Below are 72,089 nucleotides of genomic sequence, written 5' to 3' on the forward strand. Positions count from 1 at the left end.
AAAAGTAGTGTGCATAGTACCGCTGGTTATGATTTATTTGTTTTGTGTTTATCTGACTGATGTGTGTTGCTTTATTAACTTAATACTTGCTGGAATAAATTGTAAATGTCTGCCAAGGACGACAGCAGCAACTAAATAAATAAATAAATTCTATAAATGTTTTTCCTATCTAAGTGAGTTTCTTCTGAGTCAGGATACGAATAATTGAGAGGAGAAAGAGGGAAAGAAAACAATAGTAATAATAGTGTATGAAAAAACAGACATTTACTTTATACAAATGTTTAATCTTTGGAAAAGAATGCTGGTGTAATATATTCAACAAATTATCAACAGTTACTAACATGGTTTAAAACAAAGAAATAACTCCTATTAAGATTGTATACAAATAGACAATGCCTATAAACTTACAATTAAAAATACTTGTAATGGAAATTATTTAATGATTATTTAATGTATTTTCACAGGTGGTGAAAAAAATGAAATGAAGCAGCATGTGGACATGACTCCAGCTGATCTACGTTAGGTCAGGTGTAGTCATGTCAACTTAAACATGCAGCCAGCTGGAGCAGCTTCCTGTCTTCAGCCGCTGGATGGTCATCCTCCTCTGGGTCAACCTCCTCGTCCTCCACATCAAGCTGGTCCCCTGTCTCTATACAAATATTGTGGATGATGCAGCAGGTGGTGATTACTTTTGGGGCAAAAGTCGGGCGGACCTCCAACGCCCTAAAGAAAATGAAACGCCACCGTGTCTTCAGAGCATCAAAGGCACGCTCAATGATGTTAATCAGCCTTGGCGTGGTGTCTGTTGTAGCGTGCCTCCACTAGACCTGTACCAAATATAAAATAACTTGTAATTTAGGTAATATGCTGATATGTCTTAATCTTCTATCCAATTTATCTAATCTATGTATCATCTGTGTGTCATTGCTAGCTCTATTTAAGGACAAGAAGGTAAGAGATCTTACTGGTAAGCTGTTTTCACTGCGGGCCAGCCAGTAGAGGGTCAGCAGCACCTCTATCTCCTGTGGCCATCCATGGGCCTGGATGGATGGGCAGCAGCTAAAGGAGGAGGACGATGGTGGCCCTGTATAGCCTGAAGGCTGGTTTCAGGTCCCCTTCATTGAAAAATATTTGGAGGATTGGCACAGAGCTGTTTATCCTCACATATTTTGTTTCTGTTTCTTCCTGTAAATAAAAAATGCCAAATGTTACCATAATTGTTTTTTCAATTCTCACCTTTTCACACCATAAAACCATAACTGCTTAATATGCAGATTAATATAGTTCTCAAGAAAGAAAAGGTAAAATGTATAGTGTTGTAAAACTAGTCAAGTATAGTAAATGTAACAAATGGCTTCCCTTCTCTGGTATGTTTACCATTTCACTGAAAAATGAGCTGAATTAACTGCACATAATTTATAGATTAATCACTGTAAAGGTGGACAGACATAAAAATATGTTTTTTTCCTTTCCTAATCAATGCTGTGATGGTCAGGAGGTGCAATAAAGTAGCTTAACCCTACTGTTACTAATGTTAAAATTGGCTCTTCATTTTAATTATTTATAGAAAAATAGTCTTATTACCATCCTCAATGTTTTTTTAAAGATAAATGTAGGAAATAGGCTGTCAATCTTAAAATGCCTACCAGTTGGCAATAGATGGGTGAGCAAAGCCTGCCTTCTGAGCCTCCTCTGCCGCATCAATCTTCTCCTTGCTTGGATTTGCCTCCTCAACTGCATCACCTCCTCTTCAGCCTGCTGGTAAAGCTGACCAACGACTGAAGCAACAGCAATATTGCTCGTATCGCTCATTTTGCTTCTACAAAGTGCTGATTTTTTTTAAAAGAAGATTAAATCGCCTCTACAACTACAACAATTACAACTCCCAACAAAGAAATTCCCGCTATTGCTGGTTTTGTACCCACAGTTCTGTAATTTTTTTTTAGATATTTTATTAGACTTTTTAGAAATTAATAAAAAAAACTTTTTCAATAAGATATGATGGTGTAGTGTATAAATAGTTTTGAACGTTAAAGAAATGCTCAAGAGCTGCGGGTGTGATGACGTCACGAGTAGACTTCTGTTCCAATACACAATACGTGCTGCGTAAATGAAGAAATGTTTTTGTTGAGTTCGATATATGGGTACAATACCAAAACAGAAAATATGCAACTTTATGATAGATTAAGTAACGGGGTAAATCATTTATTGGGAAAATATTATAATATGAATATTATTATTGGTGGGGACTTCAATTTAACTCTTAATGATACTTTAGATAGATTTCCTCCAAAAGCTAATACAAATCCAAACACAGTTCTAGAAAACTTTATGTCAACCTTTGGCCTGACTGATGTATGGAGACAAAAAAAAATAATTCCAAAGTTAAATTTACATGGCAAAACAAAACAGGCTCCTTTAAATCAAGAATTGATTTCTGGCTTGTATCTGATTTAATAGCTGATGAAATTAAGTCAGAGATTCTTCCAGCCCCTTTATCAGACCATAAGCTTATTTTAATTGAAAAAACTAAATTAAACCAGTTTGGAAAAAATAAAATTACAGCTTACTGGAAACTCAACTCTTTACTCAACTCTTTACTTTACTTTACTCAACTCTCAAGTCAGAAGGAATTTAGTAAAAATTGGGAACTCCTAAAATATGAACTTCGAAAAATGTTAATGAAAACTGGAGCTGAGATTGCTAAAAGAAAAAGAAAAGTAGAATCAGAAGTAGTAAAAGAAATGATCTTACTGAACAATGTTCTGCCAGAAAATTTATCTGAAGAACAAAAGATTAGATTAAACCATTTACAGCTGAACCTGGAAAATATTTACATTTCCAAAGCTAAAGGGGCGTACATCAATCAAGACAGAATCAAGACAGAAATGGTTAGAAGAAGAAGAAAAAAACTCTAAAAAATCTAAAAAAACTTATTTTTTTAGATTAGAAAAAAAACACCAAATATCTAACAGTATTGTGAAACTTCAAATCAATAATAACATCTGTGAAGACCCTGTTCAAATCTCTTCTTATTGCGAGACTTTTTTTCAAGAACTTTATCAATCAAAATGTTCTGATGAAACTATCACACAATACATTAACTCTCTGAATAAAATGCAACAAATTAGCAAAAATAATAAAGAACAATGTGATTCCTTGATTACGCTTGAAGACATCCAAAAATCCATAAATAAATTAAAATTAAATAAATCACTGACTGATGGCCTTAATACAGAATTTTATAGAAAGTTTTCAGAACAGCAATCACCATTTTTACATCAAGTTTATCTTGAAAGTTTGAATTCTGGATCACTCCCACCAACAATGCCCCAAGGTCTGATTACACTGATCCCTAAACCACAAAAAGACAAGCTTCTTCTGGATAACTGGCGACCAATTACATTACTACAAAATGACTATAAAATTATTGCAGGCTGTATTGCTACAAAAATTAAAAATACTCTTGAAGAAGTGGTTGATGAAACTCAGTCTGGATTCATACCAGGTAGACATATAACTAATAATATCAGACTTATATTGGATCTGCTAGATTATTCAGATTTAACAGAGGGGGATGGTCTCATATTATTTCTAGATTTCTTTAAAGCCTTTGACACAGTTGAACATACATTTTTGTTTAAAGCATTAGAAGTATTCGGATACGGACAAGTCTTAATTAAAAGTTGTCAAATGTTATACAGGAATTGTAATGCATCTGTAAAATTGTCACATGGCTGCTCTAAAAGATTTTATTTGAAAAGAGGTCTTAGACAAGGGTGTCCAGTCTCCCCATATATATTTATTCTGGCCATGCAAATCCTTTAATTTAAAATCAAGGAAAAAATTACAGGGGTTAATGTTGCAAACAGAAATATCGTAATTTCCCAGCTTGCGGATGACACAGCACTTTTTTTTAAAGAATAAATGTGAAATAAAAAATTCTATTGAAATCATCAACACCTTCTCCAAAGCTTCTGGTTTGACTCTAAATCTAAGCAAATGTGAAATACTTTCCATTAAATCTGATTTAAAAGGCACATTCCTCAACATTCCTATAAAAGACAAAGTTAAATATCTTGGAATCACAGTTGAACAAAGATTTAATCTATGGCTCCAGAGAGATCTTTCTCTTTTAGGTCGCTCATTATTAGTCAAAGCTGATGGTTTATCTAGACTCATTTATCCGGCCCTTGCTCTTGATGTTCCCAAACAGATCAGTACCAACATTAATAAAATAAACTTTATATGGAAAAAGAAATGCCATCTCATCAAGAAAAATATTCTAATGAACAAAGTTGAAAAAGGAGGAATTGAAGCCCTTGACTTCACATCTTTAAACAATTAATTCAAAATTAAATATTTAAAAAATCTTCTAAAAAACCCAACCTCTACTGTATTCCCATTTACAACTTTGACAAAATTGGAGGATTACCCTTTCTTCTCAGATGCAATTACAGTATACCCAAAATACCCTTAAAATTATCTACATTTCATAAACAAATGCTGTTAAGCTGGTCACTTTTGTACAAACACAATTCTCCTCATAAATATTATATCTGGAATAATGAAGACATTAAATACAAAAATAAGACAATCTTTTACAGAAAATGGTATGATAGGGGAATATTACTTGTAAGCCAATTTGGATTACTAAATCCAAATGGACATTTATTGTCTTATTCTGACTTTATGTTACTTTTCCAATTTCCTGTTACCCCTAAAGAATATGCTGTTGTGTTTGACGCAAGGATCATTAAAGCTTTTATCATCTTTCCCTACACATCAAATTCACTCAATGCCAAATTTTGATCCAAACTCCATTTATATTGATTACGATTGTCCTTTTATAAGTAAGAAAACAACCAACAAAAGATTAAGAAATATTCTATTACGAGATGTTGTTTTTTCACCAGCTTGTGTATTTTATTGGTCCAACACTTTTGAAAATATAAATTGGAAGTAGACTTGGTTGCTCCTTAAAAATACTTAATAAACAACAAAGTAAGAGAAATTTCTTATAAAATTATTCATAATGTTTATCCTGTTAATGCATTTTTGATAAAAAGATATAAATGGGATTTGGACCCAATGTGTACTTTTTGTAAAAATAATGAAGAAAAGCTTATTCATCTTTTTTGGGATTGTAATTATACAAAAATATTTTGGAGAGATATGTCACTTTTTTCATCAAAGAAATCTCAATATTACTTTAACAGATAAGGATGTTTTATTTGGGATGGAGAAATGTCAACTTGTCAAAACAGAATCCTTATATGTTGTTAATTTTTTGTAAATTATTTATGGTAAATATCATATACACACCTCCAAATATTTACAACAAAAACCTAATTTCTAGATTTTATTATCTTCTATTAATGTCTATATAGAATCCTTAAAATTCAGTTCAAATGCTAAAGCCATTCAAATCATAACTGCCCTTAAAGAATTGCAACCCTCGAGCACAGATTTGATTTAGACATTATAAGATAATTGCTCTGTTCTGTAAAGCCCTTTGATATTGTATCGGTTTGTAATTACTATTGTTCTTTATTGTTCTTGTATGTTCTTTTTTGCAAAAAAAAAAAAAAAAAGTGCTGCGTGCTCGCGTTCTCGTCAGGTCCGATCTTCCTGTCTTCTTACCCAGAACAGACTTGACGAGAACGCGAGTATGGACTCGTCACTATTGCCACCATTTTGGCGAGGCGGCCGCCGCGGCTGCCTCGCCAAGATAGCGCTGCGGGAAACCCTGATGTTCATACTTTCACTGTGTTAGTCATTGTTTGTACTGCCGTTTTTTCGACTTTTCCTTGCGTTCGCCTGTCTGCTAAGCTCAAAACAACCGCGCCTGGCTTGATGGAGAAACCAGAACAGCTGAGCATCTTTATGACAGTGCACTTTTACTTTCGCCCTCTGGGGGGAGCCTCGACTTTTCCAGTTTACTTTCTATTTTCTGTTCCACGTTTTCCCAGTTCTTTTTCTTAGTGTTTTCATTGCCTAAAAACAGACCGAGATATATAAAACCATCCTTTTTCCATAAAAGTCCTTGAGGGAGAACCGGGAGCCCTTCACACCATTCACCCACTGCCAGGGCTTCACTTTTCCCCCAGTTCACCGTCGCAGAAGATAAAACAGAGAACTTATTTGTTATCTCAGTCAATTCATCGACATCTTGCTGATTTCTGGTAAAAACAACGGTATCTTTTGAAGCAGGGGTTCCAGGGAGAGCGCGTGTTAGAAAAATATGAATGTAATCATTTTATTTCTATCAAGTTACAGCTATTTGGTTTGTTTAAGAGTTTGCTTTCTGGAAGGTTTTGTTGTATTTAACCTTAGACGGGAATAACAAATGGTTCTCTCAGATAAGTATCGTCTCCCTTATCCAGCTGTGCATGAAGCTGGTGAGTAATTACTATCCGCAATTCCAGTTGATTCCTTCTTTGCTTTTAACCTCCTGACCCTTTTCAACCCCCATGTTGTAAAATCCTGAAACCTCCTGACCCTTTTCTTTTGATGTGTAACAATAAAGACAAGAGGACAGAAATGACCCGACACAGACGATCCCAAACTCTCAGGGAGTGAAGTTCTCCGTTTGGGTTTATCTTCTGTCCTCCTCTATAGAACAGTCTAAACTTGTGTTGTGTGCTTTTCGTTCTAGGATAAAAGGGGTTATCTTTAATAACCCTAACAGCGAGTAGAGCATCTTGGACAGAGCGCAGCCTTGGTCAACGCCTCTACGCACCCTAAAAGGAGCACACAGACCACCGTTAATCTTTAGCATACTTTCAATCCCACTGTACATCACCTGGATCTTGGCGATCAGACCGGCGCCGAACCCAAACCTTTCCATAGTTTTCCACAGGAAGCCGTGTTCGACGTGATCAAACGCCTTTTCTTGATCTAATGCGATCAAGCCCGTTCATAGACCCAATGAACCGGAGACCTCTAAAACATCCCGAATTAGGTAGATGTTATCTACCATGGACCTGCCGGGGACGCAGTAGGTCTGGACCTGCTCCATAGCTTCTCTCAGCCGAGTTGCCAAGGCTTTGGAGAGGATCTTATGGTCGGTGCAGAGGAGAGACAAAGGGCGCCAGTTCTTAATGTCTAGCAGATTTCCTTTCTTGGGAAGGAGGGTGATGACTGCCCTGCGGCACGAAAGCGGGAGTGAACCAGTTGCCAAACTCTCATTATAGACATCCAGCAGGTCTTCCGCTAGGATTTCCCAGTAGGCTTTGTAAAACTCCACCGTGAGACCATCGATGCCTGAGGCCTTCTGGCCCTGCATATTCAGGAGGGCTGTGTGGAGCTCTTGTACCCCCAGGGGGGGCTTCAGCTGTACGTTGGTCTCCTCAGAGACCTGGGGCAGCCCACTGCAGAACTCCCCAAACAGCTCCTTGTTCTCCCTATACTCACTCTCAAACAGAGAGGAGTAAAACTCTACAGCCCTCCTCCTAATCTGGCCTGGTTCACTCACCTGCTGCCCTGTGTCAGACAGTAGGGAATGGATCACCTTCCTCTGCCTGCGTTTCCTCTCCAAGCTGAAGAACAAGCTAGAGGGAGCATCCATTTCTGTGATGTTCTAAACCTGAGACCTGACCAACACCCTTTGGACTTTAGACTCCAGCAGGTTGGCTAAAACTAGCCTTTTGGATTTGAGAGCTTCAATATGCTCTCGATTTCCCGTTGACTAATTTAAATGTTCTAGTTCCACTATGTTCATCTCCAGATCTCTGATAGATCTGGTGATGTCACAAGTGACATTAAGAGTGTGCTGCTGACAAAGTTGTTTTATTTGAACTTTTACATGGTCCCACCACTGCCTTAGACAAGTAAAACCACCCTTTTTCTAAAAACAGCCCAAAAATAACTTAGAGCTTCTCTAAAACTACGATTGTAAATTAAAGCCAGATTAAAATGCCAGTAGGCGCTTTTGGGTAAAATATTTGTGATAAAAACATTCCCTAAAAGCAAAGAGTGGACTGTAAAAGGTACTGGTAAAATCTGACATGTTTTAAACACATTAAAATGATGTTTAAACAATAAAAACGATCAATACGAGCTAAAGAGATGCAGTCTTCTTTACTATGGGACCTTATGTATTGTCTGGAGCCTGTGTGCATCCTCCTCCATACATCCACCAGGCCGTGGGATGAGACCAGCTGCCGCAGGGCTTGTTGGGAGGCTGGGTGAGGCTCTTTGTGATTTCTGTCTAACAATTCATTTTCTGTACAGTTAAAATCCCCACCTAAAAAAAACATAATTATCAGACCCACAATCTCTCAACCTCTCCCCAATTTTCTATAAAAAACGCTTCCTCTTTGCACCGACATTAGGAGCATAAATATTGATAAAAACCACGTTAAAGTGGTCAAACTTAGCTTTTACTAAAAGACACCTTCCCTGGACGATACTTTCTACATTAAAAGAGTTTTGGGGTGAAAGCCGAGGAAAAGAGGAGGCCCACCCCTGAACTCTGGGAGGTGACATGGCTAAAAAAAAGCTTCCCTCTTTCATTCCTTGCACCAGTCTGCTTCATTGTTAAGATAACTGTGCGTTTCTTGTAAAAAATAAAACACTGATGCTCTTCTGTTTTGCTGTTTCGTAAATCATGGTGCGTTTAATAGCCTCCCTAACTCCATTAACATTTAAAGAAGCTATTTTAAAATTATCCATGTTGGGTAAAAGCCAAAAACAACACCACAATAAAATACGCACAATAAAAATAATAAGAAGCTAGTGCATATCATACATTCAAAATATTTTTCTCACTTTTCCCATAATTTTCTTTAGTCTAAAAACCTCCTGATCAGAAAACCCAGACTCTTCTTTTCTTCTGATATAATACCTCGCAGAGAAATAAAATATTTTTAAATTGGGAAAATATTTTTAAACTTTTATTTCTCTTAATCCTTTTGTTTCCTAGAGAAAACTATTAAAACACTCTACAGGATAACGTGCCCCTGCACTGCTACGCTGGGACAGAGACACCTCACTGCTGTCAGACAGCTCACCCTCACCATCACTGCTGTCTGACACATGTTTTATCTCTGTGGCCAGCCTGCTGACCTGCTTACTGGTCTGGACAACAGCTACTACATTTTTCCTCTTACTACGTCTTTTTAAATTCATAGGAGCCTCCTGCTCCATCACCTGCTCTCCCTCGTCTTTCTCCTCCACAGGAGCCACCACAGGCTCCTCCACACTCACCTTCCCTCCACTTGCCACCACCTCACCTTTCCCTCCCTGATCTTTACACACACCAGTCACCTCACCACCAGTCTCACCCTCCTGCTCTCCACACACACCATCCTGCTCCATCTCACCCTGATTCTACACCTCCTCACCAGTCACACAAGTTTCTCCACCACCACACACCACCGTGCTCCACTCACTCACCACACAATCACTCTTTGTGAATCAGATGTTTTATCCACAGTGCTTTCCTCCACTAAACTCCCCTGCTGGTCTCCAGCGACCGGACCCGACACCACAGCTTCCTCCGCGGCTACGCTGGAGTTCCCCACAGCGCCAGACTCCCCCGCCACGGCAGGTGCTCCAGCCTCCAGGACACACCCACCTTCTTAGTGACAGCAGCAGGCTGCTGCTCCGCGGACCCTGGCGGAACCGACTCGACTCTGTTTGGGCATGATTTTATCAAATGTCCCTCCTGTCCACAGCCGAAGCACTTCATGCTGGATGAGGTGGTGAATGAGATGTAATCAAAGTCGTCCACTCTCATCCGGAAATGCAGGTTTAGCTCCTCGTCGCGCTTGTTAAGAATCATGAAGCGTTGTCTCCAGTGGGAGACAACATGCTTCAGCAAAGGTGATCTACACCCCGACAGAATCTTTTTAACGGGGGAAACCACCTTTCCATGACGAGACAACTATTTCCATAACGAGGAACTCGTCGCTAATGAATGGAGGAACACCTGATAAAATCACCCTGGTAGCAGGCTGCGTGAGCGGCGACACCTGGAGGAACGAGCCGTTCACCGAGATGCCCGACTCCACCAACAGGTGTGCCTGCTCTACCCGCCAAACAAACAACACTTGATGGAACCATGCCCAATAATCTCACACACCGCCAAACACACGTCCTCCACCCTGCACGGAGACCCGACCCACCTTGTAGCCGTTCCTCCGTGTCAGCGCGGAGAAGACGCCTGAACCACCACCCACCACCATGGCGTTCAAGACGCCTTCCTGCCGCCGGGTAAGACCCGACGGCCACCAAACCCCACAAAAAAACACCAAAACCCCCCATATACCAAAGTAAAACAACTACAGGGGTTGGACAATGAAACTGAAACACCTGGTTTTAGACCACAATAATTTATTAGTATGGTGTAGGGCCTCCTTTTGCGGCCAATACAGCGTCAATTCGTCTTGGGAATGACATATACAAGTCCAGCACAGTGGTCAGAGGGATTTTAGGCCATTCTTCTTGCAGGATAGTGGCCAGGTCACGACGTGATGCTGGTGGAGAAAAATGTTTCCTGACTCACTCCTCCACAACACCACGAAGTGGCTCAATAATATTTAGATCTGTTGACTGTGCAGGCCATGGGAGATGTTCAACTTCACTTTCATGTTCATCAAACCAATCTTTCACCAGTCTTTCTGTGTGTATTGGTGCATCCTGATACACAGCACTTCCTTCAGGATACAATGTTTGAACCATTGGATGCACATGGTCCTCCAGAATGGTTCGGTAGTCCCTGGCAGTGACGTGCCCATCTAGCACACGTATGGGGCCAAGGGAATGCCATAATATGGCAGCCCAAACCATCACTGATCCACCCCCGTGCTTCACTCTGCGCATGCAACAGTCTGAGTGGTACACTTCTTTGGGGCTTCTCCACACCGTAACTCTCCCGGATGTGGGGAACAGTAAAGGTGGAATCATCAGAGAACAATACATGTTTCAAATTGTCCACAGCCCAAGATTTGCGCTCCTTGCACCATTGAAACCGACGTTTGGTATTGGCAAGAGTGACCAAAGGTTTGGCTATAGCAGCCCGGCCGTGTATATTGACCCTGTGGAGCTCCCGATGGACAGTTTTGGTGGAAACAGGAGAGTTGAGGTGCACATTTCATTCTGCTGTGATTTGGGGAGCCGTGGTTTTATGTGTTTTGGATACATTCTGGGTTAGCACCCGAACATCCCTTTCAGACAGCTTCCTCTTGCGTCCACAGTTAATCCTGTTGGATGTGGTTCGTCCTTCTTGGTATGCTGACATTACCCTGGATACCGTGGCTCTTGATACATCACAAAGACTTGCTTTGTCACAGATGCGCCAGCAAGACGTGCACCAACAATTTGTCCTCTTTTAAACTCTGATACGTCACCCATAATGTTGTGTGCATTGCAATATTTTGAGCAAAACTGTGCTCTTACCCTGCTAATTGGACCTTCACACTCTGCTCTTATTGATTCAATGTGCAATTAATGAAGATTGGCCACCAGGCTGGTCCAATTTAGCCATGAAACCTCCCACACTAAAATGAGAGGTGTTTCAGTTTCATTGTCCAACCCCTGTATATACACAATATTTCCACACACCCAGTGAAAAAGGAGAGAAAAAAGTATGTAAAACCACTCAAACAGAGTTTTCTCACACGCTCTCTCTCCGTCACTTACACTCCTTCTTCTTCATCTTTGAAATTTCTTTGGCGGTTGGCAAACAACAGATAGATGCATTTCAGTGTTTCCCGCAGGAATTTGCTTAGGCGAGGCGGTGAGTTTGGGGGGGGGGGGGGTGAGGGGAGGCATATCCATGTGTTTTTTCCCAGCCATTCACTATATGCACGCGCGAAAGCAACAACAAAAAAAATGCATGTTAACGTCAAATAAACATGCAAGCATATCGAGTTAGTTTTTTTTTTGAATGTTGGCGAGGTGGCCGCCTCACCAAGATAGCGCTGCGGGAAACCCTGCATTTTCGCCATCTATATGAATGGAGTATGGACCGGAATGACTCTCAGAAATTAAATTCTATTATACAAATGTGTTATTTTTAGATATTAAAATATTATATTGTAAATGTTACTATCTGAATAACTTCTGAATAATTCAAATAAATCTAATTTAACTTTTATTTTACTTAAATTTTGAATGAATTGCTGTCTCTTCTCCTCATATTTATTACAGTACAACATCATGTGTTCAACTGTTTCATCTACCCCACAATATTCACATTTACCCTTCCTATGTTTGTCTAAGATAAACAGAGTACTATTTAATCCAGTGGAGGCTCTGATATAAAAGAACAAAGTAAATATCAAATTATTAAAATGCAAAAATACATACTGTAAAAAGTGATAGAAACATCTAAAATGGACAGCACTTATGCATTAATTTGTCTGCTACTTTTTGCCAGCCCTCTCTCCTGGCTTTAGCAGACTTTGAGGTGTTCCCTGTCATTTTAATTAATGACTCAAATTTGGCATAACCTTCCATTAAAAGCTCGTGTTCTGCTTGGGAGAAAAACTGTGGGCGTTCATTGGCCATGCTGAACAGCCAATAGCAGCGTTGCTGATCATTGTTTCTACTATCGACACATTTCCCCTTTTAAACAAACGCATGAACGCGCAGTTATCTCAGATAACTCAATCCAGCCATACTAATCATAAACAACAGGTGTGTTGGAAGAACCCAATTAGCCGGATCATGGTTAGCCGGATGAAGTCATCTTGAGTGTCTCATGTGATCTCGGATGTTTTAAGCAACGTACGAAGAACGAACCCCTGGTCACTTATAAAAATGAAACAGATGGGAATAGGTGGGAGAATGTATAATTGTATAGCAAATTTTCTACTAGATAGAAAAATAAGAGTAAAAATTGGGAATGATTATTCAAATGAATATAATGTTGAAAATGGAATACCTCAAGGTAGTGTAATTAGTCCAATTTTATTTAATATAATGATCAATGATATTTTCTATGATAAATGTATAAAATGCAGATGATGGGGCCATATGGATGAAAGGGAAAAATATTAAATATGTGGTAGAAAATATTAAAAAAGCAATTAGTAAAGTAGAAAAATGGTCTTATGAATGGGGTTTCAAATTATCAGCAAGAAAGTCTTGTTATATGGTTGTCACAAAGAAGAGAAATATTAATATAGAAACAATAACATTGTATGGACACACTTATGGACAGAAAGAGTAACAGAATATAAATATCTAGGTTTATGGTTGGACAGTTCTTACTCATGGAAAACACATATAGATAACTTAGAAACCAAGTGTAAAAAAGTTATTAATCTGTTAAAGGCTGTGGCTGGAAATATTTGGGGGGCAGATAAACAGTCATTATTAAGCATATACAGGGCTCTCATGAGAGCAATAATAGATTATGGCAGGATTATATATGGAGCAGCAGCTAAAACATCATTACAAAAAATAGAAAGAATACAGTGTAAAACTTTACGTATATGTACAGGAGCAACATAAACAACACCTATTAATGCTCTTTTAATTGAAAATGGGGAAACTCCACTGGAAATGAGGAGAATTAAATTAGCTTTAGCATATTGGATGAAAATTAAAAGTAATATAGATAATCGTGTGAATTCAACTATTATACAAAATTGTTGAGAATATGTGAAGTCCCAAAGTAATTCAAGTCCCAAAGGATTTGGATGGATGGTTAGGAAATGGATTAAAAAGTATGGATTAGAAGACAAGGAAATAGCTCAATTTAACCCAATTAGCGTTATTCCTCCATGGCTAATACCAGAGGTTAATGTAGATTTGCAAATTAATACAATGAAAAATGATTGGAATTTAAATGAAATAGGGATAAAAACTGATATTTATTTAAGAACTACATAAAATAATTACCTTAAAATTTATACAGATGGTTCTAAGAATTTAAAAGGATATGTGGGAATAGGAATATATGTTCCAGAGTTTAAAAAATGTATTTATAAAAGAATATCAGATCAATTGTCGGTTTTTACAGCAGAAATGGTAGCAGTTATATTAAGCTGGCAATGGGTGGAGGAGATTCGACCAATCAGGGTGGTGGTGTGCACAGATTCTAAAGCAGTAGTGGAAAGTATTAAGGGAGAAGGAAATAATAGAAAAGATTTGTTATTAGAAATCCATAACATTTTATTTAGATTATATAGGGGTGGCATAGATGTTTGGTTTTGTTGGGTACCAGCACATGAAGGACTAAAAGGCAATGAAAAGGCAGATAAATTAGCTAAAAGGGCTTTGGAGGGGGAAATAACAATTTCAATTCCTTTTGGGAAAGGGGAAGGGAAATCACTTATTAAAAGTAAAGAAATGGAGGAATGGCAAAAAATATGGAATGAAGATAAGAAAGGAAGAAGATTATATGAAGTGCAAAAGTCAGTTCGAATTCGAAGCATTAATGAAAGAAACAGAAGAGAAGAAATAATAATTAGTAGATTAAGAATAGGTCATACCTACTTAAATGACATGCTTTATTTAATAGGGAGGAAAAATAGTGATAAATGCGAGAGATGTGGAGAAAAAGAAAATGTAGAACACATACTGATGAACTGTAAGTCATATAAACTTGAAAGGGAAGAATTAAAGAGAATAATTAGAAGTATAAGGCATGAATGGAATCTTAAAGGTATATTAGGAAATGAAGGAAACATAACAGATATTCATAAATTAAGGAAAGCATTGTTTATTTATCTTAAGAATACAAAATTAAAAAATAGAATCTAATAGATGTGAAGTAACGCTACTACACACTCATGTACAGTAGGTGGCGGTATGCACCTTAAAGTTGCTTGTGATCCGCCATAATAGAAAAGAAGAAGAAGAACCCCCTGGTCTGATCTGAGCTGCTCCGAGCACTGAGCTATATTATACACTGGAGTGCTAATCACCGTCTGTTTGAACGAGTCGCTTTGAAGCCACCAGCCGCCATATTGGTACTCCCTATTTCCCCCCAGTAACTAGGGAATATGTGCGCTACAGCATCGAATAACAAGGATTTTCTCATGTTCAGTGGGGGCTTAAAACTTTTAAAATGTCAAATGCCATATAGTTTTATGTTATGTTCTAAAAATATCAAGTACTGAGAAAGTCATGTGCTGAAATATTTTGTGTTTTATTCATTTAAATATATATGTTTAACATTTATAAATATATAAATAACAATATACAAAAACATATATTTACATATGTGTATACATATATATACATATATACATATACACATACTTATATATACATATATATATATATATTTAATATGAATAACATGTAATATACTTCAGCACCTAATTTCCTAGTAGTTGATAGTGTTAGTACATCCACTGACTGTAGAATTACCTTTGAAACGTTTTCCCACAACCAGAAAACTGCTTGTTGTTGCAACCAAATCCTGTGGGATTATGTGAGAGTAGGGAGTAGCAAGATGGCGGCCAGTGACTTCAGTTTTTCGGCAAAATCAGCACTCCAGTGTATTATATAGCTCAGTGGCTCCGAGCTGGGGTTGATCATCTGGTGCTTGGGCTGGAGCGGTATGGCAAGCTGTTTTAACATAAATTCGGTTTTACCGCCCTTACATTCGAGATATCTAAAAAAATTTATGACTAGACGTTTTAGCAATTTAAGATATCTCTAATTGTATTTTGTACAGCGCTCCCTAAATTGTGCAACTAGTGTGGGGAATCAGTGTGTGCAAAATGAGCTGCAGTCTGTGTCTTCCCACGCCACAACCTCAGACCTCAGTCCTGCATCAGCCTCTCAATTATGAAACCTGAGAAGTAACTAGTGTACTATAGATTTCTGGCTGTGTGAAAACGTTTCACAGGTAATTCTACAGTCAGTGGATGTACTAACACTATAAACTACTAGGAAATTAGGTGCTGAAATATTTTACGTTATTCATACTAAATATATATATATATATATATATATATATATATATATATATATATATATATATATATATATATATATATATATATATATGTGTATATGTGTATATATATATATATATATATATATATATATATATGTATATGTATATATATATGTATATATATAATTTAAATAAATGCAAAATATTTCAGCACATGACTTTCTCAGTACGTGATAGTTTTAGAACATAACATAAAAGTATATGGCATATGACATTTTAAAAGTTTTAAGCCCCCCCTGAACATGAAAAAATCCTCGTTATTTATCGCTGTAGCGCACATATTCCCTAGTTACTGGAGGAAAATAGTGAGTACCAATATGGCGGCTGGTGGCTTCAAAGCGACTTATTCTAACAGCAGGCTAGTAGCACTCCAGTGTATAATATAGCTCAGTGGCTGTGCTGTGTAGATACACGTAGATGCTTTCTTGATTACATCATTACCAAAAAACACACAACACAAATACTGTGGTTCACTTTGGCAATGTTGACAATTGCACAATTTTCATAATCTACATGAGAAGCCGTGGTGGGCTTCCTTTTTGAAACTTATGAAAGGTGGCAACCCCGGTTAGCACACTCGATGTTATAGAATATCATTTAGCATCTGTGGTGGATCAATGGTGTGATTCTGTTGGGTTCATTGCAGGCTCGGTTGGAGGCTGCCAAGCCCTGTATGGAAGACAAATATTTTCTTGCTTCCTGGCCCTAATATTGACGTTCTCCCTTCTCCCTCAGATGAACAAAGACTGAAGAGCCATGGATTAGGTGAGCATATGTTTTCAAATAATACATTATTTCATACAACCGCATAATGTGACAGAAGGAGTTACTTTTGCTTTAACATCTCTATTTTGGTTGTAATTCACCACTTCCTGATAATTTGACTCTTCTCTTTCACCAGAGTCATCTGGCGGGCTGATGAGTTTAAACTTAATTGTTGTTCTTTGTTATTGTGTTTAACATTGTTTTGTCACCATTGATTATTCAGGCAACCCTGTGCATGAGGGGACAGAAACCAGGAGCTGTAAATTAACCTGAATTGGAGCTTGTCTGAACTGAACAACTTTGTGTGTCAAAGCTACCCACAAATCAGCCTAAATCTGGTTGGCTTTGAACTGGCAAGAGCTGGAAAAGGACGAAAGGTAAAAACAATTAAAACCGCAAGCGGTAATGATCGGCCCTCGCAGCCAAGTGCCGCTCTGGCCTATGGGCCACCGCTAGGGTACACGCACCTCCCGCCGCCAGCCACCGCAGAAGCTGTCACGGATTTTCATCGCCCGTCCACCATGCAATACACACGTACGCGTTGGGCAGCGCTCCCCCACGACTCACAAAAAATCTGGTGCAGATCGGTCGATGCACCGAGGAGACACAGCCATTGAATAATGATAATGCATTTGGCCACTGGACTGGACTAAATCGTTCGGCCGTACGTTTGACACCCCTGGTTTAAACACTGGTATATTATTATTTCATGTGTTTAAGGGTTTGGTTTCTTGCATTAAGACAGCTTTTATGAAAGTTTGACAGTTAAATTGGTGGATACACACCCAAAAGTAATAATGTAAAAGAAACACTTTAGCAATTGGAATATTGCTAAAGTAACACGTTAGCAATATTCCACATGTGTATGTTGTGTACAAACTTTAGTAATTTCTAACAGACCACTTCACTCTCAGAAAGCAGGTGGTTCCTAAAGTCTGTAAAACCAGAATGGTAGGCAGATCCTTTAGCTATCATGCTCCTCTCCAGTGGAACCAACTCCCAGTTTTGGTCCGTGAAGCAGACACCCTGTCTACTTTTAAGACTAATCCTAAAACTTTCATTTTTCCATCCATCCATCGTCTTCCACTTATCCGGGGTCGGGACGTGGTAAATAGCAGCTTCAGTAGGGAGGCCCAGACGTCCCTCTCCCCAGCCACTTGGGCCAGCTCCTCTGGGGGATTCCCAAGGCACTCCCAGGCCAGCCTAGAAACATAGTCTCTCCAGCGTGTCCTGGGTCTTCCCCTGGGCCTCCTCTCGGTGGGACGTGCCCGGAACACCTCACCAGGGAGGCGTCCAGGAGGCATCCTGACCAGATGCCCGAGCCACCTCAACTGGCTCCTCTCGACGTGGAGGAGCAGCGGCTCTACTCTGAGTCCTCCCCGTATGACTGAGCTCCTCACCCTATCTCTAAGGGAGAGCCCAGACACACTACGGAGAAAACTCATTTCAGCCGCTTGTATCAGGGATCTCGTTCTTTCGGTCACGACCCAAAGCTCGTGACCATAGATGAGGGTAGGAACGTAGATCGACAGGTAAATCGAGAGCTTTGCCTTTTGGCTCAGCTCTCTCTTCACCACAACGGACCGGTACAGCACCCGCTTCACAGCAGACACTGCACCAATCCGCCTGTCGACCTCCCGCTCCATCTTCCCCTCATTCGTGAACAAGACCCCAAAAAACTTGAACTCCTCCACTAGAAGCTGGCTCTTGAGACCTTCCTTTTTGACAAAGCTTATAGTTAGAGTGGCTCATGTTACCCTAAGCTACCTTTATAGTTATGCGGCTATAGGCTTAGGTTACAGGAGGACATCAGGGCCTATATTTCTCACTCTACCTAGTTCTACTGTTCTCCAGTCTACTGTTCTCCAGTTTTGCATTACTGTTGTCATTACAGATTTTAACTTTTTGTTCTCTCTCTTTTTTCTTAATAGTAAGTACACCTGGTCTGGTGTTCTGTTAACTGTGACATCATCCAGGGAAGACAGATCACCCGCTATTACCATCTAACGTAGAACAGATTACTGGATCAATGTGTGCTTTTGGGCTTTTTGTCTGTGTTGTTGTGTCTCTGCTCTGTCTTCTGTAACCCCCAGTCGATGGAGGCAGATGACCGTTCATACTGAGCCCGGTTCTGCTGGAGGTTTTTCCTTCACGTTAATGGGGAGTTTTTTTCCCCGCTGTTGCTTCATGCTTGCTCAGTATGAGGGATTGCTGCAAAGCCATGGACAATGCAGACGACTCTCCCTGTGGCTCTACGCTTCTTCAGGAGAGAATGCTACTTGTCAAGACTTTGATGCAATAAACTGGTTCCCTTATATGGGATTTTTTTGATCAATGTGTATAATCTGACCCAATCTGTACAATCTGATTGATTTTGACTTTGTAAAGCGCCTTGAGATGACATGTTTCATGAATTGGCGATATATAAATAACATTGAATTGCATTATCTCTTTAGACCAAGTAAACTATCACATTTTATGAGACAGTTATCTCATTTTAAAGATATAATCATCTAACGTTATTACTCTTAGCAAGTTAAAGCTCCATAAAAATTTTAGACCAGGTTTTAGTTCCACTCTTTTATTATGCACATCTAGGCTACCTATAAATATAAAGTATGGCATGCCAAAAAACATTTTCAACAAAAGGCAATTTTAGTAATTGCCTTGCAATTTTATATCTAAGCATTAAAAATGATAATATTTCACCAATTTTCACAGCAAGATGGAAATAACGACTATCCAACATTTTAAGATTTTGTAAAAACTTTTTTCCTTTTTTACCTACCTTTTGAAATTAATACTTGTTTTTACTTCACCAAAATTATACTTCAAGAAAACTATTGTGCTGTCCTGGGGCCATATGCAGCTAGACAGCTAGGACACAAGTTCCCCACACAAAGCTTCCTTTTCTTGTGTTCTCTGAATAACCTTTATTCACAAATCTGGCTTTAAACATTCTTTTTGTAAAAAGACAAATATTTTCCAAGGCAGAAGCGTGTAGAACAAATTCAACTTCAACATTAGCAGTTTCCCTAGCTTCATCGCTGAAAAGCAGCTTTTACCAGAGCAAAATACGTCAAAGATCTTTTTTTTTTAAGGTGAGAGCACTCACTATCTCACGTAATTCACATAGAGATCAAGCAAAGTTGTGATGTCTCACTCTGATTAAATATGAACCCAAAACGTTTCTAACTGTTTTTAGCATGGATTTCCTCTGACTAATAATTAATTAATATCTTATTTATGTAATGTATTCACGACATGAATTCCTTGCTGTCTTAACAAAAGGCAGAACAACTATAACGTTACTTTCTATAATTATTACAGGCTCTGCTGAGATGTCAAATTCTGGAGAGTGCTTAGACACCCTGACACCATATATGGATTAACTTCATTTCATGTGCACTCGTGAACTTGTTTTAGTTGATTTAGTTTTCTTGATGTACTGTAGAGCGTGATGAGGTCTGTTGTGGTATTGTGTGCACTGGATTCAGGGGACAGTTGGTGTTGTCTGTCAAACCCAATCTTCTTAAGCTGCAAATTCAGTACAAGATTTCTTGCAACCTCTCATATGGAACTAGTCTAAAAAATAAATTATGCATTTATTGTAAATATAAAATACTTAAAAACAAGATAAGCATAGAGTATACAAATGTTTACAAATAATTATAAACATTGTTTTGCTTTGAGTCAAGCTCCAGAAAAGTATTTTACAATTCTTTTTAAATCTTTATTGTGCTCCGCTCCGGCCTATTGGCCACCGCAGGGGTTCGCGCACCGCCCGCCGCCGGCCACGGCAGAAGCCGTTACGCATTTTCCCCGCCTGTCCACCGGGCAATACACACGAAGGCATTGAGCAGCGCTACCCCACGACTCGCAAAAAATCTGGTGCAGATCAGTTGATGCAGCGATGCATTTGGCCACCGGAGGCAGTGGCGACCCACCAGCTTAAAATATATGTATTGACATCTTAAAAATGGTCTTATAGCTTAAAAGATCATCCTGTTTTGGTTGATTTTGTAGCCGAATAGAAGAGATGTTCTCAAAGCATTAAATAAGCCTTTTGACTTTTAAAAATGTTGTCCTTTTAAGGTAATTTTAAGTTATTTTTTATTAAATTTGTCAATATCTTACGGAAGTCTGGACATATGGCAGCGGCGTTTCAGGTGACTTCGCCATGCCACCACGCTGCCCCGCTCCATCAAATCCAGTTGATTTTGTAGCCGAATAGAAGAGATGTTCTCAAAGCATTAAATAAGCCTTTTGACTTTTAAAAATGTTGTCATTTGAAGGTAATTTTAAGTTACTTTTCATTAAATATGTCAATATCCTATGGAAGTCTGGACATATGGCAGCGAAATCAGCAAATCAGACTTTCAGTCTAAAATGGCCAACTTCCTGTGATACTTGCACTATGACATTAATTATAAATTCTGAGCGTCTTGTTGAGCTCTACAACTATAACAAATCTCATGTCTCTACGACGAAGTAAGTGAATAGCAAAGGGTCCTTTGAAAATTTATAGGTGGCGCCGTTGAGGCATTTTTCTTTAGATTTTTGTGACGACCTTAAAATACAAAATTTTTAAACAGTCACCATGCATCTGCAAAGTTTGGTGAGATTTTGAAAATGAGAAAGCCCCCAAAAAGGCTCCTCTTTAGGGTGGCAGATTAATAATAATAATTTACAATACAGATACAATAGGCCTTCGCAGCGCTTAGCTGCTCGGGCCTAATTACAAGTGAATTCTGTGAGGGAGCTGAAGGAAAAGGTTGGCAAAAGCAGACTCTACCTTCTACCACTGTCATGGTGCAGCCTTGCCTGCTGCACCATGGACATTTCATGGAACTCTCCACCTTCCATACAGCTCAGTCACTAATCAGCCAGTACTCAGCACACCTGTCAGCCTCCCTATTTAAGCTCCCTGCATTCAGTCCTCCCCTGTCGGTTCGTTCTGTTGGTTTCTGATTACTCTTGTGGATTTTGCTGTGCTGTTGATCAAGTTCCGGTTCTCAAGTCTCCATGCTGCTGTGCTGCTGGTCCAGCTGTCTTCATGCTCCGGCTCTGTCCTGCTCGCAAGCTCCAGCCATTTACAGCTCCAGCCTGGTCTGAACTCTGGTCATCTTCCTCCACAATTCATCATCTTCAATAAACTTTCTTTTTAACTGTACTTTGTGTGCCCCTCCCTGGGCTGCCACCTTACCGTGGTGGAGGGGTTTGAGTGTCCCAATGATCCTAGGAGCTATGCTGTCAGGGGCTTTAAGCCCCTAGTAGGGTCACCCAAGGCAGACAGGTCCTAGGTGAGGGACCAGACAAAGTGCAGCCCAAAATGCCCCTTATGATGAGTAATATTATTGGACCTCGTGTTCCCTCGCCCGGACGCGGGTCACCGGGGCCCCACTCTGGAGCCAGGCCTGGAGGTGGGGCACGTTGGCGAGCGTCTGGTGGCCGGGCTTTTGCCCATGGAGCCCGGCCGGGCTCAGCCCGAAGAGGCAACATGGGTCCCCCTTCCAATGGGCTCACCACCTGTCGGAGGGGCCAAAGGGGTCGGGTGCATTGTGCAACGGGTAGCAGTAGAGGGCGGGGACCTTGGCGTTCCGATCCTCGGCTGCAGAAGCTGGCTCTTGGGACGTGGGATGTCACCTCTCTGGTGGGGAAGGAGCCTGAGCTTGTGTGCGAGGTTGAGAGGTTCCGACTAGAGATAGTCGGACTCACCTCGACGCACCGCTCTGGCTCCGGAACCAGTCTCCTTGAGAGGGGCTGGACATTCTTCCACTCTGGAGTTGCCCATGGTGAGAGGCGCCGAGCTGGGGTTGGCATACTGGTTGCCCCCCATCTCGGTGCCTGCACGTTGGGGTTTTCCCCGGTGAACGAGAGGGTGGCCTCCCTCCGCATTCGTGTGGGGGGACGGGTTCTGACTGTTGTTTGCGCTTATGCGCCAAACAGCAGTTCAGATTACCCACCCTTTTTGGAGTCCTTGGAAGGGGTACTGGAGAGTGCCCCTCCTGGGGACTCCCTCGTTTTGCTGGGGGACTTCAACGCTCACGTGGGCAATGACAGTGGGACCTGGAGGGGCGTGGTTGGGAGGAATGGCCCACCTGATCTGAACTCGAGTGGTGTTTTGTTGTTGGACTTCTGTGCTCGTCATGGATTGTCCATCACAAACACCATGTTCAAGCATAAGGGTGTCCATATGTGCTCTTGGCACCAGGACACCCTAGGTCGCTGTTCAATGATCGACTTTGTTGTCGTTTCATCTGACCTGCGGCCGTATGTCTTGGACACTCGGGTGAAGAGAGGGGCGGAGCTCTCCACCGACCACTACCTGGTGGTGAGTTGGCTCCGATGGCGGGGGAGGAAGCCGGTCCGACCAGGCAGGCCCAAACGCACTGTGAGGGTTTGCTGGGAACGTCTGGCAGAGTCCCCTGTGAGGCGGAGCTTTAACTCCCACCTCCGGGAGAACTTTAAACACGTCCCGAGGGAGGCGGGGGACATTGAGTCTGAATGGACCATGTTCCACGCCTCTATTGTTGAGGCGGCTAGTTGGAGCTGTGGCCGCAAGGTTGTCGGTGCATGTCGCGGCGGCAACCCTCGAACCCGCTGGTGGACACCAGCGGTGAGGGAAGCCGTCAAGCTGAAGAAGGAGTCCTACCGGGCTTTTTTGGCCTGTGGGACTCCGGAAGCAGCTGATGTGTACCGGCAGTCGAAGCGGCAGGCGGCTCGGCTGGTCGCCGAGGCAAAAACTCGGGTGTGGGAAGAGTTCGGAGAGGCCATGGAGAAAGACTTCCGTACGGCTTCGAAGCGATTCTGGTCCACTATCCGGCGTCTCAGGAGGGGGAAGCAGTGCAGTACCAACACTGTTTACAGTGGGGGTGGTGTGCTACTGACCTCGACTCGGGACGTCGTGCGTCGGTGGGCGGAATACTTCGAAGACCTCCTTAATCCCACCAACACGTCTTCCATTGAGGAAGCAGAGCCTGAGGACTCTGGGTCGGGTTCTCCCATCTCTGGGGCTGAGGTTGCCGAGGTTGTTAAAAAGCTCCTCGGTGGCAAGGCCCCGGGGGTGGATGAGATTCGCCCTGAGTACCTTAAGGCTCTGGATGTTGTGGGGCTGTGTTGGTTAACGCGGCTCTGCAACATTGCGTGGACATCGGGGGCAGTTCCTCTGGATTGGCAGACTGGGGTGGTGGTCCCCCTATTTAAAAAGGGGGACCGGAGGGTGTGTTCCAACTACAGGGGAATCACACTCTTAAGCCTCCCTGGTAAGGTCTATTCAGGGGTTCTGGAAAGGAGGGTCCGTCGGATAGTCGAATCTCGGATTCAGGAAGAGCAGTGTGGTTTTCGTCCTGGCCGTGGAACACTGGACCAGCTCTATACCCTCAGCAGGATTCTTGAGGGGGCATGGGAGTTTGCCCAACCAGTCTACATGTGTTTTGTGGATCTGGAGAAGGCATTCGACCGTGTCCCCCGGGGGATCCTGTGGGGGGTACTCCGGGAGTATGGAGTACCGGACCCTTTAATAAGGGCTGTCAGGTCTCTGTACGACCGGTGTCAGAGTCTGGTCCGCATTGCCGGCAGTAAGTCGGACTCGTTTCCGGTGAGAGTTGGACTCCGCCAAGGTTGCCCTTTGTCACCGATTCTGTTCATAACTTTTATGGACAGAATTTCTAGGCGCAGCCAAGGTGTTGAGGGGATCCGTTTTGGTGGCCTTAGGATTGCGTCTCTGCTATTCGCGGATGACGTGGTCCTATTGGCTTCATCAGGACGTGATCTACAGCTCTCACTGGAGCGGTTCGCAGCCGAGTGCGAAGCGGCCGGGATGAAGATCAGTGCCTCCAAATCCGAGACCATGGTCTTGAACCGGAAAAGGGTAGAGTGCCTTCTCCGGGTTGGGGAGGATGTGCTGCCCCTAGTGGAGGAGTTCAAGTATCTTGGGGTCTTGTTCACGAATGAGGGGAGGATGGAGCGGGAGATCGACAGGCGGATTGGTGCAGCGTCTGCTGTGAAGCGGGCGCTGTACCGATCCGTTGTGGTGAAGAGAGAGCTGAGCCAAAAGGCGAAGCTCTCGATTTACCGGTCGATCTACGTTCCTACCCTCATCTATGGTCACGAGCTTTGGGTCGTGACCGAAAGAACGAGATCCCGGATACAAGCGGCTGAAATGAGTTTTCTCCGTAGTGTGTCTGGGCTCTCCCTTAGAGATAGGGTGAGGAGCTCAGTCATCCGGGGAGGACTCAGAGTAGAGCCGCTGCTCCTCCACGTCGAGAGGAGCCAGTTGAGGTGGCTCGGGCATCTGGTCAGGATGCCTCCTGGACGCCTCCCTGGTGAGGTGTTCCGGGCACGTCCCACCGGGAGGAGGCCCAGGGGAAGACCCAGGACACGCTGGAGGGACTATGTCTCCCGGCTGGCCTGGGAACGCCTTGGGATTCCTCCTGAGGAGCTGGCCCAAGTGGCTGGGGAGAGGGATGTCTGGGCCTCCCTACTGAAGCTGCTACCCCCGCGACCCGACCCCGGATAAGCGGAAGAAGACGGACGGACGGACGGATGTACTTTGTGTGTGGTTACGTTCGGGTTCATCTAAAAACACGACAACCACGAGCAGATGTGTCACAGGTATGATTGTTTTGCACACAAAAATAGTTTTATGTAGTATGGTATAGGGCTGGACGATGTAGAAAAAAAGCTTATCGATTAAAAAAAAATGCATATTGATCGATATCAATAATTATTGAAAATATTTAAAACCATATTTTATGTGCAGCTCTGCCTGGACATTTTATGATATTGCTAAGTGATTTAATTTTAATAAAGAACACAAAAAAAATTCTGTTATGGTTAAAAAAGTTGGAATTCTAAGAAAAATAACTTAAGAGACCTGAGTTATGTTATTAAATAAAGACTTTATTATTAAATAAAGACCAAAATAAATATACCAAATAAATAAATAAAATAGCCTATTTAGGTGGGAATAGTACACTAGTTACTTTCATAATTGAGAGGCTGACGCAGGTCCGAGGTTGTGACGTGTAAGGACGCAGATTGAAGCTCATTTTGCACTGATTCTCGGCACTCGTTGCACAATTTAGGGAGCGCTGTTAGAGAAAAACTTGCATCCCGGAACTTTATATCGCGGACTTTATACCTCACGGAGTGGCGAGTAAATGTTTGAAGCCAGGTTTTTTAACTGCAGACAACAGCAGCATGTCCGCGGTGTCGCGCAGGGCTGCATAGCTTGCGCAGCAGCGCGAGCGGCTGAGCGGCTTACGTGATGAAACAAGTTGGTTGCGTTACCAGACTTTGTTTTTACCGGTTCCTTGCAAGTTTTACAAATCACTGTGGTTTATTTCTGCCAGGCTGGCGAACTAGTAAAACCCCGTTTTGGGACCGTTTCCTCCGCCACTCCTTGCTGCGACATATTCACGTGCTCTGTGTTGTGGTTTGAGAGGGCGGCGCTTTGTGACGGCGTGCCTGGGTCCGCGATTACGATTAGTCGAGAGGAAGTAGTGACTGTAGCATCAACTAATATGATAGGCTGAAAGGAAGGAAGGGAAACTGTTTCTATCAAACTTTTATCGACCCTATTTTTTCCTATCGAGCCACACGTCTATCGATTGATATATATTGTTATTGAATTATCGTCCAGCCCTAGTATGGTATATCCACAGTAAAGTCTTCCACCATAATTTGAAATGTCTTGGCCCTATCTAGGAAACCTACTCAACCTCAGAAATGTCCAGGACTTTGTTTCCAGAACCCTCAATTGTACCATAAGTACAGAATATCTCTCCAGAGGCTGAGAGTACCAACAGACAACATTTGGGGGAAGAGCAGGTCATTAATTTCAAGAACAATATATGCATTTTAGCTTTGGATCTTATTTCTGTTGTTGACTTTAACAATCTCTGTGCTGTATTCACAATAGACACTTCTAGATTGGCGATCTCTGTGGTCCCAGCAACACAAAGAGTATGAAGAGTCTTTGCTAGCAGACCAAGAAAAAGTGACTTACCATTTTTGTTATCATCATTTGTTGTTGCTGCTGTTGTTGTTGTTGCTACTCACAATTTTTTTTTCTACCAGGAAAGGAGAAGACAGTGTTACAAGGCCTGGGAGGAAAGACGCGTAAAAGTAAGAACTATTACATTTATTGGATGATAGTTGTTTATGGATTCCCAAAAGGCTTTAGTGCTCTTGTTTTAAGCAATTGAAGAACGCCAGCAACGACTGGCGGTACATGAAGAACCATCAAGTGGGCTGCTTTTGAAGTTCAAATATCTGAACGGATTTATCACAAAGAGAACTTTCAATGTGTCTGACCAAATCCAGGTAATGTGTTCATTCAGAGAATGTATATTATTTAGTTTTGAAGTAACTGAAAATGCATTACCCTTTTTTTTAAAGGTCTTGTTTGACTTTGTCGGACAAGATGAAATGGCAAGTGAAATATTCAGTGTTCAACAAGCAACATCATCCACACCAATTGAGAGTACCTCATCAGGCTCACTTATGGATCATGGCATAACAACATCTGCAACTTTGTACGTGCTTTGGATTTCAACTGCAGATATCGAGGTAAAGTAATTAAGTCCAAATCTCATACAATGTTGTCTGTGTTTTTTTTTTTTTTTCTCCAAAATGTTTCAATATGCCGCAACTATACTTTTGACTGAATCCCAGAAACGAGAGCATATAACACCAGCAGTATTTCCCGCAGCACTATCTTGGCGAGGCGGCCGCCTCACCAAACTCGAGCCACCTCCTCCGCCAGTCATCCGCGCAAAACTTGTTCCGGCCGACAACTCACCACCTCGCCTAAGCAAATTTCTGCGGGAAACACTGACCAGTATCATCTTCTCTGCATTGGTTACCAGATTGTTATCGGATTGATTTCAAGTCTTTCATTGGTTTTTAAAACTTTGCATGGCCTAGCTCCAGCTTATCTTCAAGACCTTCTTCACGACCATTCCAGTGCTAGAACACCTCGGTCAAATAATAAATTGCTCTTACATATTCCTTGGACCAGACTGAGTGTCAGCGAATAAGAGTAGCATTCGCTGTCACTACTCCTAATCTTTGGAACAACCTACCTTTAAACATAAATAAAATTGACATTGACATGATTAGGTTTTTGTTTTATTTTGCTTAGGAAAGGTGTCCAGTTCAGGCGAAAGAAGTGCTGGAACAGTCACTGTCTTCTGTCCTAAGTCATCAGACATCGCTTTCTGACCAAGCACTGAGATCTTTGTCAGCCCAGTCACCACTGGCCCCAACATCTCCTCAAGTGCTGTCGACCATGCCCAACTCCTCAGAAACATCAACTTGGTTCTCCTCCTGGGCACCTGTGTCTCAGCCTTCCACTCAAGTACAACTCATTTTGCCGTCTTCTGAAGTTTCTTTGGTTGCAACCTCAAGGCTGCCCCTCTCCCCACACTCTACCCTGACTCCACAGGTGATTATCATTGAGGACCAGGCACCAGCTTCTCCATTAACTGAGCAACCTATAATTCTACTGGAAGACCAAGAAGAGTCACCTGAGTCTCCACAACATCCACCAGAGTTGCCTTTGGATGAGTGAGTCAAAACTGCATATTCTGGCAGTGTCTTATGTAATTAATTTTGACAGTTGCAAACCATTGTTTACTCCAACAATACACAATAAAATATATTTTCTTTTTACAGAACAGATCTTCAGACTATATTAACAAAACTATACAGCAAGGTTGATATGACTTTCTGTCCTACAAGCAACCAAATAAATGTGTGCAGGGACAGGATTTTAGAATGTAGCCTGCATGCCTTTAGAAGACGCCGTTTTGATCCAGCAGCAAAACTGGATGTTGTTTATGTGGATGAAGAGGACAACGCTGAAGGGGCAGTTGATGAAGGTGGTCCCACACGAGAGTATCTAAGACTGTTAATGAGGGCCATTCATCAATCGAATATCTTTGAGGGGCATGACAATGACCGGCATCTAGCTTTGGACACTAGTGGTCAGTATTCTCCCCCCCCCCCCCCCCCCTCCCTCCCCTCAATTGGTAAGGATGGAAAATTGTCAAATAACATTTTTTTTCTTAAGCGCTGGAGTTAAAAATGTACAACTGTATTGGAAAAATGATATCAGTCTGTTTGGTGCATGGAGGCATTATTTCTTCTCTCAGAGGCTGTATGACCACATTTGTGGAACATTGTCTCAACCTACCCTGGTTGAGGAAGTTGTTAACCATTCATTCAGACAGCAGTTGATCAAAGTAAGTATCAATTTTAAGAATTTTGGATATTGATCATAAGATTAAATTCAGTTTCACATAATTTTTTTTCTTTTTAGATTCAGGATGCAAACACAGTCGTGGAAGCAAACGAAGCCATCATGCTGGCTGCAGATACCCTGAGCATTGTTGGCGCATTAAGGCGTGTAACTACTCTGGAAGAGAGGAACTCCCTTGTGCAATCTGCTGCAGACTTCTTTGTAAATGGCAGAGTGTGCACTGCATTGCAACAGTAAGCAAGATCTTATTTTTTTCTATTAGAAATCTTGGTGTATTCTAAAAGTAAGACCGTATTCTCATTTCTTAAAGGTTTGTGGAAGGTTTGGAGACTCTTAATGTGCTAGACGAGATTCAGAAAAACCCTGCTGTCTTTCATGAATTATTTGTCTGTGAGGAGAGCCACTCTTGGCACGGGACCTGTACACACTTTTCCAAGTGTGTTTTTCTGTGCAAGGCAGCAATAAAAGGAGGATAGAAAATCAAACCATATGCTACTGGAGAGACTGGTTGGTGGATATTGAAGGTACATTTATTGTGATACTGTAAGCACAATCGGTATCAATTACATTTTGTGACTGATTCATCACCACTGTCCAAAAAGAAGTATAGTTTGAGTATAGAGGCAGACTTTTTAAACGGCTAGTGACAGGACCAAAAAGCAGTTAAATTACTAGAAAAGTCTCTTTACTGGAAAGTCTTTTAAAGCTGCCTTCGAATTCAATTTATTTTTATTTATATTGCGCCAATTCATGAAACATGTCATCTCAAGGCACTTTACAAAGTCAAATTCAATCATATTATACAGATTGGGTCAGATTATACAGATTGGTCAAAAATGTCCTATATAAAGGAACCAGTTGATTGCATCAAAGTCCCGACAAGCAGCATTCACTCCTGGGGAAGCGTAGAGCTACACTGGGTGCGATTTGCCAGGGGGGATGGGGGGGGGGGGGATTTACCCCCCCTCTGTTTGTGACGTCCCCCCCTCTGGTCATTCATGTTTTATCCCTGGGGGATATACACCCCCCCCCCCCCCCCCCCGGTCTGAATTTAAAAATGTATATAAATTAGGGCTGTCAGTTTTAACGCGTAAGACCACAACGGCAAAAATTTTTTGTCGCCGTTAATTGCGCGTCAAAACACACACACCGTTCCCTAATGTTTTTTCCCCGCCGCACTCTCCGCTGTAGCAAAACAGACCCGGATCACTGTAGCACAGACTGTTTATTTCATGCGACTTTGGGCTTGTTTTATTCTAAAGGCGTTGCAAATTTCAGAAGTCACGGGTTGCGGTTTTTTGGGGCACGTTTCTAAAAGTGAAATTGCTTATTTGGGCTCTAAAATAAGTGACGAAACAGCGGTTATTAAGAGACCTGCCTGCACTAGACACTTTGTATCCAGCTGAAATATCCCTCCGCCATAGGAGCCGACGGTAGTAAAGGCAGACAGAGCAACTCTGTAGTTTATGGTGCAATAACAGGTGATGACTGATGAAAGTAGAATACTTTGTGCAGATCACCATTTTGAGCAGACATTGGTTCTGAAGATCAGTTTTTAACATCCTGAGAACATTGCAGAAACCCAACCCATAAACCGCACTTTAATGCTTATTATTTTTTTCTCTGTATTTGATAAACTAAGGCTGAATCACGTTGCCAAACGAAGAACCTGGAGTTACTAAACAGTTGCTAAACAGTCTCATTCAGGGTATTAAGCTCCTGCAGTTGCAAGCAAAGTGTAAGACTGGAATGACCTGGAAATTTAAAACCTTTTTCCAGGCTTAAACTGTATGAATATGGATATAAACAGCAAGCAAAAATATTGTTGTTGGTGTGAAAGCTCAGAATTAGATGTGTGAAAGAGAGAGTGAAAAAACGAACAATAAAACGTATGACTTTATTGAAATGTAAAATTTTTATTAATGCCTAATACCATGTCTATCTTTGTTTAAGACGCAAAAAAATATATCGGCATGGTATTTATTTACAAATTTATTTACACATTGTGTAAACATCAGGGCGTCATGATTAGTCATTTAGCCATCATAGTCCAGAGTTTAACATTTGGCACTTGGATGCTTTCATTCCAATTCTCAAAAGTGCTTGAAAAATAACAAAATAAAAATATTTTTTGTACAAGCATGTATTTTATTAGTGTCATTTATTGCAAAATTGCATATTAAAATGCCCAAACAGGCTATTACACTTTTTAGAAATAAAAGGATAAAACATGCAATTAATTTGCAATTAATCTCGAGTTAACTATCGACATTACGTGATTAATCGATTCAAATAAAAAAATTTAATCGTTTGACAGCCCTAATATAAATACATGTCTTGTGTCCTTTACGTTTGTTAATTGAATTTTTTGTTGTCTGTTTTTAAAGAGTATTATTACGTTTTCTGCTCAAAGGGGTTAAAGTAAAGTAATACCCACTCCCAAGTCCAGACAGTAGATGGCGCAAGTTTAAAAACAATAGTCTAACCTACTGGATCTTTACCTGACTCCGCCAGATAGATTTGCTCCGCATATCCATCTGGAAACCTTCCGTTGAAGTAACTTTGGGAAGGGGCGAAAATACTGGTTAGCTGATTGGCCTATGTTGGTGATAGACGGGCCAAATGAACCAATCAGATTCGTCGTCGCTCTGTTACGAGCGACGACGAAAACACAACCACAAGCCAAGCTACTCTTGCTGCTGCAGGTAAAGGCTCGTTAGCTCAGCAAAGAAATACTCTGTAATTCCGATAAAACTTGCTCGATAGCCACGCTAACGCTAGTTTCATCGGCTGAAGCCGCCATGTTGTTTAGACTGAACTGACGCGCTTCTCGTTGCGTCACACCTCAACCCGCCTCAAAGCCAACGCTGATTGGACGTTCGTTTGGTGAACGGCTCCAAATTTTCTTTAACGGAGAGTATCCAGACTGATCTGCGAGTGAAACCTTGAAAGCTCGCGAGATCAGGATGGTCTCACGAGGCTAACTGGATCTAGCTATTTACCTGAAAGAGCAGCTGCTAGCTAACCAAGTAATGAATGAGAACGTGTGGCAGCATGAACGTCAACAAAGTATTTTTTCATATTTCGGCCTGAAAACTTAACAGAAAAGGTCAAGAGTAGATGACGGGACAAACAGTCATGGTAATGTTACAGGACGAACTTTGGTGGATGATGATTTGCAGGCAGCGTCACCAGACAAGAAGCAGCAGCAGCCGTTTTCTCCACCCTCCCGCCCAGGACAGGTTACATGCTGTCTCCAGCCAGACAGCATGCAGGCCACATAACCTTGTTGTTATGTTCATTTATAAAACACTGGAGCTACAGGGAGAGTCATCCGCATTGTACATGGCTTTGCTGCAATCCCTCATACTGAGCAAGCTTGGAGTGACAGCGGAAAGAAAAACTCCCCATTAACAGGGAGGAAAACCTCCAGCAGAACCGGGCTCAGTATGAACGGTCATCTGCCTTGACCGACTGGGGGTTACAAGAGACAGAGTAGAGACACAACAAGAGAGACAAAAAAAGCACAGAAGCACACATTGATCCAGTAATCTGTTCTACATTAGATGGTAATAGCAGGTGAGCCGTCTTCTCTGGATGATGTCACAGTTAACAGAATGCCAGACCAGGTGTGTCTACTATGAAGATAAAGAGAGAGAGCTAAAAGTTAAAAGCTGAAATAACAACAGTCATTTCAATGCAAAACTGGAGAACAGTAGAACTCAGTAGAGTGAGATAAATAGGCCCTGATGTCCTCCAGCAGCATAAGCCTATAACAGCATAACTATAGAGGTAGCTCAGGATAACATGAGCCACTCTAAATTGTCTGTCTTTTAGCAGTGAATATATATTGGGTAATTTGTTGCATAAATGCATACTTTTACATACTATTTACAATGATCATACTTTGTCATGGTTCGTCTTCAAAATGTTTAAGTTATTGATTTATATTTACTAACAAGAAATGCATTGTCATCACCAATATAACAAGATTGAGAAGGAACAAAGACAGACATTTAACTCATTTTCTTGCATGTCTTTAAGGGTACACTGGATACCTTATAACAAACAAAATGTTTGTTATAAGGACACACAGTGTCCTTATAACTTGACTGTGTGTCCTTCAACATTTTGTCTTTCAGAAGGAGAATGCAGTCCCATTACCCTTGAAATGATACTGGAGTTCGCTTCTGGAGCATCCAAGGTACCTCCACTGGGCTTTCCCCATCGTCCACAAATTGAATTCCTCCATGAGGCTAACAAAGTCTTCCCAGAAGCAAATACTTGCCTTATAGTACTCCGCCTTCCTGTACACCCAGACTATGAGTCTTTCACAAAGTACATGACAGATGGGGTGCTGCAGGCACCTACCTTTGGTGTTGCATAATCAGCTAATAAGTGTAATAAGCAGTTCTTTAAAAAAAAGAGTTGGAATGTTTTGAAGCAAATTATAATATGGTTAATGTAATAGCCAAACTTGGAAAATATTGAACTGTAAATACAATATATATTTTTTTTTGTTGTTGCAAAGAATATATGTCTTATTTAACACTTTTTTAAAAACAAAATCAAATTCTAAAAAACTCAAAGGGTCAAAAAGATGCATTTGAAATGGGGGTTGGGAGATACTATTTATTTCTACATGAACATTTTCCAAAGTAGAATTTTTCATTGTTCTTTCCCTCTCCAGAATGTATATTTAATTTGTCATGTCTTTAAACACCATAACATTTTATAATTAAATTTGTAAGGTTACCTACTCAAGTCAATTCCGAGTTTTATTTGTAGTAATTGTATCTTTAGAACAATGCATTTGATCAAATGTTCTTGATGTTTGTCACTCCTCAAACATAGTGACATGTACTTAAATCAATAAAGCATTTGCAATTTCTGCACAACCGGCCTGGTATTTCTCCTTCAGATCTGAAATATGATTGACTGCAAGATTAACTGACTGAAGTTGCTGCTGACTGAGCCTGGTTTGGGGTGGTTCTACAATTACACTAGGAACCTCTTCAGCATCAGTAGTTGGTAGTGGCCTAAGGCCATGCTGTTGCAGAAGTTCTTCAAGAGTTTCTGGTGTGTTGGAATTTTCACCAAACACGTTGTTAGTTGCTGTGCTGTTGGCTCCCATGTTTGCCAACATCCTTTCAGTCCAGATTTGTGTTGGTGTTTTATTGTTTTCGGTACGCAAGGAATGGTGGTTCCACGCCTCTCTGAATTGTTCTAGTCGGCTTTGAATCTCAGGAAGAAAAACTGTGTGAAGAGAAAGTTTGTTCACGTCGTTGCTAGGATCCAAGAGAGCTGAATCTTCAAGAGTATAAAACGTGCAATAAAATGGTTCCAGAACATGTAAAAACACATCCCTCCAAAGACGCTCAATTCTCTGATTATGGATGGATTCCCCAGTTAGATGACTCCAACGTTCAATGCCCTGAAGGAGGTTCATCACCAGTGCCACTTGCACATCCTCGCCACCATGATCTGACCTCACTCTTGAAGGTAAGCCATAGAGGCCTGTTGCCTTGAGAAAATGAAATAGCACTGTTGAGGCGCGATTGTCTGTGCTACAGTTCAAGTAAGTAATTAGGCGAGAACATCCATCGATGCCACCATGGACCACAAAGCCCCACCTAAATGGAAATACAAAAAATATATGAGTAATGTATGCAAATGTGTATAGTGAATTTGGTTGTAGGACATCTACTCTGAAAAACATCCTTGATATTTTCACATACCTTATGAGATGCATGTTGCCATTAATATGCCATAAACTGTTGGGATATGGCACATGATAGACACGTCGAGACACTGCACTGCTCCACCTCCTTGCAGTTGCCATTGGGTTGATTCGAGCCATCATGTCATGGACCTTACGCCGTGGAACCACTAGTCCTTGTGAATGCAACAAGCCTCGCATCATCTGGTTCAAGGAAGGACATGTGGTCTTACTATTTCGAACCACCACAAATTTTAACATTATGAAAGTAATCTTTTACAAATTATAGGTTTCAGATTTCACATCTGGTCATAAAATAAATATTTTTTTTATCATAATTTGTAACACTTAACATTTAACAATAAAATTATTAATATCCTGCACCACCACTGTTGAACATATTACTTGTTCAGAAACTATATTTAGATTACATATCTCAGTCCCAGAATTTGGATACAGGGATTGAAGTTGTCTGATGTTAGTTTCAAGGTCTTCATCAGTCACTGCAGCCAACCTTCCCCTGATTGGTACACCAAGTGCCTTGGACTTCTTATAAAGAAATGATGTTGAGCATCCAATGATGTTTGCCATCCTCTTGACTGTGTGTCCTTGGGCCAAAAGAAAGTCGATCTGATCTCTTGTAATATGAATAGCTGGTCTACCTCGACCACCTAAAATAGAATCATATTCAAATGCCTAAGCGTAATGTTTACTTTATGCATCTGTTTTTCTCTGTCTGTCTATATCTGTTTAGAGGTGTCCCTGTGTCTCCAAAGGGTGAAACTATGCATTTCACACAATGTATACATTTATTTTGATATACATATTTTTCTGTTGCAAATACATAAACACAAAGCTTTAAACTTTTATAGACGCTGGAAAGCAACTTAAAAGTGTGAATCAGACATGAACCGGTGGTGCGCTTTTATTTTTAGAGGAGCTAAAGGAGGGTGCTGTAATGCCTTTTGCCGTCTAGCATGTCAAAATCAAGAGCTAGCTGGCTTTACTATAATTTCCGAAGAAGCAGATAACTTTACCACAGTATAAAAACTACATCTGGTTATTACCTGAACTGGCCCGGGCTGTGGAATATTCATTATTTCCAGCTTGGACATGGGTCGATAGTAGCACTTTCAGCTCCTCTAAACCGTTTTTCAGTGCGTTGTGAGTGTCGGCCGAAAGTAAATCAGAAATTCTTTGCAAATTTCTTAGGCATTCTCCAATAACACGTTTTTCGCGCTCTCCGCATATCCCATAATGAAAAGCTCTTTCAATATTGTGGCATTTTCTCACAATTTTGTCCAAAACTTCCAGCGCCATTGAATCTTTAAGCAATTGTTTGGACAGTTTACAGCCAATAAGGGGCTTACACGCAATGTCTTATTTCAGATATCTCGAACGTAATTCTGACTAGTCATAATTACGTTCGAGATATCTTAAATTACAATTACGGATGTGTGACGCTTTCAATGACGAATCCGGTGACGTAATTTGAGATATCTTGAAAGGAATTCTGGCTAGTCAAAATGTAATTGAAGATATCTTGAATTATTATTCTTCCTAGTCAGAATGTAAATAAAGATATCTTAAATTACCATTCCGGATAGTCAAAATGTAGTTTTCTCTAGTCAAAATGCAATTTAAGATATCTGGAATGTAATTACAGATAGTCAGACCAAACCGAATTTATGTTAAAACGGCTTGCCATATATTTATTATTCTTCCTAGTCAGAATGTAAATAAAGATATCTTACATTACCTTTCCGGATAGTCAAAATGTAGTTTTGTCTAGTCAAAATGCAATTTAAGATATCTGGAATGTAATTACAGATAGTCAGACCAAACCGAATTTATGTTAAATCGGCTTGCCATACAGAGCTTGGGCTTGCGCTGTCAGGTGAGGAAGCTTGCTGACATCAGTCTGGCCAGCTGCCTCCACTTCCAATCAGCACCAATTAGAAGCTCCACACAGAGACTCAGAGTAAACAATCTATATATCTATATCTATATATGTATGTATGTGTGTGTGTGTGTGTGTTTTACAGCATACATAAATTCTGTCAGAATATTCAATTACTTTTAACCACACTAAGAATATTTAAATGCACTGAACCACTTGTTATAATAGCTATAGCTTTAAAGTTTTCAGAAAAAAACAACGTGGAAATTAGTTCAATAATCAGCGAGTATAGTTGACTAAAATTGCTTCTGCACCTGGGGTCCGTTCTTCGTACGTCGCTAACTCAGTTAGCAGGATTTCATTGTTGAAAATTTGGCATGATCTTGGATCGTTTGGTTCTTCGAAAGACATCCTGCACTTGTTGTCATAGCAACATATGCGCCAGCTTAAGCCTGCTCGAGAGCAGGCTTATTTCATGTAAACAAGATTAGATCACGGCTGTATAAGCGGAGGAGATAGGGAAGTCTGCCGTAGCCATGTCCATTTTTACGACTGCAACCTGTTGCGGAAGGTGCAAGAATAATTTGCAGAGTTTTTCGAATTAATCGCGTATTGCGCAATAGACAGGATCCTTTAGCGCAGCGCAACAGTGTAATTGTAGAGAGATTTTTCTTGGTGGCTGTTATAAACAGACAAACACATCATTTAACAGTGGCTTTTAAAGAGGAGAAAGTGATGTTGGAGCCATAAATCTAAAATATTTAAGTTATTTGAATGATAGTTTGCTTTTTATTTTTATCATATTCAGTAAGAAGATTTGTTCGGGCCATTTTATTGTGAAGTTTAGTTTACTTTGAAAGGCTTGCTTCCTGTCGAGCCGTATATTGTATTAGAAAAAACTATGGATGGGTTATTTTGAGGTGTTTTAATTAATGACTCAAATTCGGCATAACCTTCCAAGCTCTTGTTCTGCTTGGGAAAAAAACTGTGGGCGTTCTTTGTTCATGCTGAACAGCCAATAGCAGCGCTGCTGATCAATGTTACTACTATCGATACATTTCCCCTTTTAAACAAACGCACGAACGCGCAGTTGTCTCAGATAACTCAATCCAGTGATACTAATCGTAAACAACAGGTGTGTTTGAAGAACCCAATTAGCCGGATCATGATTAGCCGGATGAAATCATCTTGGATGTGTCAATTGATCTCGGATGTTTTAAGCAACGTACGAAGAACGGACCCCAGGGGTCCGTTCTTCGTACGTCGCTAACTCAGTTTGCTGGATTTCATTGTTGACGATTTGGCATGATCTTGGATCGTTTGGTTCTTCGAAAGACATCCTGCACTTGTTGTCATAGCAATATGTGCGCCAGCTTAAGCCTGCTCGAGAGCAGGCTTATTTCATGTAAACAAGATTAGATCGCAGCTTTAGAAGCGGAGGAGATAGGGAAGTCTGCCGTAGCCATGTCCATTTTTACGACTGCAACCTGTTGCGGAAGGTGCAAGAATAATTTGCAGAGTTTTTCTAATTAATCGCGTATTGCGCAGGTTCCTTTAGCGCAGCGTGACAGTGTAATTGTAGAGAGATTTTTCTTGGTGGCTGTTATAAACAGACAAACACATCATTTAACAGTGGCTTTTAAAGAGGAAAAAGTGATGTTGGAGCCATAAATCTAAAATATTTAAGTTATTTGTATGATAGTTTGCTTTTTATTTTTATCATATTCAGTAAGATTTGTTCGGGCCATTTTATTGTGAAGTTTAGTTTTACTTTGAAAGGCTTGCTTCCTGTCGAGCCGTATATTGTATTAGAAAAAACTATGGATGGATTATCTAGCCACGGAGCAATACAGTTTTACCGTTTAAACTGTGGATGACTTGGAAAAGGAAGATTTTCATTTTTTATGGATAAAGATTTTTTTTTTGTTAAAATTCCCAGTTTGCACGTGTCCTTTACTTCCCGTCTCTAAAGAATGACACTGAAATTTGGATCTCTTGACATAACAAGTGCCTTTTTAAAATAAAGTGTAATAATTAAAGGCCACCATTTTGTAGAATATTCTTGTATTTCACTTTTACTTGTCCCCATGTTCTAGTGGGTCCCGTGGAGGCTCTGATATAAAAGAACAAAGTAAATATGAAATTATTAAAATGCAAAAATACATACTGTAGAAAGTGATAGAAAAATCTACCATGGACAGTATTTACGCATTAATTTGTCTGCTGCTTTTTGCCAGCCCTCTCCCCTGGCTTTAACAGATTTTTAGGTGTTTTAATTAATGACTCAAATTCGGCATAACCTTCCATTAAAAGCTCTTGTTCTGCTTGAGAGAAAAACTGTGGGCGTTCTTTGGCCATGCTGAACAGCCAATAGCAGCGTTGCTGATCAATGTTTCTACTATCGATACATTTCCCCTTTTAAACAAACGCATGAACGCGCAGTTATCTCAGATAACTCAATCCAGCCATACTAATCATAAACAACAGGTGTGTTCGAAGAACCCAATTAGCCGGATCATGATTAGCCGGATGAAATCATCTTGGATGTGTCATTTGATCTTGGATGTTTTAAGCAACGTACGAAGAACGGACCCCTGGTTAACACATTACATTGAGCGGAGTTGTCGACCGCCCCAAGATGGCCCCCCTAAATCTCATCAGCGCCTATAGGCGAGAGCGGTCGATGCGGGGTCTAAAGTAGCAGAGCTCCGCTGTCAGGCGGAAACAGCTCCACCTGCCCGCATCTTCCTCCTCCTCCCCATAGACGTAGACGCGTCGTTGGGCGCAGGTTCGCGCACGTCAACGTCACCGCCATATTGTATGTGGCAGAAAAAAGTTAAGTTCTGTTGTAGTGAACGCGGATCAGAGAAGATTCCTGTGCTGCATAGAAATGTAGTCGGGCTGATTTCACTACTTATATCTGCCTTCTATAAACTAAGGCTGCACCATGTTGCAAAACTGGACACACTAAAGCTGCAGGGTGGCAACCCTAGGAAAAAGGTGTGCAAGACCATTCTTTTTCAATGTTTTTAGCTTGCATACAGCACAGACTATTGTGTTTAGACATAGATGTGCACATATAGACAATAGGACAGTAAAGTAATAAAACAAACATAAAACATAAAAGTGGTTATATTATGAGAGAAAACGTCATATTATGAGAATTAAGAGGGAACATTTCCAGAATAGTAACAGTTTGGAGAATTATTTCACTCCTGGAGTGAGAGAGCCAGGTTAGATTATTTTAATAATTTTTATTATTTACGAGAATAAATTCAAGATAATGAAGCTAAAGGGAAACGAAAATAAACTTGTAATATTATATTATTTATTATTATTCTTATTTATTATTATTATTAATTATTACAAAAATAAAAATATTACGAATACAAAGTATATTCTGAGATTAAAGTCCCTCTGATATTGTTTAAGTGACTGAGTAAGTGCAGATTTGCCACATTTAACATGGCGGACGCTCTGACGCATCGCAGCATAGACAGAACCCACCCAACGACGCGTCTACGTATATGATGTATGCCGCAAGCTACGTAGTGCGGAAGTAAATTACCCTCAGCTGCGGATATAAATATCCATCAGCTGACGTGGTACGAAGTTCTTGTTGGAACAGCGCTTGAAATTCTTGACTTATGAGAACAGCAGCTCGTTTAGTCTGTGCTGTGATTCGTATAATTTCAGTGAAAAATATTCGCTTTGTCTGGACGTAAAGAAGATTTTGTGGTGCTGACGTTAAACTCTACAGCAACATAGATGGCGTTAGCTGAGGAAGCCAGTACGCCGTTCGTTGGGCTGTCAAACGTATCCATATCGGAAGAAATACCGGTGGAAGGGAATATTACTGTTCCCGCCGGCCCATCCACAAGAGACGATGCGTTTTCCACACTGGACGAGCCGGTAAAGGAAACTATTCTGCGTGATCTTCGGGCGGTGGGAAACAAGTTCTTCCATGTGCTGTACCCAAAGCGGAGTTCAGCTCTATTGCGGGATTGGGACCTGTGGGGTCCTCTGCTGCTTTGTGTCACGTTAGCCCTACTGCTTCAAGGTGGCGCGGCCGACAGTGATGACCAGGGAGGACCGCAATTTGCCGAGGTAACCAAGCTTCTTTTATCATTCTGCTCATGGCCGGATCTAGAAAAATATTTCTGAGGGTTGCAAGAGAAGAGCAATAATTTTTCAGGGGTTGCAACATGCAACAGACTCGTATAAAGCCCCGCAGCATGGGGACCGTGCCAGCCCTGGACTGGAAGCTGGGATTTTGTTTTTTACCTGAAGTGGCCAACTTTGAATTATTCCTATCTTGATTTGTCAATCATACAATTCAGCCAAACAAATCAACGACTGGAGGCAACATGGTAACCAATTACAGCTAGAGAGGGGCGGGTCACTGAGTCACATTTGTAGCCTACAGTTGTGCTCACCGTCGTTGGTGTGGTGTGGATATTCGGGCGTATTTCCAAACAAATACAAGAAGTGAAAACGAGAGCGAGCCACTGATCTCTATTTATTCTCTGAATATCCGATTGGCCGTTGGTAGTACACGTTGCCATGAGGTCACCAGCCGCCATACTGGTACTCCTAGTTAGAACCAGTCGGAATGTAAACAATACGTGTGCTACAGCATCGAACAACAATGCAAGGATTTTTCCGATTTTTCAGGGGGGCTTAAGACGTTTAAAATAAAGATAAATTCATCACTTTGACACACACTTGCTGTTTCAGTAGATTACTGTAATTTATGGTAAAAAATAGACACATTGCATATTCAGTATGAAGTCTATACATCATGTAATATAACATATACAAATCATCACAACAAATTAGTACGTTAATGGAGCATAATACTGTACGTAGATATTAAGAATATTACACACACCAGGGGCGGATCCAGGATTTTTCAAAGGGGGGTGCGCACCCAAGGGTCATGGGGTCGAGACAATGTGAGGCTAAATTACCAAACAATGCCATCTTTACTGGTTCACACTACCCTAATTATTCATCTAAGGGTTTTTAATTGATAATAATTTTAATGGTTGAACATAAGTGGAATTAGCATGATTACCTTATTGTAATTGAAAATATTTTTTTAAGTCAAAATCTTGTGCTTTTTACAGCATGCACAAGGTTAAAAGTAGTTTGAAGAAAAAATTATCCTTATCAACAATTAACCAAACAAAGATTTTCTTTATTTCCAGAAATGATATTTATACTGACAATGAAATAAAAAGACCCAAGGACTAAAGAACAGTTTGGTATAGTTCAAGTGATAAAGGATTTTTTAACATATTTTAACAAGATAAACCATGTTGAGAATTTTTTTTTAAAGTAAGTTAAACCAATGAACATGTTCGGTGAAGTTAGGCCATAAGCCTATAATAGAACTGTAAGACTTGACAAAGAATATTGTTCTCTTCTACAACACCTTCAACTTTATGATGACAATGATAATGGGTTTATGAATGTCAACCCTCTAGGATGCTTCTGGGCAAATATGTCTATGATTTTGTTGATGTCTAAATGAATGTCCTTGTGGACATACATAAGTAGCAAAGCCACAAACCTTTCCTTTCTCATTGTTGACCTCAGCAAAGTTTTCACTGCTTTAAGGCCTGAGTTAGCACGTTCCACAGAAGCACTCCTGACAGGTATAACTGACAGAAGGTGACGAATAGGGGTGGGTATTGCCAAAGAAGTCACGATTCGATTAGAATCACGATTCACATGCCACAATGCGATTCTATCATGATGCATCACGATACTTGAATTATTGCGATGCATCGCAATGCATTGTGATATTTTCACTGAACACTGTTTGAAAAAAATACAGCCATTACCAGTGGCTGACAGGCTGTGTATGATCTGGATAGTGTCTTCAATTGATACATAACTGAAAACAACTGAATTCATACATATTTGTATTTATTGAAACGACTTTTGGAGGTATTACCATGAAAATCAATATTACTGTTACTGGACACAAATATTACTATTACTGGAGTGGACACACGGACAGAAAGTGCTTAGGATTTATAAAACTTAAAATAACAAAATAAAGATAATCAGTGCCGTTTACATGGCCTCAGTGGTCCTTTAAACCAATGAAATTAAAACATTCAAATGTTTGCACGTGTAGATGTTGGGGCTAGCTTGCAATCGAATGTTTGTTAAATCAGTGCTTGCGGCGCTCGCGGCTCTTGTTTTTCTGGATGGCGCCTCTGCATGTGTACCTTTTTTAAGTTTGTTGTGTTCCCACAGTATTTCATTATGATGTAACAATGTTTGCAAATTGCGTGCGTCATATCAATTTGGTTTTGAAAAAGTCAAAATGTGTCGAAACATCTGACTTGAAATGTGAGGGAGCCGGGCGAATGTTCTCAGTCTCTTCCATGTTTTGTTTATGAATGACTCGTCGCAGTATCTCACGGCCAGAAATGCTTGTGACACAAGGCAGCGGGCGTCAACACATCCGCAGCGACATCTACTGGACTGGAAGTTGTATTCCACTTGTTTTTTCGCCAACCATCCATTTTATTTATTAGTTTTTTTAATTAATAATCGATACTTGGCGTCAAGAATCGATTAATTGGATCGCAAATATTAGAATCGCGATGCATCGTCATGACGATTATTTTGCACACCCCTAGTGACGAATCATAGAAATGTTTGGGTAGCACTTCATATTTGTTATCCATAGAATTTAAGGGAGAGAGCTGGGTTTTTCCACTGATGATGACCACTTTGTGTGCCGCAACTTCACTTCCTGCCTGAATGTTGATCCTGATGGTAGATCATCTTTATATGATGTAAAGATCTCTTTCTCACTCTCATCGTTCATCATATGCAAGTTGCTTGGCAATAGTTTTAAGCCTTGTATGTTTTCATAAAGGTGACCATTCTTAGTTTTAACAATAAAACTCATGTGGCACTAAAAGGTTTAGATCAGACAATGCACACTACACAATAACTATTGTATGCGTGTCAATGTCCACTATTTTTTTTTACTTTACATTCTTTTTTTCAATACTTTTAAAAAACTGCAACAAAAATTTAATTTTCATAACGTTACCGTTATTTGAAAAAGTTTTCCTGAAATAGCATTACTTTACAACTTTACAGAACTTGTGAGAACTCAATGTTTTCTCATTACCAACATTTTCTAATGATCATCATACATTTTTTCTGTGGGGAGAAAATAAGATTAAGGTTGATCCATACTCCAATCTGGAAGGTGGCGGTAATGCACCAAAAAGTTGTTTGCCAACCACTATTAAAAAAAGAGAAGAAGAAGAAGTCGTAGAAGAAGAACAGGCTCGTCACTGCGCGCTATTATCCAAGATGGCCACGACCGGTGCGGCAGAGAGTGATGGATTAATGGGGTACCGCGCGCAAGCTATTTTTAGAAACACAACGTCACATCACGTGGTACGCAGTGGGGCAAACTCCGGAAACCCGCCGCTGTTTTGCTGTAAAAGAGACGTGCGTTAGCCTAGGTTTTACTCGGTAAACGACTACTTTTTCCAAATCTAAAACCATGGTTTTTAAACATTGTTGCTATGGAACGAGCAACAGCGACTCGAGTTACGCTGATCGGCCGCATATGAAGGATGTTTTCTTCAAGACTGCCAAGGAGAAATGTGTGCGCTGCGTACACTGGTGCGGTCGGCCTACATATGTAGCAAGCATTTTGTCGGAGGAAAGGGCCCAACCGAAAAACATCCTGACCCAATTCCAGCGACATCAAGTAGTGAACAGGTAAGAGTATTTTGGTGGCCAACATGTTAATAAAGTAGCGCCTGCTACCATGATCGCATATAGGCTGTCATGGTAGCAGGCGCTAACATGATAGCCTGCTACCAGGATAGCTTACTCAAAAACATTTCAAATGAGACAAACATTAAACATATACCCATTCCTGGACGGTGATTGCAAACAACAACAAAAAAAAAAACGGCCGACGCTGCCATTATCGCCGCGCAGGAAAAAAACAACAAAGCTTACCGTTCATCAACTCGGCCAGTTTTCCAGTCTTTTTAAGCCCTCGAACCTCAAGCCATCGTTTGAGCTGAAGGTTGGTGTGTTCTTCGACAGTGCGACCAGTAAACCGTGTGCCTGGGACATCGTCTTGGGAAAGTTTAACGGCTGTAAAGTCGGTCATATCGCTGGTTCTGTTGCGCTTGTAATAGCTGGGTTATCCGTGTGTTCTCTCCTGTATGCCCTACCTAAGCGGCAAAAGGGGCGTTGCTCTTGAGACGGTGACGTCACGTGCGCGGTACCCCATTGGCGATGGTGATGGAGTTTCATGGATTTATCATCATCATCTGAGAGTGATTTGGAATATATAGAAGACTTTCTTGACAGCAACCTGATTTTTGACAAAATCCAGCCGTACCAGTTTGAGGCAAGGAGACCAAAAAGGAACGATGTGAGTTGAATCTGTCTGCTGCGGCAGCTGTCTCCTTATTTTTGTGATGTTTTTCCACTTTTACCCGATGTATTGCAACATCAAACTGCCATGCATGTGGGTATTGTTGATTCAACAATAGCTCTAGAAAATTTCAATGGTGAAGTCCTCTGGGAATCCGAAACAATTGTTTATCGCAGCTGTGTAAGTGCAGTGCCTCTCTGCTAAGAAACAACACAGGATGTCACTTCAGGCCGTCATTACTGCCCATATTTGGGCACTAAATGCCGCCCCCAGTATCGGTGACTGCGACGACAATTTATGCCTGACTGCGACGACAATTTATGCCGAGCCGGCGTCACAGTGCGTTCTAAATGACAGGTACTGGCTATTAATCTTAATTCTATGAAGGATGTTTAAAATTTCGGGCTCTTTAAAAAATACTTTTGGTCTCCAAAAGGGGGGTGCGCGCGCCCCCGCCTGAATCCGCGCCTGCACATACACACTATTTGATGTGCCAAAAGTGCTAAATTGATGTACATATAATATACATGTATTAATTACATTGTTTTGGTAATTACAAATTACAAATAATTTCAAGATTTTACATCAAGCTATAGTATTTTTCTATTTACAAATTGTGCATGCATGATACCATATACTTTTATGCTGTCTGTGCATTAGCCTTTAAATCTGACATAGATTTACAATACAGCTAAATTAATGAACCAATTTAATCACTCCACAGAGCTTCAGTTTCTACACTAGCAAAATCACATAAATTTGCTAAATGGGCAACATCAAATTAATATTTTGCTTTATGCTCATAGTAACAAGAAATGCACTATTATTCTTCAATGTCCAAAGATTCACATGGAAACTCCCAATAATAAGAGACCACTCATGGTTAATATATCTTCTCATTGTAGAAAATGCAAATACAAGATTTGCATACTGCTATACACATACTCAAGTGTACATGTATATCTATACATTACATACACAGCATGTGTATGTACACAAACACATTTCTGCCTTTAATAATATTGCAAGTAACTACACACGTCGGCTTGTTTATTACGTGAATCCATGACAGTAGGGAGTATCAAGATGGTAGCCAATGACTTCAAGTTTTCAGCCAATCGGATATCCAGAGAATAAATGGAGATCAGTGGAGTGAGCAGGAAGCAGTGCCCTTTATTTTGGTTGGGAAAATCAGCACTGGAGTAAAATTCATGCTAGGAGGGTTAGCTACAGCAGCTACGGCCCCTCGGCCAAATTGAAAAACTTGAGTTTCTGGAAAGCAGAATAAAACTGCTTTGTTGTGATCCTGTTACTGTAGTTACCTCTTTTTGTATGAATGTTTACTTCAGTCGGTGTTCAGCCTGACACCAGTGCTTGTTTACCACAGTGCTATGCTTATGTCAGACTTTTGAGTTAAGTGAATGGACCGAGCACTACATTCGGTGTTTCCAGCCCAAACACAATGTAAAACCTGCCCAACTAAAAAAAAAAAAAAAAAGGGGGGGGGGGGGGCCTCCAAATTTCAGCTTCTCCTGGATTTATGTTTAAAGCATGAAATTATTAAGCACATAATAAAGAATCCACCATTGGCAAACAACTGCACTGAATCAACAAAATAACATTGCACAGACAAAAACTACAATATCGATCTATTGATCAATCGATCGTAAATTTTCCAGTCATTTGACACTTGTCTTATTTTTTTTTTTTTTTATATCTCTTATTCCAGGTCTTTGTCATCATTTGGTTTGGCTCCATTGTCATCACTCTCAACTCCAAACTCCTAGGTGGGACCATCTCTTTCTTCCAGAGTCTTTGTGTGTTGGGATACTGCATTATGCCTCTGACAATGGCCCTAGTTGTGTGCCGGATTGTCCTACTCAGTGGTTCGGGGATGGTGAGCTTTGCTGTGCGACTGGCAGTGGTGACAGCATCTTTTGGCTGGTCCACCTTTGCTTCCACGGCATTCCTCGCAGACAGTCAACTTTCCAATCGCAAAGCGCTTGCAATATATCCTGTGTTTCTCTTCTACTTTGTAATTGGGTGGATGATCTTGACGTTTTCACCAAGAAACTGATAGAAGAATGTTTTTGTTAAGTGAGCAATTGGAAAAAAAAAAAAAGACGACTGGCTATGTATACCTATACATTGAAATGGAATTAATTCTTACAGGTCAAGATTCCAAACCTTTTAGACAAAGTCAAAACTGTGGTTTAGCTAAGCATAAAAAGTTGATGGATATATCTTTTTCTTTTTTTACACGTCTTGCAATTAGATGGTAGAACAATACCTGACTTTACATGTTTCTATGGGAGTTTAACTTCTGTATATTTTACTTTATCATTAAAATTATCTGAAAAATGGGATGAAGTTATATTGTGGTTTTCTTTCTGTCTCTGGCTCACTCAGTGTGTTACGTCACCTTAGTTTTTCATCTGCAAAAAAGGTTAGTTGCAAATAGTTTTTATGATTCCTAATTCATTTCTTTTGCATGGTGTTGGATATGGCATCATGTACTTTCTTCACAATCAGTATAGTATGAGAGAGAGCCACATGAAATTTGAGGTTTATAAAGGCCCCTGGGAGAGGGGTGCAGATTGTGGAGCTGTGAGTGGAGAGTGAGCTTGTTAGGTTGTCCTGTGAAATCAACTATGAGGGACAGAAAACAAATTATCTGGTTTCTAGTTTTTGTGGACGACAAAGCAGAGCTTCATTGCAGAATGAAAATAACTTTGAGAGCAGGTTCTACTAAAAACCTGCAGCGACATGTCAGAGCTGTCAATTTAGATGAGAGTTTGGGTCTGTGGATCTCTTTGCAGTTAATGTGTGCAACAAAAAAATCAGACTAAAATATTACATTGTTCTGTAAATCAACTGAGTTTCCTTCAATTTTTAACTTTAACACCTTCCTATCTAAAAATATATCTTTCACTACTGCTGTACAGCTTAAATTTAAATTTTTCTTTTTTCATATTAAACTTGTGGGCTGCACAGTGCAGCAGTGGGTAGCACTGTTGCCACGGAACAAGAGGGTACAAGTCCTACCCTTGCCCTGCATGGAGTTTGCATGTTCTCCCTGTGAATGTTTGGGTTCTCTCCAGGTACTCAAGCTTCCTCCCACAGTCCAAAAACATGACTGTTGGGTTAATTGGCCTTGCTGAATTCTTCTTAGGTGTGAGTGTGTGCGAGAATGGTTTTGCCTCTGTTGCCTTGCAATAGCTTGGCGACCAGTTGGAGAAGGGCACCAGCAACCCTCGCGACCCCACAAGGGATAGGCGTGTTAGAAAATGGATGGATGCAAATTAATTCAGTTCAATAATATTTTATTTATATAGTGGCAATTCATGAAACATGTAATCTCAAAGCACTTTCCAAAGTCAAATTCAATCAGATTATATAAATTGGATCAGATTATACACGTTGGTCAAAAACCCTAGCCTCGTGAGACCATCCTGATCTCGCGAGTTTTCAAGGTTTCACTCGCAGATCAGTCTGGATACTCTCCGTTGAAGAAAATTTGGAGCCGTTCACCAAACGAACGTCCAATCAGCGTTGGCTTTGAGGCGGGTTGAGGTGTGACGCAACGGGAAGCGCGTCAGTTCAGTCTAAAGAACATGGCGGCTTCAGCCGATGAAACTAGCGTTAGCGTGGCTATCGAGCAAGTTTTATCGGAATTACAGAGTATTTCTTTGCTGAGCTAACGAGCCTTTACCTGCAGCAGCAAGAGTAGCTTGGCTTGTGGTTGTGTTTTCGTCGTCGCTCGTAACAGAGCGACGACGAATCTGATTGGTTTATTTGGCCCGTCTATCACCAACATAGGCCAATCAGCTAACCAGTATTTTCGCCCCTTCCCAAAGTTACTTCAACGGAAGGTTTCCAGATGGATATGCGGAGCAAATCTATCTGGCGGAGTCAGGTAACAAAAACCCTAACTAAAACTAGGGTGTGTGGAAACAATGCTTAAACCTTGTGGGGAGACCAAATCTGGTCCTTGTGACCCCTAAATAAGTAAATTTGGCTGCTCTAATGCAAGTGGGCTGTCAAAGAATGTAATAGTTATAAATCACTTCTCACACCACAGGCAGAAATTGGAAGCCAAATATGCTGCAAAGGAACATTCTATGAGGCCGGTCATTAGAAACAGCAGCACTGAATTTTACTTTTAAACCAAGTGAAATTCAAATTTAACATGATTCAGACAATTTGTGCGCTAAAACAGAAGAGAGCAGTCCAAAATCTAGGGTGTGTGGAAACACTGCTTACACCTTGTGGGGAGACCTAATTTGGTCCTTCTGACACCTAAATAAGTCTTTTTTGCTGCTCTAATGCAAAAGGCCACTCAAAGAATGTAATGGTTATAATTCACTTCTCACACCTCAGAAAGGCAGAAATTGGAAGTGTTGAGAAAAATAAATATCTTAGTTGTTACATTAATCAGGCAGTTGTATGGAGAATAATAAAAGAAACTCCCCAGGCCTCAGGTATGTGTCTCCCCCTTTGAGGGTAAGATAAAGATTTGGTTTATGGCCGGGATAGGTCATTTGGCTTGACCCCTTGCAGAGAAGAACAGCCTCTTTGTTCGAACAGATAAACCCAAATTTGACACCAACCCTCCTGAAGAGATTGAAGGGGCAGTCATTGTATTAAAAGGATGTCTTTGCAAACTTAGATCAGACAAAAGCTGCAATGCCTGGGAGAAGCACGTAGGTAACAATGGTAATGTAACTTTTGTCTCCGTTGGGAATTCCTAATGAATTAAATATGCATATTTTAAATGTTTTTCCTCTGATCAATTGGTTTCCTCTACTGTCAAATCTTAAACTGGGGTAAGACGGGCCTTCAGAGCTAAGCAGGAGCAGGCCGGTATTAAACTGAACAATTTGGTGTCGTGACCTGGATTTGACAGTAAGTGGAGAAATCTTTTAAATTTTGGCATGAAGGAGTAATTGTTTACTGCACCACAAGGCCGATCCAACAAAAGGTAAGGAGATTTTTAATTCTCCATTGGCTATAATTTAGACATGGTGGTGCTGTGGATGAGAAGCTATTTTCTCAAAATATCAGGGGTTAAACAGAGCAACTTTTATGAGAGGTTTGAATGGAATTTCTGTTGAAAATATCTGTTGAAAAACAAAACAGTCAAACATTGAATGTTGAGGCTGTACAAATCAGATAGAATAACAGTCAAGAAACATGGAATGTTGAGACTGTACAAAACAGAATAACAGTCAAGAAACTTAAATGGTGAGACTGTAGAACAAAAAAAGATACAGTCGAGAAACTTAAATGGTGAGACTGTAGGACAAAAAGATACAGTCGAGAAACTTAAATGGTGAGACTGTAGGAAAATAAAAAAGATAAAGACAAAACATATGTCCGGAGGATTGGCCACGCACAAACCAGGCTGACGAGACTGGTGACTTTAGGGCTGAGGGGTTGCGCTACCTCTTGAGAATTAGGGACGCTCATAAAGAAGCAGGGAACTGGTACGGTTAAGATACGTTAACATCTTTAAAAGTTGAAACAAAGACAGCTAAATTTCTTAAATAGATGTAGCTGATAAGAAAAGAGATTTAAAAGGGATCCCAGAGAAACAATTTGGGTTGTTTCTCAGCTCAAGAACGGGGTTCTGGAAGCACGGCGGTTAGACCAGGAGTTATTAAAAGAAATGAGAGTAGGTTCCGTCAAAAGGAAAGGTCGCAGAGGACTCCTTGTCGCGCAAGCTGTCTGTCTTGTGTTGTGTTTGTCATGTCTTTTCCAACAGTTTGTCTCGGTTAAAATGGGATCCATTGTGTGAGAAGAGAAGCAGAGTTTGCGGGAGTTCGCAGCTCCTAAGTCTGGGTCTCTGTGTGTGCGCGCGTATCGTGGGGGTCTGTATGTGTATGTGTGTGTGTGTGTGTGTGTCTCCAAGATGGCGAGAATTTCCCTGCGGCTGTTGGCTTTACAGTGGAGAAGTACTGTGGAGCAGATTACATTTGAGTAAGTAAAAAGTGTTCATTATGGAGCAAGAATCTGGCTAGGATATGGGTGAAAAGTGAAGGGGAATTTGGAAATCATTCGGAAAAAAGGTTAATGCATTAATAGCTTTTTGTTGAAGCGCAGGAAAAGTTTTGAACGGAGAAAAGTGATTTGAAGTGTGAACAGCAGCTGATGAGAGAGTTTCATTGGAGAAAACACGGCTGGCATGACGGTGAGTTTTAGAGTAAATTTTATTTTAAACCATAGCTTAAATGTCAGAAAGAGGTTAGAACTTGGGAAAAGTTGTTGGAAATTTGGGGGAGCATTAAACATTTGCTTGAGGTAATTAAAAAATTAAAAAAAAGGAAGATACTTTTTTGTAAGAGCATAATTTTAATTAGTTTTTACACTTCTAGAAAAAAATATATAATTTGCGAATAAATGGTGATTAAAATTTTTTCAGTGTTTGATAGCTCTAGTTATAATAGATATATGTGAATATAATACACCAGATTTAAATCTAGCTGATTAACAGAGAGCAGGAAACATCACCCTGACAGCTTCTGCTCATTGCAGGTCTGGGAAAACACAAGTGAGCAGAACTAAAAGTTAAAGGTTAAACTGTAAAATGGAGCTTAATTGTGTTTGGCAAAAGGGCAATGCTGCTGATTTATGGAAGAAAAACCGTCTCATTGGAATCTGCCTTTTTTAACACTGAATTTTAAACACTGAATTTTTTAACACCGAATTTCAAACAATGAATTTTTTTAGACATTGAATTCCTTACACTGAATTTTAATCTGGTAAAAATTCACCAGAAAAAAATTCACCTGTGAAAAATTCAGCTGCAAAATATTCAGCTGCAAAAAATTCAGCTGCAAAATATTCAGCTGCAAAAAATTCAACTGCAAAACTTCAGCTGCAAAAAATTCACCTGCAAAAAATTTAGCTACAAAGGACTTTTGGTGAACTAAAGCCATAGCAATCAACACTTGATAGAGTCGAGCGACTTCTATCCAATGAAATCAGCTCACTTGGTCACGTGACAGAACAGCCGGGAAACTTCCGTTTCAGCCCTGTCCTAAGTAAAATAACATTAGCTTCACTGTAATGGTTAACTGTCGCAAAATTTCCAAAAATTGCAGAGCAATCGAAGTGCCACAGCCTCAAACTATTCATGACTGAGAGGAAGACATGAAGAAGTGGACTTGTATAACGAACGAGGAAATTTTCTAACCGTTTTGTGTCGGCACTTGGTGCGGACGGCTCTACAATGCCAATGTACCGAGCCGAACCTCCGCAGTGGAAAAGTTGGCACAGAGTTTATAAATAGCAACATGGATAAGCTGGTATTCATTGAGGGTGATGCCCATTCAAGCCAAAGCAAGTCCGACGTTCACTCTGCTGGATCCTGACTACATCACCTGGAGCTACCAGAGTGCTCTGGTGCTGCGGCTCCAGGGGAAGTCCTTCAGTCATGCAGCGGGGATCTTATGGACGGTAGGTTAATGAATGGTCCGAGTCAAATCAGCTGTTGCCTCGTTGTAATTAGATTGCTGGTCAGTTATTGTTACAAAGATAGCAGTGCTAAATGTTCGGGGTTGAACTGATGTTATAATTGGATATCAAAACATTCAGACTGACTTGAAGTTTGAAATTTTACCAATCTGATGTTTGGCCTTAAACCTCTTGATGCAAGCTTGTCACGTTAAAATGTAAGTTAGCTTTAGAATGAAGCTGTAACTTTATTTCCAGTTTATATGTTACGGTATCAGCGTTAAAGAGCTAATGAAAACATTGGCTTTAAAGCATTTGTGAAATAAATGTTGGTGTATGTAAATGTTTTTTTATTTTCTAATCAACAGATTGTGCATCTTTTCAAGATAAGTGAAAGTCTGATCTCTGGTTCATTGATGCTGCTTAAGGTCATTCAGGTTATTCTGTCAGCATACCACCTCTTCCTGTCTGTAAAGGTAAGCACACCTTTCTAATCATTAACAGTCTAAGCTTAAATGGCAATTTGGATGTATATTAGGACGGTAAGTATAAAAATATGGATACTTTATAGTTATCACTATATATACTATCCATAATTTCTACTTACCTTCCTGATATTTGTTAATGTTATACTTTTATATAAATGACACCAAGGACTGTACTATAAATAAAGAATTACTTTAATTTTGTTAAAAAGTGCAGTTTGCCGTTGTCTGACTGGATTGTCCTGAACAGATGAGCAGCGCCATCCCCAAAAGGCAGAATGATGGGTGTTTCCTGCACCACAAATAATTAGATGGCCTACAAATGTGCTATAAGTGAAATGTTTAAACTTAACAATGTTTTACCATTTTAAAAGTAAAATGTATTTACATTAAATGTAAAGAAATTGCCCAAATTAAGAAATTTAATAAATTAAATATTGTATCTTCTTGCCAGTTTATGTACATAAGATACACTTTAGGTTGTTACATGTGCTTAGGACAACATCCACTTGATTAAAGTATTATTAAATGCAAATTAAATTACCAAGTCACATTGATTGTGAAATTTAATGGTACACATTTTAGTTGGACACAACTTTTGCATATGTAAACATCTGAATAGTCTGAAAATATGGATATACAATACTTAAGTTATTAAAAATGAAAAATTAATTCCAAAACATCAAGGTGCTAAAAGAAGAAATATTTAAAAGCACAGATCCAAAACACATTCTAATGTATTATACAGGACTGTCTCAGAAAATTAGAATATTGTGATAAAGTTCTTTATTTTCTGTAATGCAATTAAAAAACATGAAATGTCATACATTCTGGATTCATTACAAATCAACTGAAATATCGCAAGCCTTTTATTGTTTTAATATCGCTGATTATGGCTTACAGCTTAAGAAACCCAAATATCCTATCTCAAAATATTAGAATCTCGTGAAAAACTATACTAGTAGGCTATTCAACTAATCACTTGAATCGTCTAATTAACTCGAAACACTGCAGGGTTTCCTGAGCCTTGAAAAACACTCAGCTTGGTTCAGTAAACTAAATCACAAGTATGGTAGTGGTTAAGAGACTACATAAGAGTCTCACAGTAACTGGTGTACTGACCGTGGCATTACTGTCCTTGATTGGCCTGCCAATTCCCCTGACCTGAACCCCATAGAGAATGTGTGGGGTATTGTGAAGAAGAAGCTGAAAGACACCAGACCCAACAATGCAAATGAGCTAAAGGCCGCTATTGAAGCATCCTGGGCATCCATAACACCTCCATGCCTCCATGCCACGCCGCATTGATGCAGTAATCTGTGCAAAAGGATTCCCAACCAAGTACTGAGTGCATTAATGGACATTTTCAAATGTTTGATTTTGTTTTGCTTTTATAAATATTTTTTTTTACTTGGTCTGAAGAAATATTCTAATATTTCGAGATAGGATTTTTGAGTTTTCTTCAGCTGTACGCCATAATCAGCGATATTAAAACAATAAAAGGCTTGCGATACTTCAGTTGATTTGTAATGAATCCAGAATGTATGACATTTCATGTTTTTTAATTGCATTACAGAAAATAAAGAACTTTATTACAATATTCTAATTTTCTGAGACAGTCCTGTAATTCCACTGATTTACAGTAGAATATAACTAATCGGGATATTTTTTGGCTTCTCCGCTCAGACAGCATCTTCTTGGATGATTCCCCCTGCATGCTCACAGGGGCTGCACAGATTCGAAAGATTTTGTCCATTTTTATATACCAAGTTGATGGTTACAGTCTGGGAGATTATTGTGAAAACGTTGAGCCTCCTGATAACTCTTTCCACATGTATGTGAACATCTGCAATCCTTGTGGCAGTTAGACCCTCATTAGAAAACCATCCTCCTTTTATGGGTGAATTCTGGTAGAACAAGGTTAAATCACCTCTCAAGCAGATCTCTGATGATAAAGCCTCTGTATGCCGTCACTTCATCGCCAGGCCAAAGATACTCCAGGAGCCAGCCCCTTCCCTACCACATACATTATTTTTTCTTCTTCTTTTTTCTCCTAGGTGTGATCATCAGTGCCTGTAGTGTCAGCATTTTTATTCATAGGTGACTGATTATGGAGCGGTCTGGTCAGCCTCTGCATCACAGTGGCGGTCATCTGTCAAACACAAGACCACAATCAGTTTAGCAGACAGCATAAAATATATCAAGACTACTTAAAACTATGTTAACACCAAGCTAATAGAACAACACCTGGATCATTACTCATTCAAATATTCATATCACATATTCCTATCAGTTTTTATAAACACCCTGAGTTAGTATCTGGGATGCATTTGTAAGGTTACACAGTCAAGATATAATAGCAATATTTTGGGTCAGATTTCCACCATGTTATACATTTGTAAATGTCACAGTTCCAAAGTCTATTTAATTAAACTGCTAAATGTTTAGTTTGTAAACTAAGTATTATGCTGCAAACCAAATATTTAGTTTTCAACTTAAATATTTAACTCCAAAGTAAACGTTTAGTTTATATACTAAACGTTAACTTTGGAGCTAAACATATAACTTGTTCATTAAATATTTTATTTGGAACTGACTAGTTTAAAGATATATGAATAACAAAAAAGAAAAATTAACCCTGCCTTTTATCTCTTATGACAGGCTAAAAATATTTTGCTCTAAATCTTTCATTGTCTAACTTTACAAACGTAATTCCATACCAATTTGTGGGGTTGTAAATATATCCAGATAATAATTTACAGGGAGAACAAAGCTAAATGACTGTGGTCTTCGTGTGAAAGCATATGTTTTATCAAAATGGACACACCTTGGAGCTTTTAATGCAACTTTGTAGCCCAGCCACTTTTCTGGCATCGTTGGTCTTCAGTCGGTCTTTTGTCTACAAAATTAAAAAAATACGGTCGCTTCGTCGGTTTCTTCAGACTTAAAGCTTTTAACCATAGATTGAGGGATTTCTCGTTCTTCGGCTAAAGTAAGTAGGGCACCTCGCATCGCATCAGCAGCTCTTGTACACCGTTGATGATTAAAACACTCCAGCATTAACCTTTCTTCTACACCCATTATTATTACAACGTCTAACCGTACAAACGATCCCAGTCTTCTTTGAAGTCATATTTACGAGTAATTTGAGACCAAGTAGCTGCATGAGTGGCTTTTCAGCATCCTCGCTAGACAGGAAGTGACCCGCAGGAAGTCTGGCACAGAAAACCGTCAACTCACTGCCTCCGTACTTCCGTTGAAAATAGGGTGAAATTAGACTTTTTCTTATTTAATAGATATGATTACAAAACGTCAGGTAGCTACTAATAGATCTCCATTAGAGTTTTTCATCTAAGTGGACTGGACTTGAGCCAATCACAACTAGTGCAGCACCCTTGTCTGCCAAGGCTCTTGGTTTGATCCGGAAGAAGCAGTCGGCCGCCGGCCGCTTCTTCTATTTGTGATCGGCTCAGTTGTTTCACCCAGTCCGATTACATGTAAAACTCAAATGGCTGTCTATTAGCTGCCTGACATTTTGTAATCATATCTATTTAAGTAGAATAACTCCTCATTCAGCTCTATTCAGCCGGGAAGAAAGCTGAGCCCAGCTGTTGTCACGTGACCAAATGAGCCGATTTCATTGGATAAAAGTCGCTCGACTCTATCGAGTGCAGATTGCTTTGGCCTGAGTTCATCAAAAGGTCAACAAATTTGCAGCTGAATTTTTGCAGGTGAATTTATTTGCTGGCAAATTTTTACCAGATTAAAATTCAGTGTAACAAATTCAATGTCTAAAAAAATTCATTGTTTGAAATTCGGTGTTAAAAAAATCAGTGTTTAAAATTCAGTTTAAAAAAAAGGCAGATTCCAATGAGACTGTTTTTCTTCTATACTGATTTGATAGATTTTGTTAGCCCTGCATCTAGTCATCAGTCAGTTTTGGAGTAATCCTCAAATGAAGCAGCTAATGTTGAGGAATCTATGACAAATGTTAATGGCTTGCATCATTTTGTTATAGATACTGATATTGCAGAGTGGCAGAAATTAGCAGGAATGGAAAGTATTAAGGGAAAAATCACAGGACGGACCCCAAAGTATTTATTATATGCAACCACATTCTCAAAGTCCCACCAAAATGCAGATGCCCTTGTTACAAAGTAATTTAGGAGCCAAGGAATTTTTTCCCCTTAGTCTTTTGGTGATGTGCAACTCCTGGTGAATAGACTTCCCAGCATTGCTGCTGGTGGTCGATCATGGCTGGCTGTATTGAAAACAAAGGCACAAAACTGATTTTAGAGCCATTTAGGATGTAATGTGTCAGCTTCTGCTGTAGCTGATATTGAAAGTGTTGCTCAAACGTTCCATATGCCTGATGAAATTTAATTGGCTTTAGTAATTTCTTCCTTGGAAGATGCAGTTACACAGCATTTTCCCGTATCCACTTCAGCAGAGCTTCCTAAGTTTGAGACAGGCAGGCAGGCAGGCAGGCAGGCAGTACTTCCTGTAGGTTGACTAGACCTGCTTTATCAATTAACCATGTTCTTAGTATAAACCCCCTGGTCTAAATTTTGCCTGCACTTGGTTGTGTACAATTTTACAGTGCATAGCACTGACCTTACTTGAAAAAGGAAAACTGAAAGCTTACAAAAAGGTTGTATTTTCTGTCTAAACTTGGTCTAAATTTCTCCTGCACTTGGCTGTTTATATTATTTCAAGTGAATTTGACTTTCAAAGTTTACCAAAATCTAAAAAATTAAAGACATTTCAGATACTTTAAGATTTTAACTCAAGTAACATCTCAGTCAGTGACTTGGACTTTTACCAAAGTCATATTTTATAGAGATACCTATACTTTTACTGTGTCCGAGATTTCAGTACAACACTGCACAACAGCAACCGAAGAAATACATAAATCAGGCCGCAGAAGAATGGATCAAACACACAGGTGTGGATCCTAAAACAATTCGGTCCAATTTGGGTGAATTATTTAGAGAAGGGCTGCACAGTGGTGCAGTGGGTAGCGCTGTTGCCTTGCAGCAAGAAGGTCCTGGGTTCGAGTACACCCCTGGGTCTTTCTGCATGGAGTTTGCATGTTCTCCCTGTGCATGCGTGGGTTCTCTCCGGGTACTCCGGCTTCCTCCCACAGTCCAAAAACATGACTGTTAGGTTAATTGGCTTCTCCAAATTGTCCTTAGGTGTGAGTGTGTGTGTGAATGGTTGTTTGTCCTGTTTGTCTCTCTGTGTTGCCCTGCGACAGACTGGCGACCTGTCCAGGGTGTACCCCGCCTCTCGCCCAGTGAACGCTGGAGATAGGCACCAGCACCCCCCGCGACCCCATGAGGGAGAAGCGGTTTGGAAAATGGATGGATGGATGGATATTTAGAGAAGTAGTGTTAAAGGGTGTACCTTTTTCAGTATCTCAGCTGACAAACTTAAATCCTGATATGAATGGTTGTGGATACCAGTGGCGGCTGGTGAAAAAAAATCTTGGTGGGGCTGGCCAATAGATTTCCCTGCCTAACCCAGCACATGCATTTAAATTAAGTCGGAAAATTACTACAATTCCACAATAAGCATTTAATAAAAAAAAACATTGTTCACAAAAGGATTACTTTGGAGTTTTTGTCTTATTAATCCTTTTCACAGACTCATGCCAGAGGGTTTGCATACATTGTACATGTACACTTATTACGAAACAAACTTTACGTCTTGAATTAAATATATATCCTATTTTTTTTTTATTTATATAATGATTTAAGTAAAACAATGACTAGTGCAAAATTAAGTTGTATTTACCAGGGATGGAGTGTAGACTGCAAATTCTGTCGTGGTATGACGGCTCCCACAGAGTCGATTAGGATTGTCTGCCTGCGTCCTTTTTATTGAAATTATCCATTTCTTTCTTCGTCCTTCGGTAAACGAAAGAAACGTACATCCGACGATTTGGAATGCCTCTCTGTGCGCAACCGGGAGCACAACAAGTCATAGGCATTGTTTAGATTCCAAAAATAAACTAAAAGTACGCTCTAATTCACCCATTTTGTCACGATGGTAAGCGAAAACAGTAGTTTTTGTCTACCACCGTGACCCGGATGTAGCTCGTGACGTCACGTGTGAACTGGTCTATACACATATCAACTGTGTAGCAAGGGCAAAGACTCCATGGAGCCCCAAAGCCATTCATTTAGCGATGCTGATTGGCCAAATATTTATAAATTTTCCCTAGCAACAGTATGCGATTGGTTATTTCGCTACACTTGTGGGGCTCCTTGAGTGACAGCCCCACAAGTGTAGAAGAAGAGAAATGATACGTTCTGTTGGTGGAAATGCACTGTTAAATGAGAGTCAATTGGTAGTCAATTAGTAAAAGTGTTTTAATAATTGTTATTACATGTAGCCACGTACTATTAAGTAAAAACTGACATTAATAATACTTTTAAAATCTATATATATTTTGACTTTTCCCCTCCACATCTAGGGAGGGCAGCGCCCAAGCGCCCCCTATGGGCCAGCCGCCACTGGTGGATACGCTCGCTGGGAACATTTGGTACACTATTTGCATGTGGCTCAAAGGGAGGAGAGAAAGACAAAGCAAGAGGTAGAGGAATTACAAGTTAAATTACTAAAATACAGCTACTGGAAGCAAAACGGAAAGTAAGAGAAAGCAAAAATTTAATATATGAATGTATCAGCAGTTACTTCTCAAGGTGCTCTAACCCTGACATTCCTACCTCAGTCTAATTTAATTCAAGGAGGGGGGCTGCCTCCTCCTGTTTTCTATCTTTCATCTAATTACAGGTCTGTTGGTCCTGGACATGGTAGCAGATGGCAGTTTGGTGGTCAGTATGAGCGTGGGCGAAGGAGCACGGGGCCGAAAGGACGAGGCAGATATGGCAGAACTTAACAAACACCCACTGACATCTGCTATAACTGTGGTGCCCAGGGACATTGGACAAGGGACTGTGTAGTTTATCTTACCCCACCGGCAGGTCAGCCTGGCATGGAGTCACCAAATCCTAATATGACCTCACCTCCAAAATGTCAGTACCCCCACCAAGGGGATAATGCTCCACTTGAACAATGTTTACACACCCTGAGAAGGATGGCCAAGGCAGGATAAACAGCACAGATCCCAAGCTGTCAAGGGAAATGACTGCATAAACTTTCAGCACACATTGGAGCCACATGTTTCATCAGATTCTGAGTTGTAGACTGAGACTTTGTTACTGAGATGTTCCTCAGAGAAATAATAGCATCTGCCGTTGCAACACGTGGGGGAAGGGATGCTCACATCTATTGGGACTGTGAACAGAGTCCGCAGCATCTGGTGTTCTTTTATATGTTCCACCTATAGAAGCCTTGAATGCAAAGTCCAATGGTCCTACCTACCTTCATCTGACCTGCCAAATGTCAATCCGATCTATGACAGGAACCACACAGATTGGTAACTTTAAGGAATCTTTAAGGAAAAACGCTGTTATTTTTAGCAATATGTATGTGGCACCCGAGCGCTGCTGCTGAACAATTAAAATGGTATGTGCAGTTGGATGAAATGTTTCCTCATATTTTCCTTTCTCTCCATGTTTTGAGTACCAGACAAAATGGATAAGGGAAATGGTTAAACGTTTCCTTCAGGCAACTGATTGAGCACCTACCAGTGTACAGGTTTGCTGTTCTGAAAATATACTAATATCTATTAACTTTTCTGTTATGTAACTGATATGTTCTTTTTAAACATGAGTTTTGATTGTGTATGGAGATTCAGTATGTGTTGGAAAAACGGTGCATGTCAAATGATGTTAAAAGGTGAATGCAGGATTTTTGACATGAGGATGGTATCTATTGAAGAGGAACTGAGAGAGGAATTGATTACAAGAAGAGTGAAGGTGAAGCAGAGCAGCTTCAGAGGTTCGTTGGAGTAGAACGGGTGCTGTAAAATGACCTGATGGTGTCAGGATGCAGCTTATTGGCTGCATGCTGAGCCTCTCTCCCTCTCTCTTGTTCCTGCGCAGCCTGATCGGTTTCACCTGGCAGGCGCAATTAACCCACAACTGCTTCCACCTGTTTCCACCGCTTTATAAGACTCACCTCTTTTTGTTCCCGTCGCCGGTCCATAGCGTTCACTCCCGCTCAGTCCCTGCCAGTATTCTTGTCAGCTCCGTTTGTTACCGTCAGCCTGAAGACTCCTTTCACCTGGTCTTGTTACAGTCAGCCTAAAGACTTTCCGACAGTTTTTCTCCAGAACTCGGCTCAGACGTTCAGCCCTCCACTGCACGGCTCAGACGTTCAGCCCTCCACTGCATGGCTCAGACGTTCAGCTCTCCACTGCTCGGCTCTGACGTTCAGCTCTCCACTGCACGGCTCTGACGTTCTGCTCTCCACTGCACGGCTCTGACGTTCTGCTCTCCACTGCTCGGCTCTGAGGTTCTGCTCTCCAGTGCACGGCTCTGAGGTTCGGCTCTCCACTGCACGGTTCTGACGTTCTGCTCTCCAGCACTCGGCTCTGACGCTCTGCTCTCCAGCGCTCGGCTCTGACGCTCTGCTCTCCAGCGCTCGGCTCTGATGCTCTGCTCGGCTCCAGAGTTCCTCCCGGTCAGTCTCTCCACACTCCTCCTGCCGGCCAGCTTCTACACCCTTCACCTCCGTCCGTTGAAAGACTCTGGTCTCATCATCCATCTTCCACACTATTCAATAAAACTCACTCATAAGAACTGACTCTGTGTGTGCGTGCTGTGTCCGGGTTCATCCCAGAAAAATATATCATAACATTATGGACCGGCCCAGGGATGAACCCGAGCACGCACAGAGCCTGGCGTAGAAGCTGGTAGGATCTGCCTCGCCTCCGGTTCATCTCGCCGGGGTCGCCGTGTGGCGACACCCCGCCTCCGGTTCATCTTGCCTGGGTCGCCGTGCGGCGACGCCTTGCCTCTGTTTTTGTCTCGCCATGGTCGCTGGATTGCGACGTCACACTTCTGGTTTGTCTGCCGGGGTCGCATCCGCGACGCCCCGCTTCTGACTCTGTTTCCTGGTTCGTCTTTCGCAAGTTCCGCCTCCTACGCTGCGCAGCCGTTAAAGACGGCGCTCCTCGTCGTCGCTGCCCAGCGTTGACTTTTGCCGCTGCCCAGCATACAAAGACTTTGCTGTCCAGCACGTCCTGGTTTCTGTTTTGTTTTAAGTTATTTTTGGGTCCTGGTTTTTGAGTTATTTTTTAATTACTTAACGTTTCTTAGATTTCTTAAAGTAATTCAGGTTTTGTTGTGTTCTAGTTCTGCTTTAGTTTCTAGTCTTTTTGTATATTTTTTATTGTTTTAGAAGAATTATTTCCACCTTCTGTTCTTTTGTTTTGGCTCAACCTTAGTTTTTGGTTTACTTAGGATTTTTTGGGATTTATGTTGTTTTGAGTATTGTGTTTTATTTTGTTGGTTTTGTCTGGGTTTTTGTGTCCAGGGTTATACTAGTCAATCGGGTTTTTCTTTAGCATTCTAGTTTTTGTTTTTAGTCAGCTAGTTCGGGTTTTTGTTCTCCGTATTCTTGTTTTAGCCATAGCCCTGATTTAGTGTTCTAGGTTCGCCTTTAGTCTTCTGAGTTTTGTTTTTTAGTTCCAGTTTTTTTTACCTTAGACTCCCTGTTCTGTTCCGTTTCATAGTTTTGCTTTAGCGTTTGGTTCCTTTCCTAGTTGTCAGTCTTGTTTGTAGATCCGGTTTTAGCCCTGTAGCTTCGTCAGCCCTGTAGTCCCTGTCTAGCCCCCGTAATTTCTGTCCTAGCCCTATAGTTTTAGTCTTGTTCTGTATTTGTTTTTTCTTTATTAAGTTTTGTTTGTCTTTATTTTTTCCCCCCCTTAGTATTTATGTGTCTGGGTTCCTGCGCCATCTGGGTTCCTGCGTTGGATGGAGTCCAGCGCTTTTAAAGGTCCCTGCGCTCTCTAAGGTCCCTGCGCTTTCTAGGTCCCTACACCCTTCTGTTTTCTTTGTTTGTTTTTGCTCTGTTTAGGTTAGTTTAGTTCCCTTCAGTAGTTGTTTTGTTCTGTCTTGCCGTAGTGTCTCTGTTCTGTTCCCCTAGCCCTCTTGTTGTTCCCCTGTTTAGGCGCATGCAGGTCGCCGCCAGAGCCCTCCGGCGCTCCCATGTCGCTGGCTGAGCCCTCTGGTGTGCCAGACTGTCACTGCCCTGCGCATGCAGGTTGCCGCCAGAGCCCTCCGGCGCTCCTATGTCGCCGGCTGAGCCCTCTGGTGCGCCCACCTGTCGCTGCCCAGCGCACGCAGGTCGCCGCCAGAGCCCTCCGGTGCTTAAAGTCGCTGTCTGTGCCCTCTGGCGCCACTGGCCTCTTGCTGCTTAGCTTACCCTCTAGTTCCTGGTTGTTTACGTTTAGCTTGATTCCCCGGCGTGTTTAGACGCCCTTTGTTCTTGGTTCCCCGGCGTGTTAGGACGCCCTCTGATTCTCGGTTTCCCGGCGTGTTAGGACGCCCTCTGATTCGTGGTTCCCCGGCGTGTTAGGACGGCCTCTTTTCTCTGTTCCCCGGCGTGTTAGTACGCCCTCCGTTCTTGTTCCATGGTGTTTTAGATATTCCTGTTTCCCTTGTGCGTTCTCTTTGCGCTCCGGCAATCTCCTTCCTTGCGCCCCGGCGTTTTTCCTCGCGCCTCGGTGTTCTCCCCACGCCCCGGCGTTCTCCCCACGCCCCGGCGTTCTTTTCCCCAAGCCCCGGTGTTTCCCTCACACCCCGGCGGGTGTCCCTCTGGCGTTGTCGTACGCCTGTTCTTCCCTCTGGCGTTGTCGCACGCCTGTTCTTCCCTCTGGCGTTGTCGCACGCCTGTTCTTCCCTCTGGCGTTGTCGCACGCCTGTTCTTCCCTCTGGCGTTGTCGCACGCCTGTTCTTCCCTCTGGCGTTGTCGCACGCCTGTTCTTCCCTCTGGCGTTAAGTACGCCTGTTCCTTCCCTTTGGCGTTAGGTACGCCCGTTCCTTCCCTTTGGCGTTAAGTACGCCCGTTCCTTCCCTTTGGCATTAAGTACGCCCGTTCCTTCCCTTTGGCGTTAAGTGCGCCCGTTCCTTCCCTTTGGCGTTAAGTACGCCCGTTCCTTCCCTTTGGCGTTTAGTACGCCCGTTCCTTCCCTTTGGCGTTAAGTACGCCCGTTCCTTCCCTTTGGCGTTAAGTGCGCCCGTTCCTTCCCTTTGGCGTTAAGTACGCCCGTTCCTTCCCTTTGGCGTTAAGTACGCCCGTTCCTTCCCTTTGGCGTTAAGTACGCCCGTTCCTTCCCTTTGGCGTTAAGTACGCCCGTTCCTTCCCTTTGGCGCTGTCGTGCGCCCGTTCCTTCCCTTTGCCGCTGTCGTGCGCCCGTTCCTTCCCCTTGGCGCTGTGTTGCGCCCGTTCCTTCCCTTTGGCGCTGTGTTGCGCCCGTTCTTTCCCTTTGGCGCTGTGTTGCGCCCGTTCTTTCCCTTTGGCGCTGTGTTGCGCCCGTTCCTTCCCTTTGGCGCTGTGTTGCGCCCGTTCCTTCCCTTTGGCGCTGTGTGGCGCTCGCTCTTTCCCCGGCACTGTCAAGCGCTCGCTTTTTCCCCCGGCGCAGTCAAGCGTTCGTGCCTTTCCCTGATGTGCCGCCCCCTGGTTGTGCTTTGGCACATCAGTGTTCTCTAGCTCCTTGGTTCCCCCGTGTTCTTTGGCCCCTTTGGTTCCCCGTGTTCTCTGGCCCCTTTTGGTTCCTCGTGTTTGCAGGCTCTTTGGTCCCTAACAGAACGCCAGACCAGGTGTACCTACTATGAAGAAAAAGAGAGAGAGCAAAAAGTTAAAAGCTGAAATGACGACAGTCATTTCAATGTAATATAATGCAAAACTGGAGAACAGTAGACTGAAGAACAGTAGAAATCAGTAGAGTGAGAAAATTAGACCCTGATGTCCTCCAGCAGCCTAGGCATATCACAGCACAACTATAGAGATAGCTCAGGGTAACATGAGCCACTCTAACTATAAGCTTTGTCAAAAAGGAAAGTTTTAAGATTAGTCTTAAAAATAGATAGGGTGTCTGCCTCACGGACCAAAACTGGGAGTTGGTTTCACAGGAGAGGAGCCTGATAGCTAAAGGATCTGCCTCCCATTCTACTTTTAGAGACTCTAGGAACCACCAGCAGACCTGCAGTCTGAGAGCGAAGTGCTCTGTTAGGAACATACGGGGTAATCAGAGCTCTGATATATGCTGGAGCTTGATTATTAAGGGCTTTATACGTTAGAAGGAGAATTTTAAATTCTATTCTTGATTTAACAGGAAGCTAATGAAGGGAAGCTAAAATTGGAGAAATATGATCCCTCTTGTTGATTTTCATCAGAACTCTTGCCGCAGCATTTTGGATCAGCTGAAGACTTCGAACTGCATTTTGTGGACTTCCTGATGGTAAAGAATTACAATAGTCCAGCCTTGAAGTAACAAATGCATGGACTAGTTTTTCAGCATCACCCCTGGACAGAATGTTTCTAATTTTGGCGATATTCCTCAGGTGAAAAAAGGAAACTCTGGAAACCTGTTTAATATGGGATTTAAATGACATGTCTTGGTCGAAAACAACACCAAGATTTTTAACTTTATTACCAGAGGCCAAGTTAATGCCATCCAGATTAAGTGATTGATTAAGAACTTTATTTTTTGAAGACTCTGGCCCAAAGATTACAACTTCTGTCTTGTCAGAATTTAAATGCAGGAAATTTAAAGTCATCCAGCTTTTGATGTCATCAAGACATGACTGCAGTCGAAGTAACTGATTGGATTCATCAGGATTTATGGATAAATATAGCTGAGTGTCATCAGCATAACAGTGGAAATTAATCACATGCTGTCTGATAATTTTGCCAATCGGAAGCATATATATAGTAAATAGAATTGGTCCAAGGACTGAACCCTGTGGTACTCTACAGGTGACCCTAGAGTTTGAAGAAGATTTATTATTAACATGAACAAACTGGAATCTGTCCGACAGATAAGCTTTAAACCAGCCTAATGCTTTTCCCTTAATCCCTACAGTATGCTCAAGTCTTTGTAGGAGAATATTGTGATCAACTTTATCAAATGCAGCACTGCGATCTAACAGGACAAGTATAGACACAAGTCCATTATCTGAGGCCATGAGAATATCATTGGTGACCTTCACCAGAGCTGTTTCAGTGCTATGATGAGCTCTAAAGCCTGACTGAAACTCTTCAAGTAGGTCATTACTCTGTAAATGTTCACATAGTTGATTAGCAACTACTTTCTAAAGAATTTTAAATAAGAAAAGAAGATTAGATATAGGTCTGTAATTTACTAACTCATCTTGATCAAGATATGGTTTCTTAAGTAAAGGTTTAATAACAGCTACTTTAAAAGCCTGTGGTACATATCCATTTACCAAGGATAGATTAATCATGTCTAAAATAGGACCACTGATCAGAGGGAATACCTCCTTAAACAACTTGGTTGGGATTGGGTCTAACATACAGGTAGAAGTTTTAGATGAAGCTAAAATTTTAGATAGCTCAGAAAGCTCTACTGCTTTTAAACAGTTCAGACACTGCGCAGGTTCTAAGGATTCCTCCAATGCTGCCTCACTTACTGAGGACGAGGTAATCATGTTTGGGAGGATGCCAATTATTTTATTTTTAATGGAATCAATTTTAATTATGAAGAATCCCATAAAATCATTACTGCTAAGAGCTAAGGGAATGGATGGATCAACAGAGCTGTGGCTCTGGGTAAGTTTGGCAACTGTATTGAAGAGAAATCTAGGATTATTCTTATTCTCCTCAATGATGAAAAATATGCTGCTCTAACTCTGCGAAGGGTCTTGTTATACAACAATAGACTGTCCCTCCAGATTAGGTAGGATTCCTCTTGGTGTGTAGAGCGCCATTTTCTCTCCAATTTCCTAACATTGTGCTTCAAGGAACGCAGCTCTGAACTAAACCAAGGAGCCAGCTTCCTGTGAATAATCACCTTCTTTTTCAATGGAGCTACATTGTCTAATGCAGAACGCAATGACGAAGTCATACCGTTTACAAAGACATCTATTTGTGAATTGGAAGAAACAACATTGCTGCCATCTACAGGGCATTTCTGCAATACGGAGGATATTAAAAAGGGGACAGACTCTTAAAGTTTAGATACAGCATTATCCGATAAAGATCTACTATAATGGAACCCTCTTTTGGGGGTGGAGAACTCAGTTAGATTAAACTCAAATGTTATTAAAAATGATCAGATAGGACAGGGTTGTGAGGAAATATGAAAATGAAGTGGTGCGATGTGTGGTAGTTTTTAATCCAAAGAAGATTCTGACATTCTCACAGGAAAGTTTCAAAACCAAATTAACTAATTTTTGATTCCACAGACAAGCTGATCCCCATCAGAGGTTTAAAGTATTTGTGTGTGTGTGTGTGTGTGTGTGTGCGAGGATTCTTTTGCAGGACGACCAGAGGCCTGTGAAAGGAGAGGACAGAGAAACTGTGATAAAATGCCTCATTAACTATTACATTTCTAGGCATAGGTTTCCTGACCGGATGGACAATGGAAGGTGGTAAGGATTAATTAGACTCTGAAAAAACAATTGGCTAAAATCTGTGCACAGACTAAATTAACATGGGGTGAAGCTTTGATGTTTGTTTCTTGCCGGGGTGTCAAATCGGAGTGTTCAGTTAATTTCACCACAGGACACATTCTCTATGACTGGAAGAAGTTTTTCCGGGTGCGACGTGGAACTCCAGGATTCACAGGTAACACACGAAATTTGATATAAAGATTGTCGTGTAGTTCCAGATTTTATAGAAGACATAGACTAGGAGATCCCAAGTATAATGCCATAAGTACGCCATGATGAATAATTGATATCAGATTGGATCCTGAACAGTAAGGAAGAGGTGACAAAAAGAATTCTATCCTGCTGAAGAGGATACACGGGCAGAGAGCCCACGGGGATGGCCTCTCTCTCTCTCCCCCCTTCTCAGGGCCTCTCTCAGCAGGAGGTCAGCTGTGACCACTCCTTGCAGATAAAAACCACAGCCACCTCTGCTTCAGTCTCTTCTCTTCAGCATTCTTCTGCAGACTTCTTCAGCTCTACTGCAGCTCTCTCAGAGCAGAGCAAAGTTAAAAAGGTTTATTGGGAAATGTTTTGTAAGCCGTTTGTACACATGGTGCTTTAGAACAAAGGGCTAACAAAATAGCTCACGCTAGCCTTCGTTTCATGGTATTGCTAATATCATTTGAGTGTCTTTCTTTGGTTCTAACAAGGTTACCTCAACAAGGGTTTCATACATTGATGGGACATTAATGTTTATGTTATCCAGCCACTCATTATGACTAAAAATAAAGCAAAAGCTTTCATTTGTTAGCGCCGAGCGTCCGCAAGCCAACATGCTATTAGCCTTGCTAACATTCGGTTTCGGACATTTCAAAATTAGTACGTTTTAAAGCATAAAGCGTAACTGTTCTGCTCCGCCATCCTCCGATGGTGTTATGAGCCTTATTCCCGCATCAATATGGTATATTAATGCCGGTTTTCAAGGCAATTTTGATAACTATAGATTTTAACCAGGTTAGCGTCGATCGCTGTAGCGACCCCTAGAGACCGGAGGTAGAATCGCATTAACAAAGGCAAGCGATTCTGAATTAAATGATTTTACAAGACAAACCGGTTCTCAGAATATTATTTCAACAAATAATGTTTTGTTTAACTTGGGCTTTGCATTGTGAATGGATTGAAATACATGGCAGATGTTTTTTAACTCCACTCCATGTTTTTTTTTTATTCAGATCTTCAGTGAACAAGGATTCAATGAATTAATCGGATTATGATCAACCACTTTTGTTTTGTAGTTTGTTTGTATTGCATTTAAATAGTTCTTTAGCTTCTTTTCATCTTCATTTTTCTTAGTAGTTTAGTTAAGTTTCACTAGCCTAGTAGAGAGGATTTGTTAATCAAAATATTGTGTTAATTCAGATAAACAGCATTACATAGTAATGTTCTCTGGATGTTCATTTTATTTGTGTTATTAAATTCTTGGACTTGAAAAGAAGTGGTCACTCCTTTATTCTATGTGTGTGCAGGTTTTGCTGTTAAAAATATCGCTAGTGCTCAAATTCATCCTATTCAACCATTGTCCTTATATCAGCTTAAGAGCTGATCATCACCAGACAACACTTAACAGACAGAGGGTTATTTAATAAACATTAAATAACTTTAAACAGTGTATAATTGCACAACACAAGGAATGTGAGGGAGGGTGCACCAACCCTCAGACATCGACTGAGGGGTTGGTGCTGAGGCTCTAAAGGTCATCGAAAGAAAGATGTTGGAGCCATGATTTAGGGTGCTTGACCAGATTGCGGAGTCGTGCGGGCCAGCCACAGAGGGGGTTGAAGGAAACATCAGGGAGCAACTTGACGCGCATATTTTAAATGTTTTTCCTTTGATCAATTGTTTTTCTTCTACTGCCAAATCTTAAACCGGGGTAAGACGGGCCTTCAGAGCTAAGCAGGAGCAGGCTAGTATTAAAATTAACAAAAGCCAAATATGCTGCAAATGATAATTCTATGAGCCTGGTCATTAGAAACAGCAGCACACTGTTTAAATCCAGTGAAAATAAAATTTAACATGATTCAGACAATTTGTGCGCTAAAAAGGAAGGGAGCTGTCCAACAACTAGGGTGTGTGGAAGCAATGCTTAAACCTTGTGGGGAGACCTAATTTGGTCCTTCTGACACCTAAATAAGTCATTTTGGCTGCTCTAATGCAAGTGGGCTGTTAAATAATGTAATGGTTATAATTCAATTCTCACACCTCAAAAAGGCAGAAATTAGAAGTCAAATATGCTGCAAATGAACATTCTATGAGCCCAGTCATTAGAAACAGCAGCACACTGTTTAAACCCAGTAAAATTCAAATTTAAAATGATTCAGACAAACTTGTGTGCTAAAAAAAGAAGGGAGCTGTCCAACAACAATGGTGTGTGGAAACACTGATAAAACCTTGTGGGGAGACCACATTTGGTCCTTCTGACCCTTAAATAAGTAATTTTGGCTGCTCTAATGCAAGTGGGCTGTTAAAAAAATTTAATGGTTATAATTACCTTCTAACACCTCAGAAATGAAGAAACTGGAAGCCAAATATGCTTCAAATGAACATTCTATGAGCCCGGTCATTTGTAACAGCAGCACACTGTTTAAACAGAGTGGAATTCAAATTTAACATGATTCACACAATTTGTGCGCTAAAAAGGAAGGGAGCTGTCCAACAACTAGGGTGTGTGGAAACACTGATAAAACCTTGTGGGGAGACCAAATTTGGTCCTTTTGAACAATAAATAAGTCATTTTGGTTGCTCTAATGAATGTGGGCTGTTAAAAAACGTACTGGTTATAATTAACTTCTTACACCTCAGAATGGCAGAAATTGGAAGCCAAATATGCTTCAAATGAACATTCTATGAGCCTGGTCATTTGTAACAGCAGCACACTGTTTAAACTCAGTGAAATTCAATTTTAACCGGATTCAGACGATTTGTGCGCTAAAACAGAAGAGAAAAGTCCAAAAACTAAGGTGTGTGGAAACAATGCTTACAACTTTGTTGGGAGACCTAATTTGGTCCTTCTGACACCTAAATAAGTCATTTTGGCTGCTCTAATGCAAGTGGGCTGTTAATGAATGTAATGGTTATAATTCACTTCTCACACCTCAGAAAGGCAGAAATTGGAAGCCAAATATACTGCAAATGAACATTCTATGAGCCAGATAATTAGAAACAGCAGCACACTGTTTAAACATAGTGAAATTCAAATTTAACATGATTCAGACAATTTGTGCACTAAAAAGGAAGGGAGCTGTCCAACAACTAGGGTGTGTGGAAACACTGATAAAACCTTGTGGGGAGACCTAATTTGGTCCTTCTGACACCTAAATAAGTAATTTTGGCTGCTCTAATGTAAGTGGGCTGTTGAAGAATGTAATGGTTATAATTCAGTTCTCACACCTCAGAAAGGCAGAAATTGAAAGCCAAATATGCTGCAAATGAACATTCTATGAGCCCGGTCATTAGAAAAAACAGCACACTGTTTAAACCCAGTGAAATTCAAATTTAACATTGATAGTTAAGTTTAATAACCCCTTTTATTTTGGAAAGAAAACCAACACAAACAAGTTTTGACTCTTCTCAAAGACAGAGGACAGAAGGGCCAGAAACGTGAGGCCGTTTTCATCACATTCTCGGCTCCCATCTGCGCTGGTTACCTCTGTTCCTTTGCCTTTATTATCAGACATCAAAGAAGTGGCAGGCGGAGTCAGGGGTTCACAACATGGGGGTAAAAAACAAAAGAAAAGGCAAAGGGGGTTTTCAACACAGGTTTGGCACACACAGAGGTGTAGGATTAAGATATACAGAAAGACATTCCTTGTTTTGGAGAAACATCTGTTTCTTTCTGTGTGAAGTTAAAACAGTAGAACATTCCTTATTAAAAAGAAAATGATTACATTCACATTTCTTTAACATATCCCCCCTTTTAATCATGTTATTTACAATTGGAGCTTAACTTCATTTACTCTGAGCACTCATTTCTTGCATTTTGCATTTTTAATGAGACTGTCATTTTGTTAAGCATTTAACACGGGAAAACTTAAAATACAGGTCGTATTTCTTCAAGAGGGATTTGTGAAAGCATTTGATATTGAAACATTATATATCCCATGGTTTTAGCGATCATAGATTTTAGGCGTGGGATTACACAAGCAGTAAAAAACACTAATAATAATAATAATAATAACAACAATGGGTGTCATTATTTTCAGCAAGAGGTGCCACCAAGATCCTAAAAAGAACCAGGAGAAGAAGTCTATACGTAGAGGAACAGCATCTTGGGACATTGCTTGTTGCAGATTCTTTAAAGCAGACATAGCTTCAGTAATATGAGTTTCATTTGCATCAGAAATGTATGTACAGCAGGATGTTCCAAATGATTACACATACGCCACCCTGGCTACTAGCAGTTAACATGTCCAAAACCAGTCTGTTTTGCAGTACCATTAAACGCATTTCCAGGTGCAAACACAGGTACGAAGACAGTCCTCAGGAAACACGTTCCGTCTCATGCCGGCGTGTTCTTGGCATACAGGGTGGGTTGTCTGGTGCATTTG

The 72,089-nt window shown here is 40.9% G+C and overlaps 1 protein-coding gene and 3 long non-coding RNA genes across 4 annotated transcripts; all 4 read left to right on the top strand.

Moving 5' to 3' along the window:
• Nucleotides 1–26,301: 26,301 nt before the first annotated feature.
• On the top strand, nucleotides 26,302–27,253 carry LOC118567049. The gene is made up of 5 exons (XR_004933443.1): nucleotides 26,302–26,524; nucleotides 26,616–26,693; nucleotides 26,774–26,821; nucleotides 26,895–27,019; nucleotides 27,095–27,253. It is a non-coding gene; the product is annotated as an uncharacterized LOC118567049 (long non-coding RNA).
• A 593-nt stretch (nucleotides 27,254–27,846) lies between these two features.
• On the top strand, nucleotides 27,847–28,504 carry LOC118567048. The gene is made up of 3 exons (XR_004933442.1): nucleotides 27,847–28,055; nucleotides 28,143–28,264; nucleotides 28,373–28,504. It is a non-coding gene; the product is annotated as an uncharacterized LOC118567048 (long non-coding RNA).
• Nucleotides 28,505–28,738: 234 nt separating this feature from the next.
• LOC118566985 lies at nucleotides 28,739–29,328 on the top strand. Its single transcript, XR_004933420.1, has 3 exons — nucleotides 28,739–28,941; nucleotides 29,019–29,191; nucleotides 29,269–29,328. It is a non-coding gene; the product is annotated as an uncharacterized LOC118566985 (long non-coding RNA).
• A 10,800-nt stretch (nucleotides 29,329–40,128) lies between these two features.
• yipf6 (Yip1 domain family, member 6) lies at nucleotides 40,129–47,383 on the top strand. Its single transcript, XM_012859567.3, has 2 exons — nucleotides 40,129–40,684; nucleotides 46,747–47,383. The coding sequence occupies exons 1-2, from the start codon at nucleotides 40,346–40,348 to the stop codon at nucleotides 47,092–47,094; spliced, it is 687 nt and encodes a 228-aa protein (XP_012715021.1). The 5' UTR covers nucleotides 40,129–40,345; the 3' UTR covers nucleotides 47,095–47,383.
• The last annotated feature ends 24,706 nt before the right edge of the window (nucleotides 47,384–72,089 follow it).

Source organism: Fundulus heteroclitus, chromosome 19 (genome assembly GCF_011125445.2).
Source record: "Fundulus heteroclitus isolate FHET01 chromosome 19, MU-UCD_Fhet_4.1, whole genome shotgun sequence".
Classification (NCBI taxonomy): Eukaryota; Metazoa; Chordata; class Actinopteri; order Cyprinodontiformes; family Fundulidae; genus Fundulus; species Fundulus heteroclitus.

Bases quoted from the DNA above. Each gene is read 5' to 3' on its own strand.
- yipf6 (XM_012859567.3), top strand. From the start codon at position 40,346: ATGGCGTTAGCTGAGGAAGCCAGTACGCCGTTCGTTGGGCTGTCAAAC. The intron at 40,685-46,746 runs GTAACCAAGCTT...CTCTTATTCCAG, and splicing joins GAGGACCGCAATTTGCCGAG to GTCTTTGTCATCATTTGGTT.